Source organism: Malus sylvestris, chromosome 5 (assembly GCF_916048215.2).
Source record: "Malus sylvestris chromosome 5, drMalSylv7.2, whole genome shotgun sequence".
In the NCBI taxonomy this organism is placed as follows: Eukaryota; Viridiplantae; Streptophyta; class Magnoliopsida; order Rosales; family Rosaceae; genus Malus; species Malus sylvestris.
Window position 1 is genome coordinate 25,595,233 of NC_062264.1, and position 72,089 is coordinate 25,667,321.

Sequence of the window (72,089 nt, forward strand, 5' to 3'; positions counted from 1 at the left end):
TGGCCAGAGTATGAATGAGATTTAGGAATGCGTTCCAAATCACATTCAAGGTAATCATATAAGCACACGAATCACATTGGATAGTAGACATGAATAAATAAACTATCAAACCAAACAATGTGGTCAAGAGTATTGTATTAGAGAAAGACCGTATTTCATTTGTAATCCCAAACTGAATAGGTTTTCTCTACCTCTTCTGATTAGCTTGGGTAACCATGATATGCTGCAAGGTGTCACTCATGGTTTGTGGAAGCCCTAAACGTGTGTAATCACTAAAGGGAGAATTGAAAGTAAGTTTCAATTCACAATCGATGTAAAATGGTTTTAATCGCCCACTGCCTCGCTAAAAGGAACCTAATGGATCGCACACCGTGTAAGGTGGAGATTGAAGAAACAATGGAGATGAGTAAGAATGATTAAATGGTTTAATCATTTATTTATGGCAAGGATTAATTAATATGTTAATTAATCAAACGAATAAGTTCGTTAAAGACATCGGGATAGTTTTGGACCTTAAGGCCCAATGGGCTTCGAACGTCAAGCCCATTAACTTAAGTTGTATGACAACTTAAAGAATAATGATTCACAAAGGCCCAATTAGTCCAAAATATCCTAATGGCCGGCCATATTGTTTAGGGTAGTGAACTTGGACTTATTTACAAGTTTGCCACTCAAATGAATAAAGGTATAAATATGACTTTATAGCCAAAATTCATTAAGGGTTTGTTTTGGAGAAAATTGGTGAGAACTTGTCTCTCCATTTCTCTCTAAAGAGGCCGGCCACCTTGGGGGGTGCATCTTGCAATCCCACTACTCCAAGGTCACTCATTTCTTCTCCAATCTCTCTTTGGTGAAGAGACTTAGAGGTTCTCAATTTTGGGAACTTGGAGAAACCTATTCATCCATCCAAATCCATAGATTTAAGATGCAAGGAATGAAGGGCCTCTCTTTGGGTGATTAGCCTTTGCTTATGCAAAGAGGAATCTACAAAGGTATAAATTTCAACTCACTTTGATTTGAGTTGAGTCTTGGTTCACCAATCTACTAGGCTTTGAATTTCTTGGTTAATGTTTTGTTTTTAAGTGCATGCAAGCATGATTCCGCCTTTAATTGTTAATTGCATGCTTATTGATGTTGCTTAAATGAACATGTTTTTACAAAATAATCCTTCACTTCCTTGCCAAGAATACATCTGCAACTAAAACCTCTCAACATACTCAGCTTTCTTCCTCCCTAGAAACGCCTCTTCAACCAAGTCACACCGGAGCAAAGGTATCTCATATCACTAGGATTGAAAGCAAGAGTATCTCATAGCATGCTTTCTCCCTATCATTTTCTTTGTCCTCCCTCTTCACTGCAAAGACAAGGATAAAGAAAGCAATATGTCGGAACCTCCACTCAAGCTCCTGGTAAGGAACCGACTGCTTGGAACCTTTCCTGATTGCTCACCTAGCACTGCTTTCGAAGTACCCATTATCTCAACATCTTATGCTTCTAGAGAAGATACCACACCTGCCTGGAAAACAGAAGAGGCAAGTGAAAATGATGCATCGAAGCATGTGGAGACAAGCGCAACAAATACATGTGCTGATCATCCGCTACTTCTTCAAAAGCAAAAGTATCTCATATCATCAAGGTCGAAAGCAAAGGTATCTCATATCATGCTTTCCCCATATCTTTTCCCTTGCCCTTGCTCTTGCCTGCAGAACAAGGAGAAAGAAAGCAATCAGTCGGACTCGAAATCAAACCTCCGATTGGGAACTGATTTCCCGGAACCTTTGCCTGGTTGCTTACCTAGCGTTGCTCTCGAGTGTTTATCTTCAACTATTGACGAGTCTCGAATTACCTCAGCAAATACTTCAAGACAGTTGATATGGTGCTGGCTCTTTACACTGAAGCTGCCAAGCATGGATGAGTGGCTGAAAAGTGATGCTCTGAAGGACCATTTAAAGGCAAAGGGTTACGCACCACTTCGGTTAGGCGAAAGAAACAAGCAGAGAAGAATGCAGCACGATGAGCTGGAACAAATCATTATGGCAGGACACCCTTCTCGACCAAACTGCATAATCCAGATGAAGGAGTCTAAGTCAAATCCAAGCCTGCCGTCGTCACTATAATCAAAGAGCTCGAGAAGCTTCAACAACCTTTCGCTGGCATTGTCGCCGAAGAGCAAAGTCTCAATAACCCTTGAAGATCATACTGTCAACCAAACTGCTCAGGGTTCATATGAAAATGCTGCGAACTTCCTTGATCTTTCAAAGCATGCATGTCCTGAAACTGCTCGTGGTCATGTTTAAGTTCGAGATCAAGCCTCAACGGCCCTTAAAGAAATCACAAGTCCGATTCAAGATCAAGTGTCCACCACCCTTGAATCAAATCCAGTTCAAGATTAAGTATGTGGAAAGCCCTTGAAGAAATTACCAACCCAGTTCAAGATCAAGCCTCAACGGCCCTTGGATCGACATCTGCAGTAAAGGACTTCAAAACGCATCTTCTACATCACATGTATTTGAGCGCCTTGAAGTGGGGGCATTTGTAGACATCGAAATTTCGGTGAAATAAATGTTGATCAATAATTAAAATTTCAACATTCATGTGTCACATAAATTTTACACATAGCATGTGACTAAACGAAAAATCAAAATAAATCGGAAAAGTCATCAAACAAGACACGTGTCAACACCTAGCAGAAATGATTTATTTCATCTGATTATTTAAATCCAAAAAATCAAGTTTTGGAAGTCTATAAATAGAAGGCCAAGGCATTCATTTTGGACACCAATTCATAACCAATTCACCTCACACCAAAACCTTAAAGCTTTGAAACTCCAAAGCTCCCAAGCAAATCCCGAAGGATCAAGAAAGCTCTTTTCATTCTTTGTCAAATCCTCATTCAAAATCAAGCCCCAATGGCCCTTGAAGAACTTCCACTAATTCAAGATCAAGCCCTGACTGCCCTTGAAGAAAGTGTTCATCATTCATCATTCGTTCATCCCTAGATCAAGCCCCAACGGCCCTTTGGATCAATGACGTCAACAAATCCACACAACTGTTTATCACAACATCAAGCCCCGATGGCTATTTGGACTAACAACATCAAATCCACCCATTACAAAGATAGAATCAGAGGCTAAATTTGTAGAAGAGATTGTAACCCCTAAATCATCAATACAAATATAATTTTGTACACGTGTTCTTGTCTCGTTCATCGCAGGAATTTCCGTGTTTACAACTTCATTTACAGAGTTCTAGCTTCGAAGCTTCATTTACAGAGCTCCAGCTTTGAAAGCTTCATTTACAGAGCTTCAGCTTCGAGAGTTTTAGCTTCGAAAGCTTCATTTATAGAGCTCCAGCTTCGAAATCTTCATTTACAGAGCTTCAGCTTCGAGAGTTCTAGCTTCGAAAGCTTCATTTACAGAGCTTCAGCTTCGAAAGCTTCATTTACAAGAGCTCCAGCTTCGAAAGCTTCATTTACAAAGGCTCCAGCTTTGAAAGCTTCATTTACAAAGCTCCGACTTCAAAGCTTCATTTACCAAAGCTCCAGCTTCAAAGCTTCACTTTCAAAGCCTCACCTATAAAATTTCACTTTCAAAGCTTCACCTACAAAGTTTCAGTGCATGGTATACAAAGACCGCTTCCGAACAACTGCCACTTCGGCCCACACATGGATTGAATTTGAAGTCTCCAGCCAACAGACTTTATTAACTGAAGACTTGGGGGACTACACTATGTACCATATATTGGGCTTCCGCAACTGGGCCTAATGAAAAATACTTGGGGGACTTAGCCCATTATTTATGTACTGAGGAGCGAACCCTTATTCTATAAAAGGGACTCCTTTACTTTCATTAAAGAGCACCCATTATTCATGTATTGAGGAGCGAACCCTTATTTTATAAAAATGACTCCATCACCTTTATTAGAGAGAGACTCTTGGCTCATCACTTATGTATTGAGGAGCGAACCCTTATTCTATAAAAGGGACTCCCTCACCATCATTAGAGAGCATCGCCGCCTGCTGAGCAACCGCCTCGCCGCGAACATCAACTCTAACCCATCATTTATGTATTGAGGAGCGAGACCTTATTCTATAAAAGGGACTCCCTCACCTTCAACGCCATAAGCCGAGCCAACCAAGGAAACATAAGCCACAAGCCGAGCAGCCTCGCAACATGTGTTACTTCTAGTTGAGCATATTTCACATTGAGCATCGCCTCATATTGAGTATTAGTTCTAGACGACATCTAGTTACTTCAGCCCACACATGGACTGAATTTCAATTCTCCAGCCAAAAGACTCTTGATTGAAGACTTGGGGGACTACTGTTTGTACCATATTTAGGGTCTCCATATTTAGACCTCGTATAAATACTCAGGGGACTTAAATGTAATTATGCAATAAATGAAGGGGCAAATATGTAATAAGTGAGGAGCCCTTATTCTATAAAAGGACTCTTCACTCTTCTCATTATGGGAGGTCAAGGTTTAGGCCATGGGAATAAAGAAAACATCTCAGAAATGGCAAACACAGAAAATAGGCTAGAGAGCACACTGCCTCTAGCTTTTTTGTATATTCACCACTCAGAGTGAAACAATATCAACATTAGTGTGGACGTAGCCCAAACATTGGGGTGAACCACAATACATCTTGTGTTCTTTACTTTCTTGCAGATTCACGGTCGGATTTATGTTGTTCCAAGACCTTCCGATTTTGTGCATCAACATAATGCACAATAATTTTTCTGATCCAGCTAGTAAGATCGCCCTTCAAGGGTGACGGTAGTTCAAACCAAGGTTCGTTTTTGAGCTTATGGAAAATCTGGCTGATTGAAGTTGTGAACTTGGTGAATGTTTCAGGTGCTGAGTCTTCTATGATCTGAGAACGATTCATGTGCTTTTTTCTCACTCATTTATGCTAGACTGCTTAGCCTTATCCCATAGTGCATGCTTATCCACCAAAGCATACGAAGCTGAAAGGGTCATTTCTTTTTCCACGATCAATTTTTTAAATAAACGGTGCTTAGTGGGAAGACCATTTGTGAATGCTGCCATTACTAAGCCTTTGTTACTTTGAACCTCTTCATATAGTAGCAGAATGACTCTTTTGGGTTTTTCTTGACGTTGAACAAGTGGTCGGACTTCTTCTTGATTGAGCGATATGATGAATACTTTTTGGTGAAAACCAAAGAAAGTTCATCGAAACTCCAGATGGATTGTGGCGGCAGAGTGTGGAACCAATCTTGCGCCTCACCTTATAAAGTGGTGGTGAATATCTTGCACATGAGAGTGTCATTGTTTCGATGGACATTGCACTTTGGTAGTGTTTTAGGTGCATCTCCGGGTCTCTATATCATTTGAAGATGTGAAATGTGGCATGCTAAATTTACATGGAGGTTCTGCTTGCTCGATCTCGTCCGTGAAGGATGACCTGCTTATGTTGGTTATGTCCCGTTGTAGTACCTCGTCAATGACCTCGTAACGTTAGAAATCACGTAATTGCTTGGTCAAGAGCCTTTCTACTTCTTCCTAAATTTTTCTTTTGTTAGGGTAGCGGAGCTCTCAGCTGCCCCTGATCGTGATCTGCTTGTCTAGACTGTTCTTCCATGTGCTCGGCTCGTCTATATCGAGGCTGCAGTGTATGTGGTACGTTCATAGCAAGCAAGCGAATTACTTATAGGCTGTCGATTAAACTTGAACTAGGTTGAGTGACTGCTTCTCTTTGTCCATCGTGTTCTTTGTTCATATTGCCGCGAATAAACACTTTGCTTGGAAGGTTGCTCATGTTGATTATCGGAGTATGACCCAACCGTGAGTGTATGCTTGTCCATGGGCTTAACCAAGAGTGCACATTCCTCCGCGTGCTAAGACGAGAGTATACGTTATCTCGGATGCCCAATTAGGAGTGTACACTGCCTGAACGCTCGGTTCGTGGCTGGTCAAGGGGCTGCTTGTTGGGACGCTGCTGAAGAGGTTCGTCATCTACCTTTGTCCTACTTTGGAACACCTCGTTTGGGGCACGCTGCATCTCGGTGCGCTACAAAAGTTGATTCACCAAGGTGATTTGTTGAGTGATGGCGCTTGTCAATTCTATGACTTGTCGGGACAAGTATTGTTCACCATTTGGGTTGGAAGAGCCTGGATGGTATGCATCTCCTTGAGTAGTGGAAGTGTAATGGACTCTGAGAGTGAGATTTTAGTTAGAAAATGTCAAATTTGCGGAGAAATGAGGTGAAAATACCCCCAGTTTAATCGTCGATCCAAAAATCAGAAGCCAGGATGGTTAAACTGATCTTGGACTGGTTAGGCTGCTAGGTGGGCCACGTGCATAGGCTGCTTCGCGTGTCGTGTACGTGGGTGCTAGGCCTAGGCTCTGCTGTGGAATGCGCTAGGCTCGCACTAGCCTTGGGCCCGAGAATGCTGGGCTGTTCCATCTGCCGCAGCTGCTTGGGCAAACCACTAAGTAGAGGCATGCAGGCTTGGGCTGGCTCATGGGCTGCTGGTGTAATTGCTCCTTGCTATCCGTGAGCTTGCTGCCAAGGAGCTGGCCCACTCCCCTTTACCACGGTGGTCCCCGTGACTGCCATGGTGATGGTACTCCATGGTGGTAAAATTGCTCCTCTTGCCGTCGCGTTGAGCCTCGTGGATCGTCGTGGTGGGGCTATGTCTCATCCTCCATCATTTGATCTGGATCTTTGAACGTAGAAAGTTTCATTCATCATGGTTTCTGAATTTCCCGTCATTGTATTTTTCCCTTGCCTTTATTCAAAGAATTAAAAATTCTAGGAATAAGAAAGTACGAAAAATTTACGAACAAATGAGAAATAAGAAACTTTGAATGCGAGAGCCTTCTTCGAGTGTGTGAATCAAACTCTCAATGAAAGCACCAATTTGTGGATGCAAATTTCCGTCATCTTCTTCTTTGACAAAAAAGGCACATGCAAAATAATAACACCTAAGATTAAGGCTAAAAGCCTCATGTGCCCACGATGAATGGGGGGAGTTTTGGCCGAAGAATCTCCGATGCCAAAGTTAGAATTCTGAAAAGAAAAAAAAATGTGTTTAGGAGTTTGTGGATAGCAAATGGCTTAACATTTTAGTGAGATAAGAAAGGTTTATAAGAGAGGTGCAATTAACATGGCAATTATTTCTAAATTAAATAGGAAGTTTCGGGAGTTACCTTTTGAATAAAATCAATAAGGGATTGATGAGGAGTGATGAGAGGGATTTGAATAAATATCATATTGATCACCCTTGATTCTTCCTTGATTGAGCCGTTATTGTCTGTTGCATGCACGTGGGAATCCCGGTGGCCTCGAGGGTAATCTTGTCTTTTTCACTGAAAAGTCGACGTGTCGCCTTCATGACTTTTTGGAATATTTTTTGCTTTACAATGATGATGGGAGTGACGGCGGCGGAGATTGTCGATGCAAATTTTCGCCTTCCTTTGATTGACGAAATTGCATTTGCAAAACAATCAACACATTTGGTCAAAGACCAAAAACCTCATGCATCCACGATGAATGGAGGGGGGAGAGGTTGGTCAAAGGACATCCGATGCTTTTTTTTTTTAACAAACGATATTATTTACACTAAGAGTAGGGAGTGAGATTAGCCTCACAATGGGCTAGCAATAATGTAGTTCAAATTTGGGAAATTTTGAAAAATAGCCAATTTTAGAGGCACGAATTGAATTTTAATCACACTTACTAACTTCTTATAATTTTAACCAAGAACACAAGTAAAAGGTCTTAATTACCCATAATAATAGAAATTCCCCAAATTTAGAGAAAACTCTGTTCTATCACTTCACATTACAGAACCCAACACAAAACACAGAAAATGAAACCTTGTATCCAAACAAGAAGTCACCCAACACAAAACCCAGAAAAGGAAAACCTTGTATCCAAACAAGAAGTCACTGAAACACACACAATGTCCAATTTTAAAGAAAGCACTCCTCCCTGTCACTTCACAATGCAGAACACATCACAAAACCCAAAAAAAGAAAACGCTAAATCCAAACTGCAAGTAACACACTCACACATATAAAGACATGATCATATAGAATTCCAAATAAAGGAGACTTATGAAATATCCTTCAAAATTTCTTAATTTTCTTGCAAACCAAACATGAAAGGTAGTGCTGGGTACCACTCATTCATGTTCTTTCTGTTCAATGGCATACATGTGCCTGCTTAGTTAAGTAGTCTGCAATTATCAACTTAGACGATGACAAAGAACTAAGAGGCCAAAGTCGGAGCCAAGACTGTTTTCCGGGTGGCCTACACATAAATCAGGCTAAGTAATACTGTCGCCTACACCTCAGAACGGAAAGGATATGGATTGCTAAGGGTAATTAAGACTTTTCATTTGGGTTTTTGGTTAGAATCATAAGAAGTTAGAAACTTTGGCTAAAATTCAATTCGTGCCTCTAAAATTGGCTACTTTTCAAAATTTCCCTTCAAATTTGCCTTTGGCGAGAATCAAACTTTAACTTCTCACTTACAAGTCATAAATTTTGGGAGAATGAGTGTTTACCTTTTCTATATAGTGAAAGGCTTTCTGAATTTTGGATATAAAGTGGATATTTACAAGAGAGAAGAGGAGAGGGGGCCGGCCTTCTAAGGTTTAGGGGTGGCCGGCCCCTTAGGTTTGTATTTAAGTGGAAATATTCCAAGATATTTGTGTAAATAATATCTTGGAGTAATTAGGTAAATATCCTAAATAAATGAAATTATGATTACTTACTTGAAAGAGGTCTTCTCTGATTAGTAATGTATTTATGATAGGAAAAAGTAATTACTCTATCATAAATGTTAAATATCTTTGACTTTTCCTACGGGCACAGGTGCCTTGAGCAGTCGTGGTTCTCTGTTTGCTCTACCTCAGTTGTGCATGGTGAATGAGAATGCTTCCTGCTCATTTAATAGGGGTAATCTTGTCTTTCTTGAAAAAATAATCCACGTGTTAGTTCCATAATTTTTGGGATTAATTTTTACTCCACATATATGATAACGATGGTAGTGGCGAGTGGTGGCGGCCGCGGCATGATGGTCCCAATAGTGGTGATGGGTGGTGGTGGCAATGGTCATTGAGATGTAATGTGGGTGATGGTAAGTGGAAAGCCTGACTGTGATTGGAAGGGTTGAAATTTTGTTTATAAAAATACAAAGGCAACTGTTGGGTCATGATACGGAGACGGGTCGGATTTCTGTTCCCGGCAATTGGTTGGCCGTATCATTGGGTTGGAATTTTGTACTAGAATTGAATCAACATGAAGTGATTATTGGACTCCAATGCATTTGAATTTCGTGCATATATGTAGGCAATATTCATAAATAAGATTAAGTTCATTAAAATGATGTCCTTTTTTTTCGCCCCCTAATTTTGCCATGGACCTGGCTTGCATGCCGATAATTTACTCGAACAGCATACTGGTGATTGCGATCGTGACACTACTTGTTGCCACTAGGAGACGGGGTTTGAATGATTGAGATTGAGCCTGAATTCGATTTTTAACCAAGAGATTGCGCCATTGAGTGGGAGTGGCTCAAATCAAAGTTCTTTCTTTGCCTCAATGATAAGGACTTTACTTATGTAGAGAAATATAACAATATGTAAATGACAAGTTTGCTGAAAGTGTAGCTGGTAGAGGAAAGTAAAGAAAGTAAGTGCGAGTGCATTGGAGACGTAAATACTGTAAGTGAAATGAGTAAATACATTAGGAACATAAATGTAAATCAGAATACAAGGAAATCGATACTACTCGGAAGAAGAGCAGAGCTTTAAAAGGAAATACAAGGCTTTTGCAGAATTGAAGTATTAAAAAGGGTACATAGCTTGAATTGAGTTGAATTGTTTGATTGATTGGTTAAGTGTCCATAATCCTTTTGCCTCTGCTTCTTTATATAGAGAACTGAGAGAGCCAATTTGCTAATGACATTGAACCTGTGCAGAGAAGCTCCATTGCCAACTTGCATATGAAATAATATTAAAAGAAGCAAGTTGGTTTTCCACCATCTGTCCATTAATCTCACTTGCAATGGATTAATATTTATAAGAAGCAAGTTGGCTTCTTTTCTCCACATGTCCATCTCCCAAGTTTGCCAACATTTTACTTGCAATAAAGCCACCGCTTCAAACCATAAGGAGAAACATTCCCAAATGCAACTTTTAGTCTATTTGCACACTAATCTCCCAAAATGTCATATTTTGGCTTTAAACAAATCAAGTAAAATTGTTCATATTTTAGGTGCAAACACTTCTTAGAGAGGCAGGAGTCAAATGAAAATGTATCTTTTAATTATTCAAGAAGTTTGAACAAATTTATGCCTATTTGAATGCTCCTTGAACAGATGCATGCAGGCCTATTTGAATGGTTGTTTAACCAATTTAGATGGTCACCTTAACTTCTAGAAGATTTTTGTAAAAATGAAGAACCAATAGCATAATTTTCCTTCCTCCATCTTTGACCAAAAGTACTAATGTTAGAAACTTATTTCTGGAGTTCAGTTTCTAGACAATCTTGAGCATTATCGTTATCTCTTGTGAGCTTAAGGTTTGTCTCAGAAGTGTGCAAATTTTTTATAAACAAGAAGCGTTAGGTTGTGTTTCGTTGTATTCACAGCTGCTTCATATATCTTCTTTGCACGAGATCGACCTCTGTGCAAATAACGTTTAAAAGATAATATAGTTATTTACGTACTTGAAGCAATCTTTAATTGCTCATCATAATCAAACTCACATGATACCATAAACAAAAACTCTGACAAGAAAGGCACTTTTCGTATCAGTTAGTTAGAAATACACTGAGACTGGTGTTGACTGAGATGGATCAATGGTTAGATGGAGTGCCAGCTCATTACTTCAATCAACGGTTAGAATATCAAAACAGTTTATAGTTAGTTAGTTAGTTAGTTAAAAGAGAAAGCTTGCTAACTAAGACTGTATGTTGGTTTATAAATAGCAGTGAACACATATTGTAATTCAGTTAGTCAATTCTAAAGATCAATACAATTTCCTTATTCTTCATTTCTCTCTTTCCTTCTTTCTTCTCAGTTTTCTGGTTCTTCTCTGATATTCATAGTGTTGGTCTTAGAGTGTTATCATGGTATCCAGAGCTCAGAACGATCGCTTGGGATTCTTCCGTTGCAGTTTTGTGTATCAGGCCGACTGAGATGATTACTGGGGAGTTTCTGGAATCTGGTATTTTTGTTTTTCGATTGTATTTTTCTGTTCTTGAAGTTGTAGATGAACTGTTTGATGAAATGTCGCTGTGAAATATATGCTTTGCTGGGTGTGAAATGATTGTAATTGGTGGTGAGATTTTTTTTTTAGTTCAAAGATTGTTGATTGTCAAAGTGTTGAAGATTGAAAGAATGAAAATGGTTGATTGTTGAGTTGTGTACTGCATAAAAAAGGCCGAAGCCAGCAGTGTGAAGTGTGTTTTGTGTATAAAGATTCAGAAGTTTGTTGATTGTTGAGTGTTAGTTTTGTTTTACAATGGCTATGAATTCAGTCAAGATTGAAGGGTTACTTGGTATGATTACTGTAAAATTGCAAGAAGATAATTTTGTCAAATGGAATTATCAGTTTTCTTCTGTTCTTCGTGGGTATGATCTGTTTGATTTCTTTACTGGGGAATCACAATGTCCACCAAAGTATTGTATTACGCCTGAAGGAGGTGTTACAAAGGAGATTACTCAAGCTTATAAACAATGGATACAGAAAGATTTGGCGTTACTGAGCTTACTCATTGCTACTCTTAGTGATGAAGTTATGGATCATGTGATAGGATGCAAGACTGCACAAGAAGCTTGGGAAAGTTTACAAGAAAGATTTGCTTCTATTTCTGTAGTGAGGATCAATCAGTTAAAAACTGAATTTCACACTGCTCAAAAAGGGTCTGAATCGGTTGATAAATTCTTGCTGAGACTGAAGGTTATTAAAGATCAACTTGTAGCTGCAGGGGAGAGGATTACTGAGAATGATTTGATGATTGCGGTGTTATCAGGGCTGCCACCAGAGTATGAAGTCATTAAAACTATAATTCTTGCTCGAGATACATCTATATCTCTAAAGGATTTCAGGGCTCAATTGATTGGAGTTGAGGGTTCTCTTGAAACAAGATTGACTAATATTGCTGGGCCAATGTCAGCTATGTATGTTCGTGGTGATTCAACACATAATCAAGGAAGTCAAGGCGGTTATCAGTCATTTGAACAAGGTGAAAGTTCTCATTCACAGAGATTTAATGGTTCAAGCAGTTTTAATGGTGGATTCGGTTTTACTGGCAATGGTGGGAGATCTTTTCAACAGAGATCGAACTTCAACAATAACAGGCGGTTCAATGGTCCTAATAACAATACCAGGTCCTATTCTAATTTTGGGAATAGATCTTATGGTTTCAATGATTCTAATGGTTCAACTAGTTCCAATGGGTCAGTTGACAATCAAAAAGGTCAGTATGGTAGTTCTAACGCTCTGCCAGGTGGAAGTGGTTTTCGACAAGGAAGTAATTGGCATGGTAATACAAATTACAAGGCTGCTATATCTCCAGAGTGTCAGATTTGTTCAAGAAGGGGTCATACTGCACCAAATTGTTACTATAGGACTGACAGTGATCAAGTATTCAAGGGGCCAGTTTTTTGTCAAATCTGTGGCAAGAAAGGACATACGGCTATACAATGCTATCACAGGAACAATTATTCTTATCAAGGACCTCCTCCACCTCAGTCATTGAATCCAACACCTGTGGGAATGGCAGCTCAGTCATCCATTTCAACACAAGCAGCTCCAAGTATTCATGGGTTTTCTAATGCCGATACATGGGTAGTTGACACAGGTGCAAGTCATCACATGACAGCTAATCTTGAACATATTAACCAAGTCACTCCTTACAATGGTGACTCGAAAATCACAATAGGAAATGGAGAAGGTTTGCTTGTCAAAAACATTGGTGTATCTAAACTTATTACTGATACTCATACTTTTGTATTGAATCATGTACTGCATGTCCCACTTCTTGCAATGAATTTGTTGAACACGTTCACGCACAAAATGAAAATCCGTGTCAAGATGCTTTATGCGAGAATGAAATACAGGATTCGCAGTAAGAGCTATGGCAGACATATTATCGCAATGAATTGTAGGAGGTGAAGACAAAAACACTTCAAGATCCTTCAGTATTCCCCTCACCCAAGCAACATCAGCTGTAGTGTGAGCAAGAGCCTTATATTCAGCCTCTGTTGAACTCCTCGAGACTGAGCATTGTTTCTTTGATTGCCAAGACACGGGATTGTTACCCAGATACACGACATAGCCTGTTATCGACCTTCTAGTGTTGATATCAGCCGCCCAATCAGCATCGGAAAACGCAGTTAATGTTGTTTCCTTAGCTGCTGAATATAGAATCCCATGATGTTGTGTGCCTTGAACACGTTCTATATTCAGCAGCTAAGGAAACAACATTAACTGCGTTTTCCGATGCTGATTGGGCGGCTGATATCAACACTAGAAGGTCGATAACAGGCTATGTCGTGTATCTGGGTAACAATCCCGTGTCTTGGCAATCAAAGAAACAATGCTCAGTCTCGAGGAGTTCAACAGAGGCTGAATATAAGGCTCTTGCTCACACTGCAGCTGATGTTGCTTGGGTGAGGGGAATACTGAAGGATCTTGAAGTGTTTTTGTCTTCACCTCCTACAATTCATTGCGATAATATGTCTGCCATAGCTCTTACTGCGAATCCTGTATTTCATTCTCGCATAAAGCATCTTGACACGGATTTTCATTTTGTGCGTGAACGTGTTCAACAAGGAGATCTAGAAGTGGTGTACATTCCAACTGAGGATCAAACTGCCGATGTTCTTACAAAAGGTTTGCACAGTCCAGCTTTTCTTCGACACTGTTACAATCTTAGGCTGAGTACCCCAGCCACGATTGAGGGGGGATGTTGACTGAGATGGATCAATGGTTAGATGGAGTGCCAGCTCATTACTTCAATCAACGGTTAGAATATCAAAACAGTTTATAGTTAGTTAGTTAGTTAGTTAAAAGAGAAAGCTTGCTAACTAAGACTGTATGTTGGTTTATAAATAGCAGTGAACACATATTGTAATTCAGTTAGTCAATTCTAAAGATCAATACAATTTCCTTATTCTTCATTTCTCTCTTTCCTTCTTTCTTCTCAGTTTTCTGGTTCTTCTCTGATATTCATAGTGTTGGTCTTAGAGTGTTATCAACTGGCTCATTGATTCAATGTCTCTCAATGTCTCTCAATTGCTAACTATTAATGAATTAGAATAAAGTAACCACACTCAATTTTATCAATGGACCCCTTTTTCTTTGTACGCCCTCACTTGAATTTCTGACTTTCTTCCATCAGCCAACTAAAATTTAAAATGTTTTTAAATAAAGGGAATTGTTATTAGTATTCTAAAAATTTCATTTGACATTTCAAACTTTCTATTATTAGAAAGAAAAATACACTTGTAAAGAATGTAAAATGAGATTTTTAGAATGCTAATAACAATTCTCTAAATAAAACGTAAACTACAAATTATTTATATAGAATAAAAAGTTAAAATAAAAGGTCAAATAAAAAGGGGCAGCACAGTTCCAGTGTATTTCACAGAATGGGCAGATTATTTCAATGCATTTTGTTTTATGTCGAAATTGAAATAGGGATGACTTGGTGGAGGGAGAAATAATCATAGCAGATGTAAAAAGATTCTGCCACAAAAATCTAAAAACGTGAATAGTGAATATCAGCAAAATAAAAACAGAGTGGGCTAATCAAATATATCAAAAATTCTTATTATTACATAGTAACTTACAACTGGTGTAACCTTTTACGTTACACTTATTTGAAAGAAAAGAAAAGGTAGAATTATTTTTTAAGTCAACGCACTAGGGATATTTTAAGATGGAGCATAATCCAATGGTCCATAAGGCTCAAATAATTCAGCGAATAGTCCCTTCTTTCTTTTAGGGTTCCATCCCATGTCCTTGCACAACTGGTCATTGTACCATATATGAAGGGTACCATTGCATGATCTCCGATAGTAGTTGCCGGCGTATCGCTTTGCAAATCCGTCCCATTTGTTCACATCTTTCTCCATCTCTTTTATGCTTGGTAACGTAAATGTGCCTGCAAGAAGCTCAGCTACCCACCTGCATCTCATCTCGGATGTTTACAAGTTTGAAACACTCTCAGAAAATCCGATTACGGCTAGTTGTGGAATTCGTCCATGTATGCATTCCCTGATTGAAAATGAGCCATCATATTTAAATGTTGCAGCAGTTAATAAAACGACCAAATAAATCTACATGTGCACACCGCATTACTGATCACATGTCTCACAAAATTAAGACCTAGCTAGATAGATGGGACTCGGACTAGAGTTATGTGAGAGAAGTGATCAACAAATGTGGTATATTTAGCATAAACTTGCCCCATTGTGCTTTCAAAGGAGCTAACCTGTAGAGGGGTAATATGGCCTCCGGCGAACCAGCTATATAATCCTGAAAGGTAGGAGACACAAAGATGTCTTTGAGCTTTTTATCACCTCTAAACCCAGTAGCGAGTATCACCAAATCTGTCTGCAAAGGGGATGCTTCCCCTTCAACCAAAATGCCTTCCTGGTCGAAGCTCAAGCTGCTGGGGGATTTTTTCAGTATGATGCTTCCCTCTTGGACTCGATCGTAGAACTTTTCTGGTATTGTTGAGAGCAGACAAGAACTGATTTCTTGAAGAAAACTATGCTTAGGTACCATTCCGTACTTGGCCAACCCAAGCTTCTTAGTTATGTAGCTTTCAACAAATTTTGAAAATCCCCATCTCTGTTAAAATTCACCAAATATATTCTTAATAAACTCCTCTTTTTACAAATTGATTAATACTAAATTCATAAAAAATAAGCTAATGATGCTTTACCGGAGTGGTGGAAAGTAAGCATGTTATGCACCACGTCGAGGGTTTGATCCTCACTGATTTCTCTCCCCTAACAACTAACTATTTAACCTACTAACATGATTGCTTATAAAAGATTCATAGAAAATAAATATAAAAAAGTTTACCAGAGGTGAAAGAATTGTTGCAAGGAGACCAAGTAGAATGCCTTCACCAGGCTTATGAATCAAAAGCTCCGAGAAGCGATTAAGGTATAGGTATGCCAGGGGCACACCCCATGGAAGATAGTCAGGAACAGTCCAATGCTCTGTCTTGTAAATTACTGTGCATGGATGTTCAATCCCTGCAAACCAACTGATTAATTAAGAGGAATAGGTACAAACTATGAACAAAATGATCACAATATTCTGGGTACATGCCATGTGACAATCAATTAATTTTCACGAAACTAGTTACCATTTGTGTTCGAACACTCCATTGCAATGTCCAGTGCAGATTTCTGAAATCCAACAACTGTTACACTCTTTCCTTTCACGAAGTTACGCGCTCTTTCGTAATCCATTGCGGCATAGTCCTTTGAGTGTATAACCTCCCCATGAAATGCTTCTGGCCCCTTGTTGAAAAGGAATTCAGGAATGTTTGGAACATCACTAAACCGGCCGATGCAGAGGATCACAAAGTCCACAAGGTAAACCTGCTTATGCATAATCAGATCAGTATGACTTAAAAATTGACAGTATGAAAGCATAACATAATTAAACTCGAAAGGAAGTATACATATATCTATGCATGTAAAAATAAGAAGGCACCTCCGTTGAACGGCTATGTTTGTCTTCTACTGCAACTTTCCATTTCCCCTTGGAGCTGAAAGGCTCACCAGTTCCACCCCAGTGACTCCAAGCTTGCATCTCATCCTCAGATGCACCTTCATACTCAATCCCACACACTTTGGTGTCGAATTTGATGTGCTTAAGCAAGTCAAAATGTTGAGCATATGATTGGATGTAATCCAAAACTTGATGCTGGCTAGGAAAGTCCTCTTCCACTGAAGATGGCCATGGAAAATCTGAGAATTGGTAGACCGGTTTAGGAGTTTGGAGCTTGGTAGACTCAACAGTTTTGGTCCACACACCTCCAATGCTGCTCGTAGATTCAAACAGAATAGGTTGAAATCCCTTTGAAATTGTGTACTTGCAGGCAAGGAGGCCACTAATCCCAGCCCCTACAATGGCCACCTGCTTTCCCATTTCTGAACGTGTTGGATATCAGTCACTATGCTTTTGATTTTATACCGTATGCATTAATAAATGGGAGGATGTAATTAAAAATAATTTCTTGCCGACGTGAATTTTAGATGTGTACAGTTTCAAAATGACACGTGTCGTTTTTTATAAGATAGTCAGTGTGTACCCAAGTACTATCCCTATTTAAATTGTTTGTTGATGTGATTGGGCCATAAATAAAACATCTGCATCTTCTCAATTTCCACGCACTACTATTTAAATTGTTTGGTTACGTGTTTGGACCATAAATAAAAGAGTAATTAGAATGGATTTTTTTATTAACATTCCACAAAATGTTGAATACACTCTAGATTAAAATTTAATGTTAAATAACTTATATATTTTATTATGTAATGACAATTTCGATCTTATTAGGTTTTAAAAAAAATAATTCTAAACACACCCTAAATCACTTTTAACATATTATTTATCTTATTCATATCAAAACCTCTCACTCTCCTTTGTTAAACAAAACCCTAACCCAACTATCTGCATTGTTTTATTATCTGATTTTGATTTCAAAGGAGATTAGTCCCACATATCTGCTTGTGATTTCCTAAGAAACTATACTACCCAAGCCTATTATTGATTGATTTAATACTAACATTTGTTTACAATTCCCAAAAAACCCGATTATCTGAAGGCTTCTCTCTTAGGAAGTTCTCACCGTTTTCAATGGTGAATTACAACAACATAACTCATTCCATTTAATGGTGAATTACTGCAATATAACTCATTCAGTTCAATTGGCACCTCTCAAGTGACTATTTTCTTCTCTCCACATCAATCACATAGGATGTTTGGGTTTACTCCAAAGTCAATTTATATTATAAAAATTAAAAATGAGTATTATAAGATTTGAAGAATGTGGGGTGTGTAAAAAATATGGAATGTATGTAGAAAATGAGCGTTTTTTGGGAAAGTATGTGGGGTATAATAAGATAATTTTTAATTGAAAAAATAAATATGGGGTGTATTAAGTATGTGGGTTTATTCAACAATATGTGGGGTGTTAATATAATAAGCCATTAGAATTCCTTATAATTATTTTGAGATAGGATCTTCGCCCGGATTATCTTTGTGAGAATTCCAGGAATTCTTTAATTATAGATGTTTATTTTACATTTTACGGTCAATTTTTGTCAAGTATTGTTTGTGTTCAATTTTAAATAATGTAATTTAAAATTATTTCTGACCGCACGATGTATGATGAAAGGATAGGATTAAAGGATCCGACAATAGGGGTGGGTTCAGTTTCATTTAGTTAGATTTTTTCCAAACCCGAACTGAAACTTTGATTCGGTTTTTTTCGCTTCAGTTTTTTTTGTTTTTTTTTCAATTTGGTTTTGTTCAATTTCGGTTTTGGTTTTTTATTGAATTGTTTTATTTTATAAAACTTCATTTTTTTAGTATGAAATTTAGAAAAGAGGCTTGCATTGCTAGACTAATAATAAGAAAATGAAGAAAGTGAGAAGGTGGAAGATAGTTGTACATATACAAGATTATATAAACCAATCATACTCTATCAACAACCTCAATTGCAAAGAAAAATGATCACCGTATCCATTAAAAAAACAAATAAATAGAGAAACTCATCCAAATTCTAAAGCCTTCCAAAACTTTCCTCTATAACCCATGAAATATCTTTCATATTTGAACAAAGTATGCTCCTTTGAAAAAGTCATAGGCTTAGTTTCAAACTTGGCAACAAAGTTTCACAAAAAAAAAAAAAACCATCATGGGCATACATTCATAAAATATAAAGGGATTCGATTTAGTTCAGTTCGGTTCGATTTCTAAACCTCCAAAATCGAAATCGAACCAATAAGGTTCGATTCAGTTTGGTTTTTTCTTTTTCGGTTCAATTTCGTTTTAGTTTTTGGTTTTTCGATTTTGATTCAGTGTTCGGTCTCCTTTTTTTTCGGTTTTCAATTTTTTGAACCCACCCCTTTCGGCGAGGATCCTATCTCTTTTTTTTTTAGCTTGTTTAGATTAAACATCCTTTTTTTTTTTACAAAATTCGATTAAGATGCTTTAATCAATTGCCAATTTAGCAATTTTCTATTTATTTAATTTATATTTGCTTAAGCTAGCTAACAACTAATTTCTTACAATTTAAGGATTTTAAATTCGTAACTTTATTAAATATGTTAATTTAACTACTTCTTCATTATCACTAATAAAAATATAACTTTTATTATTATTATTATTATTATTATTATTATATTTAATTAGTCTCTTCCTTCATAAAAAGATGTTATTAAAACTTTCATAAGTAAACTTCATTAATTTGTTAAAATTTTACGTATAGTTATATAAAAAAACGTATTTAATATCTATGGTATATTTGAAAATAAACTAACCAACTTTTGGTACGTTTAGATTCTAAGTGTAACAGGAAACAAAATGTACAAGAAATCCAAATGTACCATAAAATCAAATGTATCCATATTATAGGTAATCAAACGAACCAAAATAATCAAATGATCATACAATCAAAGGTACCCTCTAATAAAGTTGTAGAAAAAATGTTTAATCAAATTCTTAAAAGGATTTAGTCAACGAAATTGAAAAATAAGGCACCTATATCAAAATACCTCCAAATAAAAACAAGGCATGCTATGGCCCTATCCATTTTTATTTACACAAAAGTCGCACGACTTTGGCCCACCAACTTCGAAGGCCAAATTAGGGCTTAGACGGCCATCTCATTTCTTTCCAACATGTCTAAGATCTCGAACACGGTTTTCTCCGAGGTGCGTTTGACACGCAAACAATTAGGGCCCAAAAATATCTTGCCCCCTTAAATGCATACATATGCGTCATTCGATGCACTGAGGTCACTACTGTGATTGTGCGAACTGTCTCAAAACACAACTAGAGGCCCTATATCAGTAATTACAATCAATGTCAACGCCAAATGACCAATCTACCCATGTCCCACTCAACAATATGATCGAGGTTGTTCCTTCTCCCCTACCTATAAATAGAACCAGAGACTTTCAAGCTCAGGACCTTCGTTAACCTCTACAATTAAACAAAAATTTTGCATGATTCTTCAATTAACCCAATAGTTTTTTAGAAACAAATCCAATTATTTTTCCACAAAAAAACCTCTTAACTCTTCAACTACAATCTCAAAAGCCTTCAGTCGAAACAAACACTGACTTCGATCTCTGAGATCTAAAACTTTACAACTCTGCCACCATGATTTCCTCTATAAGAAACATATTTTGTACCAAGTCTAATTCGTCAGTAGTTATCTTGGTGGACTCCTCTAGCATTATCTTGCCCTTCATGACTTGAATCATGCTAAATTTTTACTAATTTCTTTACACTTTAGTCAACTTACATTTCAAGTTATATAGCTCAGTCCATCGGCCTAACTTTTACTTCTATGAGTGTTTGTAATCTTGATTCCATCATGAAATGGTTACATTCTATTTCTTGCTTTAGTTTCTATTCACTTTTATTTATTTTTCAGGCAAGCATACACGAAGTTACATTGAATTTGAAGTCCTCGTTCTCTCGAGGCTCAAAAAAGAACTTAACTGAATCACCGTCCCACTTGGTGCACAATCATTTAGTTAAGAAGTCATATTTATGCTTAACTTTCACACGCATTGAAACAAAAATATTGTCGATTAGCAACCTCCAACAATGGCATGCCTATTATCTCTCCCTCGAGCCATCTTGTGGCACTGAAACCAAAAGCACACTAGAGACAAATACATGTTGAACCTTATGTCCAAACTATGTTTGAGTTTTGACACAACGCATATATAGTGACATAATACACACATCAAGTGCAACAAAACAAGGTCGGCCCAGGCCCATTACGAGTTGGGCGATTGTCCAGGGCCCAAAAAAATTGGGGGTACGAAAATTATTAGGGTGGTATGTTCATATATGTTTTCATAAGAGTATAAATTTTTTAAATTTGGTTAAATGACAAAGAAATTTAACTAGAATTGGTGGTTTTTGTCATTTGACATTAATGAGGAGGTCTTGCTTTCAAAACACCATGTGTGTTCATTGACTTTCTAATTTTTACAAGTTTCTTTTTGTAGGAGTATAAATTTATAAAATTTGGCCACAGGAACAAAAAATTTGACCATAAATGGTGATTTATGTTGTTTTAAAGTTACTAAGGAGGTCTTGGGTTCTGAATGCTAGATGTTTGTTTTTACTTTCCAACTTTAACGAAATTTCTTTTTTATGAGAGTTTAGATTAATAACATTTGGCTAAATGATCAAGAAGTTTAATCAGAAGCAAGGATTTTTGTTGTTTAAAATTAACGAGAGGTCATTGAGTTCAAAATACTATGTGCATGTTTATTCTCTTCAAATTTTACGAATTTCTATTCGGTTATTAATTTCTTTTTTAATTACTAGCTAGTAGCTATGAGGGTTGCACTTTTTAAACATTCGTTCCAATTCAAGTCTAACATTCAACAAAAAGTAATGCGTGGACTAAATTTGCAAATCATATCACATGTCACCATTAGGTTTAATTTAGTGTTCATTCACTACTTATACATATCAATTGAAGACTCGAAAACATTATTGTAGTTTCATATTGACCAGGTTAGTGAATAAGAAAAAACACGTCACGATTTATATAAAAATACTTTAAAGTTTCAATAGAATGAAAACAAAACTCATCATCTATCTACTTGTAAACCCATAGTATTTAGTTCCCTTTTCTCGAATAAAATAAATTACATTTTATCTATTTCTTAATTATTGAGTTTGAAGTGTTTTTTCAGTATAATTTTATTGAAGTCTACGTGTGAAGTTAGGGCATATTTTTTAACGTTGTCCAGACCTAAAATATCTCTAGACCGGCCCTGCAACAAAATAATAGTCATATCACGCCATTTGACTTTTCATATGTATATACTATATACAATTCCTTTTAACAGGAATAGGATTCTTTTTGGATCCTTTTTATGGGGATTTCGATGATCAATCAATCATGTTCGTTCATCGTATATCATGCGTTATAAAATATTTAAAATTTAAAATTAAAATTGAATATAAATATTATTTAACGAAAATTAACAGTACAATATAAAATGAATAAACAAGATTGATTGATTCTCTGAATCCCCATCAAGAGGAGGATAAGGAGAAGATCCTTGTCCCTTTTAATAATGGCATGACATTGTTGTCCCCAAATACGCGGCACATAACTTGATTGACATGATGGATTTGCTATAAAGAAGATTCAAATGAGATATTTTTCAAAAAGGTTGTCTTTTTCATAACAAGTAAAAAAAGTTTGTTTTCTTCGAAAGGGTAATTATATAGAAATTATAATTTTAAATTAATGCCCATGGATAAGCTCTGCATAAAGAACATAAATAATAATAATAATAATAATAAGAATAATAATATGATGAAGATAACATGGTTGAAATTTCGACTCTTATGAAGAAAAAAAATATCCAAATATCAAGAAAAAGTAATGTTAGGAAAATCAAATTTTTTAAATCAAATTTACAAACTAAATGATGTGATTGGAAATGATTGAATTATTAATTAAATATTGATTAACATACTTGTTTTTTATTTGATGACACATCATTTGATTTGTAATTAAATTTACAAACTAAATGCTGTGATTGGAAATGATTGAATTATTAATTAAATGATGATTAACATGTTTATTTTTTATTTGATAACACATTATTTTATTTGTAATTTGATTAAAAAAAATTAATCTTCTAAGTATTTGTCATCAAGAAATGATGGAATGATGATCCCGAGCAAAACAGTTCACCGGATTTGACGTGATAGCCAAGGGCTGATGATGATAATAATACAAATATAAATATAGTAAACGGCTTTAGTCAAATTTGGATATTAGAATAATATTAAGCCTCTATCGTTTCATCTCAAATTTTATAGTGGCCACTTCATCTTCTTCATGCCCTTTGCAACCATTTGTGAAAAAAAAAAAAAAAAAAAAAGCATCTTGTTTCCATTGAGGGTTGGTTTGATATTGTTGTACTTTGAAAAGAAACTACTTTTACTGTGTTGTAAGAATAAACTCATTTTTGCTGCTTCATGTTTTCAGCTTTTTTTCATCCAAAACTGTGAAAATAAGTTGTTTTAAAGTTTTACCAAACACCTATTTGAGTTCAGTTTTTTTTTTATATCCATTTTTTTTCATAAAAACACTTCAATACCAACCCAATACTGATAGACATCATCCAAATCTTTGTTTATTCATGCCTAGAAAAAACCACACATCATAATCTACTTTTTTGAGTTTCCTGTGCGTCCCTCCCATTCAAGGTAAAATCAACCTTTGCTCCTTCCACACCATAAAGAGCAACATGAACTGGGCGGTGTTGGATGGTCTTAAATAGTATACACAGTTAATAAATAAGAGAATACTAAAGATTCGAGTCATAGAATTTCTCAATTCTGACATAATGTATTTATTAGATCTAATAAGTACATTAGATGTAATAGAATTATTTTGCTATATCTAGCCTAATACCAACCCAACCCATTTCATAAATAAAATGTGACCAATTAACCAACCAACAAAACTACCTCTTATAGATAACATATTGTTGTTGCATCGAAATATATAAATGTTGACTAATCTAACTAACATTGAACTTAGTAAAATGAAATGGTTGAATAATTGAAAAATGAGATTATTCAGGAATAACCATTGCATGCTAAAATTACGCATTGAATGTCTGGTAGTAGATCCATAATAAAAAAAATCTTTTGATTGTTCCAGAAGAAATGAAACAAAAGATACGGTAAAGCTAGGACATTTATTGTATGAGGTCTACCCAATGCTAGATGCGGAGGCACATAATAGATCGATATGAACATCAAGAGCTGTCCCATAATAAAACTGGTTGTTGTTGATATTTGATCATTCGAACCTTTCAATTCATAGATGTGGATCTCAGACCTATGAATGGGGATCATTCGATTTTAGTCACACTTTACCTTATGAAATTTAAAAGTCGCTACTTTAATCAATAGAACTCAATTTTGATCACATTTTGTCTTCTAAAACTCAAAAGTTGATACTTTACTCATTGAATTCGATTTTGGATATCATATTCCCCTAAAACTCAAAAGTTGTTACCTTACTTTCTGAAACTCAATATTCACTATACTTTGGCTTATTTCTATGTATTTCGCTAAATAACCATTAAGTTTACTTTTGTGAAATAATTAAGATCACTTATAGTTGACACATGACACATGTCTAAAGCTCACGTATCCAAATGGTGCCACATAGATTTAAAAATAAAATATAAAAAAAAATTCAAACATTGCATAACATATTATAAAAAAAATTAAAAAAAAAAGGTAAGAACAACAAAACAATTCCTCAACTTCATCCCCCCCCCCCTTCTCCTCCTCCTCTCCTCCCTTCTCTATACTCGTTGCCTATACAGTAATCCTTTCTCCCTCCATCTCCAGCCACCCTAGCTATCATCAGTTTCATTGATTTCATTATATCTTATGTTCTTATGTTTTTTTATGGAGGTGGGTGGTAAAAAGAGAAGATGATTCTTTTTGTTCTTTTTTATAATTTATTTATTTCAAAATCAGTATTTTGAGCAATGTGTACTCGTTTGATTGTGGTCACCTATGTTCTTATGTTTTTTTATGGAGGTGGGTGGTAAAAAGAGAAGATGATTCTTTTTGTTCTTTTTTATAATTTATTTATTTCAAAATCAGTATTTTGAGCAATGTGTACTCGTTTGATTGTTGTCACCTACGAAAAGATTCAAAAGATGATTAAGCTACATGAACAACCTTGATTGATATGATGGATTTACTATAAAGAAATTAAGAAGATTCAAATACATGCACGGAGATAAACATTTTCAAAAGGCTGTCTTTTTTATAGCAGTAAAAAAAAATTGTCCTTTTCAATAGGGTAACAATAGAGAAATTAAATTTTTATATGGTTTATATTAAATTTGCAAACAAAATCATATGTCACAATAAGAAATAAGTATATTAACATTTAATTAATAATCTAATAATCAACAACAACATTATTTATTTTACAAAATTTAGCTCAGAAATTTTGTCTCCATATCATTATCTTTTCGCTTATATAGAAATTTGCAACGTGGTGATCAGCCATACCGATAATGGCCTCAACTTCGATTGATGGAAAATACTTGGCTCGCTGTATGTAGAAAATCATAATTTGATGGGTGTGGAAAATCTTTTGGTTTTTGTAATGTGCTACTTTTGCATGTCCTATATGCAATTTTATTGCTCAAGAAGAATTGCACTAAAAATGCAATAGAAAATGCTAGGAATACCACATTTTATTATTATATTTGCGTACCACACTATGTGGTTGTACGCTTCCTGAAACTCGGTTTCGATCACACTTTACTTTTTGAAATTCAAAAGTCGCAACTTTATTCCATGGAACTCGATTTGTTCCTTTGCCCCCAGAAACTCAAAAGTCACTACTTTATTCTCTCGAACTTAATTTTGATATCATTTTGCCCCCCCTAAAACTCAAAAGTTGCTACTTTACTCCCTAAAACTCAATATTCACTACACTTTTGGCTTGTTTCTATGTATTTGTCATATAACCATTAAGTTTACATATGTGGCATAATTGAGGATCTCGGGGATTCTCCAATCGCATCCGTTCATCTTATATCGTTCAGCCAGTTTTTGTCAGGTACTGTTTATATTCAAATTTTAAATAAAAAAATTTACAACGATTTATAACCGTATGATGTAAGATGAACATATGTGATTTGAGGATCCTCACTAACATGACACAAGTATAGAGCTCACATGTCCAATCAAATAGTACCACATAGAGTAAAACAAAAACCAGTTTTCAAACATTGTATAACATACTAAAAAAGTAAGAATAGCAAAACAATTCCTGGATTTCATCTCTCCGACCACCACCCCCCCTTCTCTATACGTGTTGCCAATGCAGCAATCCTTTATCCCTCCCTCTCCAGCCACCTTATCATTAGTACCATTGATTTCATTATTTCTTATTTTCTTATGTTCTTAATAGAGGTGGTGGTGAAGAGAGAAGATGGTTCTTTTATTATTTTTTACTATCCATTTATTTCAGTTGGAAATTTGGTATATTACCAATTATAAATTTTGTATGGATGAACTTATTTTAAAAAATGGAAACAAGGCAATGTAACACGAATTTTGAGTTTTAATGAGTAAAGTAGCGAGTTTTGAGTTTAAATGAGCAAAGTGGAATCAAAATCGAGTTCTGGGGAGTAAAGTGACGACTTTTGAGTTTCAGAGGGCACAGTGAGATTAAAATCAAGTTTCATGTAAAGTGGTGATTTTAAATTTCAGGGGACAAACTGATATCAAAATCAAGTTTTAGGCACTGTAGCTAAAAATAAACCAATAACTAGTGTAAGATTGGGCCCTAACAAAAGTAAATGATCGAAATGAAAATAGAGAAATGGGTCGGGTACTCCTGTTTGATCTATGTGCATAACATTGTTCTCTGTATGGGTTTCAAATTTAATGAAACTATTAAATAGGAGCTGGTTGAGTGATTGTGGCTTGGCATTCTTCGCCGATTAAGTGTCAAAAGTAGAGAATGTGAATGCATTGTTTTGAGTATATATCTGAATGCGACTGGTGAACTCGAACTGAGTTTGATGTGTCGATCGCTCAAAGCAAATCACTTTGTAGCTTTGATTTGATTTCCAAGAGATTAAATCATTGTCTTAGGCATCCTAATTACAAAGAAAATTATTGAGCTAAGTTCTTTTTAGTAGAAACTTATGGTTGCTGATGTTAGCAATGGATTTAGTCTTTCTATTTGATATGATTTTAGCTCTAAACAAGCATGATTTTAAATTAGGTGCAAATGACAAATTTTGTTTACAAGAGAAAATGGATAGGTGTATGGTTATTAATCTTTGTTTTTCTTCCATTACATTATTTGATTTTTTGGTTGTTACTGCTGTGAAGTCAAATATGCTCGATGCACTACTAGCAGAAGCGCGATGTTCATGAACTAATTTCTCTCAATTGCTCCTTAAACATAAGAGGGCATACTAGCAAAAGTTGTATGGGACAAGATTATTTAAAACTGATGTAATCGACTCATTTTTCATGTCATGTCATGTTGGTTAGGTGAAGTTTATAATTATGTTATTCGAACTGCAGTATATAAACTTGGTTATTTACTTCTCACGCCATTGAGCACAAATGGAGTTCCTGCATTAAGTAATTTTCTTTATAACGAAATCGAATAAATTTAATTTTCCTTCAGATCCAAATGTATTAAAGTAATTGTGAGTTGTATGAAATGATGTTCAATTATGGCCTTGGCTGAGGCCCTTTGCAGTTTACTGAACATTTCACCAAGGCCTTAAGCTTTCATGTTTTTCGTTAGACCAAATTAGTTGTATTGGATTCAACAATATTTATAATTTTTTTTTTTTTTTTTTTTTGGTGTGGCTTTGGTTATTTAACTAAAATTCCATTAGAATTGGTCATCGATTATGAAAGTCTCAGACTTACTAATGGATTTTTTTGGAAATTTCAGAAATTTGGATTGTTGGAGGAAGAAGTTGGTTCCTTATCATTTTGAGGTATATAATTATACACCCTCATTTTTATTCAAAGCCTAATTAGTTATTTACATTTTTTAATTTATCTTTGTAAACCTTTCATGCTTGGATTTTAAATTATATAATTTAATTTTGTTCGTTTGAACTTAGAACTAGAACTGAGCTTCTTTCTATTTTGTGCGTGTGTATGTATTTGTCCATTTATGTAAAGCTTGAGATCATGTATTTGTGCTAAACCCCAATCGAATTGAATGGTTGGTGTATTTGTTCCAAACGGCATTCGAATTGGATGATTGGTGTATTTGTTCCAAACCCCATTAGAATTGTATTTGTATTTTTGCCCATTTATGGATGATTGGTGTAGCTGCTTTGATTGTCAAATTGTGTATGTTGGTTATTACTTAACTGAGCAAATAAAGTGAGCAAAAAAGTAGATGCTCTGTCAGTGTATATCAAGGGGGAGTGTAGCTGTGAAATATATGATTATATTGATCAGGGATGATGAGAATAACATAGTCCTAACTGAGCAGTGTATGGTAGTAACTCAGTGTAGATGCTATGCTTTGAATTTAGTGAGTTTTTTTGGGCAAGGGTTTTCGATTTTTTTGGTGAATTTTTCTTTCTTCATTTTATTGTTTAGATGTACAAGAATAGAAACCTTCGGTATAGAAGCTTCACATCCTCCGTCTTTTTGTCGAAATTATTCATGCCTGTCTTGCATTAAGGATTCAAAACCCGAGCAACGTGTGGACAATTTTCTAGTACATTCTATAACTAGAGGGCGGCACCTTAGTATGCAAGCGCATAGCATCCACCTGCTTTGGGCCAGCCCTAAATTATTCCAACTACATTTTTCATATTTTCCATACAGAATCAGAATAACATCTCAGTTGGTTTTCTTCTCAGAGAACTTAATGTGAGCGCCATCCCCGAATGCCAACATAGGACTTCGAGAAATCCGTGCGCCTTTTACAGTTGTCCACCTATGAACACCAGAAATCGAAAAAATGATTTAAGCTCAGTCAAAAACCATGTAGGCACAGACTGGATTTGCTACTTCTGGTGAGATGCTGAGATCAAAATAAGAGGGGAGTGGTGAAATATACCTATATTTGGTGACCAAAACATGAAGAAAGGTGGACAAGAACGCTCTGGTGTACTCAGCCCCAGCACATTGCCTTAATCCGCCACCAAACGGCATGAAGTTCTTGGATATAACAAGGGAATCAAGGTCCTAATTACATACAAAACATAAATACGCAAACAAAATTAGCGCTGTGAGATAGTTTTGTGATTGAGATCAGATACTCAAGTTTCAAATACAGACGCGTACCTTCCAACGCCATGGATTGAACTCCAAGTGATCCTTGAACGTGTCGGAAGTTAAATGAAGAGCAGGGGTAACAAGCAAAATCGTCCACCCAGCTGGTATTGTGTATCCTTGAAAGCATTTACAAACATTTTATTGAATAACTAAACTAGAATTTTAAGTAGGAATTAACAAAATGCCTAACCAGTTTTAATTGAGGACTTACCATTTACCGGGATATCTTTCAATGCTTTACGAAACAAGCCTGGGATATCATTACTCAGCCTCAGAGTTTCATTGATAACCTATATTTTCCCAAAGTCCAGCAAGTCATAACACTTTTTTCTATACTACTGTTCAAGGTAGAAAAAATAGTAGGTTGAGTTCAAAGAACTAACTTGAAGGGTAAAAGTCATCGATTTATATTCGTCCCATGTGAGTGCAGAATTTGGGTTTTCTCTATTTTTGAGCAGTGCCTCATGCTCCGCCTGATGATAATTAAATATAGCGACACAGAGGAGTTGGGAAGATTAATTAAATTGATGCACAAGATTAGTCTACTTACTGTCAGCTCTTGTAAAACCGCAGGATGATCTGCAAGTAAACTGAAAAGTAATGTCAATACTGTTGAAATAGTCCCAAAGGTAGCAAATAAGCCCCCAAATATCATGTGTACACAGAAGTCCTCCGACAAGAACTTCTCTTGATCTATGTCGATGATGACTTGGTCAAGGAAATCTCCTCGGCACTTCTCAGGTGACTTGCGTCTCTCCCTTATCATATTCCTCAACATGGTTGTCAGCTTCTCATGGACCTGAATAATTACCTAATAGTTTTACCATTTTGTGATATCTTATTGAATGAAAATGTAAAAAATAATATGCCTTCTCTAGTACCTTTAAACAATTATGGTAAGCTGTGCCAGGAACATTCAAGGGGAAGGACATAAAACCTTGGGTGACTCTATGATATCTCTCACCCAGGTTTTCGGGAGCTGTTTTGGCATCATAGCCGATCATATGTTGTGCACTAAAGTTTAAAATCATCTACAACAGCCAAGGCAAAAGTAATCGTGTGAGTCAATTAACAAGAAGAGCAGCAGAGTAACAAGCTATAAACAAGAGACTAAGATGGTTTGAAATTTACAACTGAGCTTGCATTTTTCACTTCAACAGATTCCTGGCTTGACCAGGCACATAAATGTTTGTTGATAGTTTCTTCTATTTGAGGGAGCAACTTTTCCTTAATGCATTCAGTGCCAAAGTGATTCAGGAAAATGCTCCTTGAGTACTTGTGAATCACACCAATTTTATTTGACCGAGACTCTCCTTCCATCACAAAAATCTTAGAAAATGTGTCCAAGTACCATAGTTCAACCATCCTCCCTTCTTGCTGAATTACATATTTGTTAAATTCGGGATCAGCTGATACTAGAACTGGCTTGCCCACCAAACTAGTCCGAAAAATGGGTCCGTATCTGCAAGGCAAAGAAAGTGCTAAATAAAACAGAAATAGAGTGAACATGATGACAATTGAGTAGGCAAACTTTATCTACCTTTGGAGTCTCTTCTTAAGGAATGGATGAAGATCAAGGGAGTAGCTGGGAGTAAGCAAACTAAGAGTCTCTCCAATGAGAGGCAATCCCATAGAACCCGGAGGGAGAACCCCATTGCATTTTGGATTCCTCCATTGGTTAATCCAGTAAGTTAAGTATATTACTAGCAAAGCTACTAAACTTAATCCCACCACATCCCACATTGTTATTACTACTTCTCAGTTTTTTTAAATGTATGTGTGAAATATAAAATGGTTACTTCAGATCACAGAAAGATACTGGTGACATTGGTTGTTCACCTCCTTTCTCTTTATATAGTATTTGTCTGACTGCAAAACAAGTGGCTATGTATTAAGAGCAGGGACGGAGCAAAAAATTTCTTTTGGTGGGGGCAACCGAAAACAACTAAGAAAACTTTATTATAGTAAATGGTTATATGCAATATGATATTAAGGATGGTTTCAAATGATGATATATCATGATTCTAATGTTACAAAAATTTCAATATAGTAGTGGAAAGTGGCAAAGTGATGAGAAAACTATAAGTACATGATAGGCGGGATGAGGTTTTTTTGGTTTGAATGACAGAACAAGAGCATTATTGCTCATATAATATTTGATATGGAATACAAGTAGCATGAATGTATGTTGGATATTAGATACATATATTTTCTTCAAAAATAACCCCTGTATATTATATAATTGTAGTCTACAACTAAACAAACGAATTACTTGAGTGGGGGCATCTGCCTCCAGTGAGCCTTCATTGGCTCCGTCCATGATTAATAGGCCAATAGTGGGTACACACCTAAGTGATGGCATAGGTTGTTGAAATTTTAGTTTTATTAGTTAAAGAGGAAATTGTGGCTATGGTCCATCAACCTTAACCTAATTGAAGCAATGGTCCCTCAACTAAATAAATCCATAACTATTGATCCTTAACTCTTCAAAATGTGCAACTATAGTCATTTCATTAGCTCCGTCAAAACGAGTTATGTTTGAAGAATCACTGTTACAATTGGTTAGTGTAATATCTTAATGTGAGGGAGTTTTGTGAAAACTCGACAAATCTCAAGGATGTTAGTGTAATTAATTCCTTACCTAACTCTAATAACACTTTACTTGATTCGTTAAACTCTATTGGTCCTTGAAGTTTCTGCTTTGGTAGGACATTAAAACTTAGTTAGGTGCATTAAAATAAAAGTTAGGTATTTTCATTAAGTCGGGAATTCAATTTTTCTACGGTTTCCTCTACTTAATTTTTTATTTTTTATTTTTGAATCTGGCATATTAATCCATGTCTTTACATTTCTATCACCCTTTGTTTGGATAAAAAAATTAAATTGAAATTTGAACAAAACAGGAATTTGTAAATTAATAATTGTTTGAATTCATAAGCATAGAAACTTATTTCCAAATTAAAAGAGAGAAAAAAAAATTAGAATATGAGATCTCCAATTTCCAAATTTATTTTAGTAAATAATTGTCATTTCCAAAATTTTCATGAGTAATAGTCTAAAAAAATAAAGATAAACTTAAAAATGAGCAACGGGTCATCCAGAGTTTTATCTATGTGGGCATAAAATAACATTCCATCAATATGTAATAAATTACAAAATTTCAATATTTGAAAATTATTTTTTATTACAAACGATATTACTACTCTAAACTATATTAAGAGAAGATTGATAGTTTCAAATCGATACATGATAGGCTTTTTACCACATGCACAAAAAGGGTTAAAAACACCTATAATACTTGCAAGAATGACGAGGATATCACAGTATAAATGGTTCTAGTAAGGTCGTTCTCCATAAGGATTATTAAATAATTCGTATCAAATCAAATTTCAGTTATTATTGTAAAGCAAAGATTTAGGATGATTGATTTTATGACCTAATTTAATAAAAACGAATTTAATTAAAGAGAGTAGACAAATTTGCAATATTAAAAATGAGGAAAAGGAAATAGTTTTGTAAAAATCAAATTAATAAAGCACTAGGAATCTTCCGTCACCTTAACAATCTTATATAATTCTTCCAATTGCTTATGAATTACACATGCATATTTGAAGGTTAGGTTTTCCTAATATATATCCTACTTGGAACCTCCAATATAGAGCGTATATCTAACATGCAACCCGTCTGTGGCGTCCATATCGAATGTGAACATGCAAGACACATTAAGTTTTGTCAAAACCTTTTGAAAAACCATATAACCCTTAAGACGTGTTGTCCATCCTAAGAAGTTACACATATTAACCACAAGAAGCCTTAGTCAATTCCATGGACAACCCTTCGCCAATATTGCATTAAATTAATTACTTTTCTAAATATCCTAATGGTGGCCAATCATAAAGACAATTAGATGTCGGAACTTGTGACTGTGAGGAAGTCCCACATCGCCCAAACCTTTAGTGCAAATCACCTTTATAAGTGAGTTCACTCACTTATAGTTTGAAAAGAATTGGGTCAAACCCATGGACCTTGGACCTTAGGCTTGGAGGGTTTAGATGTTTATATTAAATGTCAAAGATGGGCCTTGAGCCTTGGAGCTCTTGGGCTCGGATGGACGAAAATCACAAGTCTAAATTTTATCGGTTTTGATTTTAAGGATTCAGTTTTTAACAGTTATATCTGAAAGGATAAGTTTGAATAGTCATAACTGTTCATGAATGCCCTTATAAATATGGCTACAAATCAGAAATGAATCCATCGATTCCATCACTTCTATTTTTTCATATTTCACAGAGAAAGTCAGTGATTTGTGATTCTATAAGCAATTTCATTAAGTGATTATATTTTGATATATTGTATTTGTTGTTTAATTTTCATTTGAAAATAAACTGTGCAAATTATTATATATTATATACTTGACATTTGATTGATATATAACAATCTAAGACAGAATTCTATTTGTGAAACCATGGATCAATCAAATGTTGGTGTTGTCAAGCAACATGTTGAGAAACCTGAGAAATTCAAGGGAGTTGATTTCAAACGTTGGCAACAGAAAATGTTGTTCTATTTGACAACTTTGAAGTTGAGTCATGTGATTACTTCTGAGGCCCCAAAAGCGCCAGAAGAGGGAGATATTCCTGCCGAAATTCTGCAGGCTATAGAAGCCTGGACTCACAGTGAATTTCTACAGGAACTATATTCTGAATGCTTTAGATGACTCTCTGTATGATGTTTATTCATCATTTAAGACAACGAAAGAACTGTGGGAGTCTCTGGACAAGAAGTATAAGTCTGAAGTGGCAAGTTCCAAGAAGTTTGTAATTGGAAAATTTCTGAATTACAAGATGAGTGACACAAAGTCTGTTGTCAAATAAGTTGAAGAACTCCAAGTGATTGTTCATGAGTTAGATGAAGAAAATCTTGGTCAGAAAGAAGGTTTTGTGGTTGGATTTATTATAGAGAAACTGCCTTCGAATTGGAAGGACTTTAAGATTTATCTGAAGCATCTAACTGAGGACATGAGCATGGATCAATTGATTTTCAAACTGCATGTGGAAGAGGATCGTCGCAGAAATGAGAAGTATGATGTCTCATCGCTAGAGGCAAAAGCCAATGTTGTGGAAAGAGGTGACTCATACAAGGCAAGGCACAATCAGAAAAACAAAGGCAATGATGTTGCAAAGAAAGCACCCACAGTTGTGAAAGGGAAAACCTTCAAGAAAATCAAAGGAGGTTGTTGGGTTTATGGAAAGACAGGTTATAGGGCAAAGGATTGCCGCCACAAGAACGATCAGAATTTTGAGAATTCCAATCAAGCAAACGTTGTAGAAACAAGGCATGTGTGTGCTGATCAAAATTTATTGACTAATTCCAATGACTGGTGGTTTGATACAGGAGCAACAAGGCATGTGTGTGCTGATCAAAATTGATTTGTTACTTACCAATATGTTGATGGTGGAGAAAATCTGTACATGGGAAATGCAACTGCATTTGACGTTGCAGGGAAGGGAAAAGTGACGCTCAAACTCACTTCTGGAAAAGAGCTTTCACTCACCAATGTTCTGCATGTTCTTAATATTCGCAAGAACCTGATTTTTGGATCGCTTCAGAGTAACAAAGGTTTCAAAATAGTGTTTGAATCTGATAAGTTTGTAATCACCAAGGGTGGGGTGTATGTGGGAAAGGGCTACTTGGTTGAGGGGCTCTTCAAACTTAATGTACTTTCTGCTAAAGCTATACTTGATTGAGTCATCTACATTATGGCATGCAAGATTAGGTCATGTTAATTTTCGTTCTCTTTAAAGAATGGTTAACTTAGGCCTATTGCCCAAATGTTCCATGAACAAAGTATGTAAATGTGAGATATGCACAGAATCTAAATATGCAAGACACTCATATAAATCCGTGGAAAAATCCAACGAAATACTTGGTTTAATCCATAGTGATCTTTGTGATTTCAAATCCACACCAACTCGTGGAGGAAATAACTACTATATTTCTTTCATTGATGATTGCAGCAAGTACTATTATCTCTATTTGATTCATAGTAAAGATGAAGCCTTAAACATGTTTAAGACATTTAAAGCCGAAGCCAAAAATCAACCAGACAAGAGAATAAAAGTCTTAAGATTGGATAGAGGTGGTGAATACGAATCTAATGACTTTGCAGAATTTTGTTCAACACATGGAATAATACATCAAATGACAGCACCATATACTCTTCAACAAAACGAAGTGGCTGAACAAAAAAATCGTACATTGAAGGATATGATTAATTCCATGTTGAACAGTTCTGGTGCACCACATAATTTATGGGGTGAGGCACTCCTTGCTGCAAACACAATTTTGAACCAAATTCCACATAAGAAGACTAATGAATCTCCTTATGAAATCTGGAAAGGTAGGTTACCTACATATAAAACCTTGAAAGTGTGGGGTGTCTTGTGAAAGTTCAAGTGCCTCTTCCAAAGAGACAAAAACTTGGACCAAAAACAATGGATTGTATATTTATTGGTCATGCCAATAATAGTTCGGCATATAGATTTTTGGTTCATAAATATAAAATTGAAGATATTCATGTAAATACAATACTTGAATATGCCGAAGCTGAGTTCTTTGAGAAAAATTTTCCTTATAAAGATAGGTCATATGTTTTGAACAAAAGAGTACATGATGATACTACAAGAAAAGTTGACGAAAATCATGCCTCAACTTTTAGAGTTCAAAGCCAATATTTGGAACCACAGAAAAGTAAAAGAGCAAAAATTGCAAAGGATTTTGGTCCTAATTTCCTCACTTTTGTAGCTGAAGAAGAGCCTCAAACTTATAAAGCTGCATTAGAATCATCTGAAGCACCTTATTGGAAAGAAGCTATTCAAAGTGAAATAGAATCCATCATGCAAAATAATACATGGGAATTGGTTAATTTGCCTCCTGGAAATAAAATAATATGACACAAATGGATTTTTAAGAGGAAATTGAGATCGGATGGTACCATAGACAAGTATAAAGCTCGTCTAGTTGCCAATGGGTATCGTCAAAAAGAAGGAATTGACTATTTTGACACTTATTCACCCGTAGCTAGAATACCTTCTATAAGGTTATTAATAGCTATAACATCTGTGTACAATCTCAAGATACATCAAATAGATGTCAAAACTGCATTTCTAAATAGTGAATTAGACGAAGAAATATATATGGAACAACCTGAAGGTTTCATTGTCAAGGGTCAAGAAAAGAAAGTTTGCAAATTGATTAAGTCATTATATGGACTTAAACAAGCGCCTAAGCAATGGCATGAAAAATTCGATCATAATATGATCACAAATGGATTTGTGATCAATGAAAGTGATAAATGCATTTATGTTAAGCAAACAAAAATTACTTGTGTTATTGTATGTCTATATGTTGATGACATGCTTATATTGGGAACAAACAAATATGTGATTAACTCCACAAAGAAAATGCTAAATTCTAGTTTTGATATGAAAGATATGGGAATAGCTGATGTGATTCTTGGAGTTCGAATTCTACGAAATTCAAATGGATATATTCTCACTCAATCACATTATGTTGAAAAGGTTCTCAAAAGGTTTGGACATTATGATTGTAAACCTGCAGTAACTCCTTTTGATCACATTCATAAACTTACTAAAAACAAAGATGAAAGTGTATCTCAATTAGAGTATACCCAAGTTATAGGTTGCTTGATGTACATTATGAATTGTACAAGACCTGATCTTGCTTATTCAATAAGCCGATTAAGTAGGTATTCAAATAATCCTAGAAGAGATCATTGGAATGCTTTAAGGCCATCTCCAACCAAAGGGTCTAGAGGGCCGAAAATAGCCTTAAAACCGTCTCCAACCGAGGATTAGGCCAGAGGGCTCGGGAATCTGGGAGGGCCCCACAGAATTTCAAAGGGCCAAAGGGCCAAAGGGCTGGCTATTTTTATTATATAGTTTACCTATTATTGTCGGTTATAACCGACAACATTAAAGAAGGATTTTTTAATATTGTTGGTTATAACCGACAGTAATAGGTATTCATAGGCAATTTTTTTTTATTTACTATTAGTGTCGGTTATAACCGACACTAATAGTTTGAATTTTTTTTTGAATATTACAGCTAGCTGAGTCAGCTAGCCGTTGCAGCTAGCCGTTGGGTTTTTTTGTATTTTTTGTATTTTTATATTTTTATATGGTTTATATTGAATTTGCAAACTAAATCATATGTCACAATAAGAAATAAGTATATTAACATTTAATTAATAATCTAATAATCAACAACAACATTATTTATTTTACAAAATTTAGTTCAGAAATTTAGTCTCCATATCATTATCTTTTCGCTTATATAGATATTTGCAACGTGGTGATCAGCCATACCGATAATGGCCTCAACTTCGATGGATGGAAAATACTTGGCTCACTGTATGTAGAAAATCATAATTTGATGGATGTGGAAAATCTTTTGGTTTTTGTAATGTGTTACTTTTGCATGTCCTATATGCAATTTTATTGCTCAAGAAGAATTGCACTAAAAATGCAATAGAAAATGCTAGGAATACCACATTTTATTATTATATTTGCGTACCACACTATGTGGTTGTACGCTTCTTGAAACTCGGTTTCGATCACATTTTACTTTTTGAAATTCAAAAGTCGCAACTTTACTCCATGGAACTCGATTTGATCCTTTGCCCCCAGAAATTCAAAAGTCACCACTTTATTCTCTCGAACTTAATTTTGATATCATTTTGCCCCCCCCTAAAACTCAAAAGTTGTTACTTTACTTCCTAAAACTCAATATTCACTACACTTTTGGCTTGTTTCTATGTATTTGTCATATAACCATTAAGTTTACATATATGGCATAATTGAGGATCTCGGGGATCCTCCAATCACATCCGTTCATCATACATCGTCCAGCCAGTTTTTGTCAGGTACTGTTTATATTCAAATTTTAAATAAAAAAATTTACAACGATTTCTAACTGTACGATGTACAATGAACATATATGATTTGAGGATCCCTAAGATCCTTGCTGGATCCTCACAAAGAGAATCTGGCGAGGATCCTCACTAACATGACACAAGTATAGAGCTCACATGTCCAATCAAATAGTACCACATAGAGTAAAACAAAAACTAGTTTTCAAACATTGTATAACATACTAAAAAAAGTAAGAATAGCAAAACAATTCCTGGATTTCATCTCTCCGACCACCACCCCCCCTTTATCTATACGTGTTGCCAATGCAGCAATCCTTTCTCCCTCCCTCTCCAGCCACCTTATCATTAGTACCATTGATTTCATTATTTCTTATTTTCTTATGTTCTTAATGAAGGTGGTGGTGAAGAGAGAAGATGGTTCTTTTATTATTTTTTACTATTCATTTATTTCAGTTGGAAATTTGGCATATTACCAATTATAAATTTTGTATGGATGAACTTATTTTAAAAAATAGAAACAAGGCAATGTAACATGAATTTTGAGTTTTAAGGAGTAAAGTAGCGAGTTTTGAGTTTAAATGAGCAGAGTGGAATTAAAATCGAGTTCTGGGGAGTAAAGTGACGACTTTTGAGTTTCAGAGGACACAATGAGATTAAAATCGAGTTTCATGTAAAGTGGTGATTTTTAAATTTCAGGGAACAAACTGAGATCAAAATCAAGTTTTAGGCACTGTAGCTAAAAATAAACCAATAACTAATGTAAGATTGGGCCCTAACAAAGTAAATGATCGAAATGAAAATAGAGAAATGGGTCGGGTACTCCGGTTTGATCTATGTGCATAACATGGTTCTCTGTATGGGTTTCAAATTTAATGAAACCATTAACTAGGAGCTGGTTGAGTGATTGTGGCTTGGCATTCTTCGCCGATTAAGTGTCAAAAGTAGAGAATGTGAATGCATTGTTTTGAGTATATATCTGAATGCGACTGGTGAACTCGAACTGAGTTTGATGTGTCGATCGCTCAAAGCGAATCACTTTGTAGCTTTGATTTGATTTCCAAGAGATTAAATCATTGTCTTAGGCATCCTAATTACTAAGCAAATTATTGAGCTAAGTTCTTTTTAGTAGAAACTTATGGTTGCTGATGTTAGCAATGGATTTAGTCTTTCTATTTGATAAGATTTTAGCTCTAAACAAGCATGATTTTAAATTAGGTGCAAATGACAAATTTTGTTTACAAGAGAAAATGGATAGGTGTATGGTTATTAATCTTTGTTTTTCTTCCATTACATTATTTGATTTTTTGGTTGTTACTGTTGTGCAGTCAAATATGGTCGATGCACTACTAGCAGAAGTGCGATGTTCATGAACTATTTTCTCTCAATTGCTCCTTAAACATAAGAGGGCATACTAGCAAAAGTTGTATGGGACAAGATTATTTAAAACTGATGTAATCGACTCATTTTCATGTCATGTCATGTTGGTTAGGTGAAGTTTAAAATTATGTTATTCGAACTGCAGTATATAAACTTGGTTATTTACTTCTCACGCCATTGAGCACAAATGGAGTTCTTGCATTAAGTAATTTTCTTTATAACGAAATCGAATAAATTTAATTTTCCTTCATATCCAAATGTATTAAAGTAATTGTGAGTTGTATGAAATGATGTTCAATTATGGCCTTGGCTGAGGCCCTTTGCAGTTTACTGAACATTTCACCAAGGCCTTAAGCTTTCATGTTTTTCGTTAGACCAAATTAGTTGTATTGGATTCAACAATATTTCTAAAATTTCTTCTTTTTTTTTGGTGTGGCTTTGGTTATTTAACTAAAATTCCATTAGAATTGGTCATCGATTATGAAAGTCTCTGACTTACTAATGGATTTTTTTGGAAATTTCAGAAATTTGGATTGTTGGAGGAAGAAGTTGGTTCCTTATCATTTTGAGGTATATAATTATACACCCTCATTTTTATTCAAAGCCTAATTAGTTATTTACAGTTTTTAATTTATCTTTGTAAACCTTTCATGCTTGGATTTTAAATTATATAATTTACTTTTGTTCGTTTGAACTTAGAACCGGAACTGGGCTTCTTTCTATTTTGTGCATGTGTATGTATTTGTCCATTTATGTAAAGCTTGAGATCATGTATTTGTGCTAAACCCCAATCGAATTGAATGGTTGGTGTATTTGTTCCAAATGGCATTCGAATTGGATGATTGGTGTATTTGTTCCAAACCCCATTAGAATTGTATTTGTATTTTTGCCCATTTATGGATGATTGGTGTAGCAGCTTTGATTGTCAAATTGTGTATGTTAGTTATTGCTTAACTGAGCAAATAAAGTGAGCAAAAAAGTAGATGCTCTGTCAGTGTATATCGAGGGGGAGTGTAGCTGTGAAATATATAATTATATTGATCAGGGATGATGAGAATAGCATAATCCTAACTGAGCAGTGTATGGTAGTAACTCAGTGTAGATGCTATGCTTTGAATTTAGTAAGTTTTTTTGGGCAAGGGTTTTCGATTTTTTTGGTGAATTTTTCTTTCTTCATTTTATTGTTTAGATGTACAAGAATAGAAACCTTCGGTATAGAAGCTTCACATCCTCCGTCTTTTTGTCGAAATTATTCATGCCTGTCTTGCATTAAGGATTCAAAACCCGAGCAACGTGCGGACAATTTTCTAGTACATTCTATAACTAGAGGGCGGCACCTTAGTATGCAAGCGCATAGCATCCACCTGCTTTGGGCCAGCCCTAAATTATTCCAACTACATTTTTCATATTTTCCATACAGAATCAGAATAACATCTCAGTTGTTTTTCTTCTCAGAGAACTTAATGTGAGCGCCATCCCCGAATGCCAACATAGGACTTCGAGAAATCCGTGCGCCTTTTACAGTTGTCCACCTATGAACACCAGAAATCGAAAAAATGATTTAAGCTCAGTCAAAAACCATGTAGGCACAGACTGGATTTGCTACTTCTGGTGAGATGCTGAGATCAAAATAAGAGGGGAGTGGTGAAATATACCTATATTTGGTGACCAAAACATGAAGAAAGGTGGACAAGAACGCTCTGGTGTACTCAGCCCCAGCACATTGCCTTAATCCGCCACCAAACGGCATGAAGTTCTTAGATATAACAAGGGAATCAAGGTCCTAATTACATACAAAACATAAATACGCAAACAAAATTAGCGCTGTGAGATAGTTTTGTGATTGAGATCAGATACTCAAGTTTCAAATACAGACGCGTACCTTCCAACGCCATGGATTGAACTCCAAGTGATCCTTGAACGTGTCGGAAGTTAAATGAAGAGCAGGGGTAACAAGCAAAATCGTCCACCCAGCTGGTATTGTGTATCCTTGAAAGCATTTACAAACATTTTATTGACTAACTAAACTAGTATTTTTAAGTAGGAATTAACAAAGTGCCTAACCAATTTTAATTGAGGACTTACCATTTACAGGGATATCCTTCAATGCTCTACGAAACAAGCCTGGGATAGCATTACTCAGCCTCAGAGTTTCATTGATAACCTATATTTTCCCGAAGTCCAGTAAGTCGTAACACTTTTTTCTATACTACTGTTCAAGGTAGAAAAAAAAAGCATGCTGAGTTCAAAGAACTAACTTGAAGGGTAAAAGTCATCGATTTATATTCATCCCATGTAAGTGCAGAATTTGGGTTTTCTCTATTTTTGAGCAGTGCCTCATGCTCAGCCTGATGATAATTAAATATAGTGACACAGAGGAGTTGGGAAGATTAATTAAATTGATGCACAAGATTAGTCTACTTACTGTCAGCTCTTGTAAAACCACAGGATGGTCTGCAAGTAAACTGAAAAATAATGTCAATACTGTTGAAATAGCATCAAAGGTAGCAAATAAGCCCCCAAATATCATGTGTACACAGAAGTCCTCCGACAAGAACTTCTCCTGATCTATGTCGGTGATGACTTGGTCAAGGAAATCTCCTCGGCGCTTCTCAGGTGACTTGCGTCTCTCCCTTATCATATTCCTCAACATTGTTGTCAGCTTCTCATGGACCTGAATAATTACCTAAGTTTTACCATTTTGTGATATCTTATTGGACGAAAATGTAAAAAATAATATGCCTTCTCTAGTACCTTTATACAATTATGGTAAGCTGTGCCAGGAACATTCAAGGGGAAGGACATAAAACCTTGGGTGACTCTATGATATCCCTCACCCAGGTTTTCGGGAGCTGTTTTGGCATCATAACCGATCATATGTTGTGCACTAAAGTTTAAAACCATCTACAACACCCAAGGCAAAAGTAATCGTGTCAGTCAATTAACAAGAAGAGCAGCAGAGTAAAGCATTAATAAACAAGAGACTAAGATGGTTTGAAATTTACAACTGAGATTGCATTTTTCACTTCAACAGATTCCTGGCTTGACCAGGCACATAAATGTTTGTTGATAGTTTCTTCTATTTGAGGGAGCAACTTTTCCTTAATGCATTCAGAGCCAAAGTGATTCAGGAAAATGCTCCTTAAGTACTTGTGAATCACACCAATTTTATTTAACCCAGACTCTCCTTCCAGCACAAAAATCTTAGAAAATGTGTCCAAGTACCATAGTTCAACCATCCTCCCTTCTTGCTGAATTACATATTTGTTAAATTCGGGATCAGCTGATACTAGAACTGGCTTGCCCACCAAACTAGTCCGAAAAATGGGTCCGTATCTGCAAGGCAAAGAAAGTGTTAAAGAAAACAGAAATAGAGTGAACATGATGTCAATTGAGTAGGCAAACTTTATCTACCTTTGGAGTCTCTTCTTAAGGAATGGATGAAGATCAAGGGAGTAGCAGGGAGTAAGCAAACTAAGAGTCTCTCCAATGAGAGGCAATCCCATAGAACCCGGAGGGAGAACCCCATTGCATTTTGGATTCCTCCATTGGTTAATCCAGTAAGTTAAGTATATTACTAGCAAAGCTACTAAACTTAATCCCACCACATCCCACATTGTTATTACTACTTCTCTGCGTTTTTAAATGTTTGTGTGAAATATAAAATGGTTAATTTCAGATCGCAGAAAGATACTGGTGACGTTGGTTGTTCACCTCCTTTCTCTTTATATAGTATTTGTCTGACTGCAAAGCAAGTGGCTATGTATTAAGAGGCCAATAGTGGGTACACACCTGGGTGATGACATAGGCTGTTGAAATTTTAGTTTTATTAGTTAAAGGGGAAATTGTAGGTATGGCCTATCAACCTTAATCTAATTAGAGCAATGATCCCTCAACTAAAAATTCATGACTATTGATCCCTTAATTCCTCAAAATGTGCAACTATTGTCATTTTCATCCGCTCCATCAAAACGAGTTATGTTAGAAGAATTACTGTTACAATTGAGTTAAAGTTGAGAGACTATTACTCCAATTGGGTTAAAGTTGAATGACCATTTCTCAAATTGAGTTAAAGTTGAAGGACCATTTCTACAATTTTCCCATTTAGTTTTCCATATTTGCCTCTTGATTCAACCTCACTTGCATAGCATGTGACTCATTTTGACGGAAGTTTTAACTGAGTTGACGGAAAGAACCATAAATGCACATTTTGATGAATTAAGGGATCAATGGTCATGAACTTTTAGTAGAGAGATCATTGCTCCAATTAGGTTCAAATTGAGAGACATTGCTACAATTTTCTATTTGTTAAATTTTGCAAAAAGGAAAAAAATAGAAAAGATGATCTGAAATGCTCTAATCTTGCCTAATCCTCTTTTTCTTAAAATCACTTTACTTACCTAACTGGTTAATTACACTAACACCCCTGAAGTTGTGAAATACTAAACTTCTAAAAAACTAAAATTGATCACCAAAATTTTAAGAAAATGCTTAATCAAATTTATAAAAGGAGCCTATGTTAAGTCTAAGAAATTCAAAGACGAGGTACACATATCAAAACTTACATAAGAAAAATAAACTTTATAAAAAAATAGAAAAATCACATCAATAATAAAATGTAAAAATCCCTAGCAGCCAACCATTTCTTTCTCGATGAAGCACCGGTCTCCCCACCTTGCCACGGCTTCCGGCGAACCTCCCTTTGTTTCTCGATAAGGCACTAGCAACAAATATAAAAAGACAATCACAATATATAATTGATCAGATCATCCAAAAGATAGCTTGCTCATATCCAATTTGAGGAATTGATCCCCAAGGCCGGAAAAGGGGCTGCAAAACTAAGACAAATGCCATATCATAGGTCAGTAGATCAGCCCAAGAGTTGCAGCAAAGCACCTTGGAGTTTAGCTTGGTATGAGGTTGGTAAAGTCGCGGCGGCTGGGCTTGGAGGAGTTGCTCCTGTAGCTGCCACAGTTCGAAGCCCTTGTATGACTGGTTTGCCACGTCCTCATTCTTGTAGCATAACATCGTCTCTGGAGCAATGTGATGGTGGTGAGGTGATCAGCGGTTGTGGGTTGTTTCTGTTATATTGGTCATCGCTGCCGCCTCTGCCTGTTGAGAAAAAACCAGCCATTGTTGATGCTTCCTTAACCCAGACCCAAATTGTGACTGAGAATCCATATCAAATTCAAACTCCGACTCAATTCTCTAATGGCTATTTACTACTCACCTTAAAGTTTTAATCTTTTTGTAAATGTTTGAAGAGATTGCGGTGAAAAATAAAAATTTGGAGAGAGACACAGATAGCTAGGACTTTGTCATCTCTTCGGCTGAGGTTTTGATTTTATTTATTTTTTAATTTGATATTTTTTCTTTGTATTTCTAGAAACTTTTTTATCAATAAAGATAGAGTATTTTAATTATAAGGGTAAACTAGTAGGTCTATATGCAGATTTTTCACTCAAGGGGTTATATGAAAGGAAACTAAAACTTCAAGGAGTGTTAGTGTAATATCTCAAAGTAAGGGAGTTTTGTGAAAACTTGACAAATCTCAAAGGTGTTAGTGTAATTAACTCCTTACCTAACTCTAATAAGACTTTACTTGATTCGTTAAACTCTATTGGTCCTTGAAGTTTCTGCTTTGGTAGGACATTAAAACTTAGTTAGGTGCATTACCATAAAAGTTAGGTATTTTCATTAAGTCAGGAATTCAATTAGGGTTTCCTCTCCTTAATTAATTAATTTATTTTTTGAATCTGGCACATCAATCCATGTCTTTACATTCCTATCACCCTTTGTTTGGATAAAAAATTCAAATTGAAATTTGAACAAAATAGGAATTTGTAAATTAATAAATGTTTGAATTCATAAGTATAGAAACTTATTTTCAAATTAAAAGAGAAAAAAAAAAAATTAAAATATGGAGTAAACTGTCGATTTGCCCCCTAAACTTTCACCTAGTTTTCGATTTTCCCCCTGAACTTTTCGATTGGAAAATTAAGGACTCAAACTAATTTTTTTAGCCAATTTGCCCCCTACCGTTAGTTTTTCAAACATTCCATCCATATTTCTATTAAGTGAGACCATGTGAGGGTAGTTAAATCATTTCACTCTTAAAAATGATTAAAAAACTGAAAAAAAATTTAAGAAAAAAAAACTTTCCCTCTAATTCCTATCCTCAATTTTATTTTTCACTCATTCCTATGCATGAGAAATGATATATGGTGTTATTGTCTTCAAAAGTATCTAAGTTAGTCTTTTTCTTGAAGCATGTACTACCATTTTTATTTTCTTTAACAAATTAATAATTTGACAAATGCTCATGGTGTTATTGTCTCCAAAGCAGTGCATTAATATAAGCATGTTACGTTTTGTGCTTCATTTTAGAGACATTAAGACTTTACTAGTAGAAGAGTTAGAAGAGTTATAAAAATAGTTTCCAGCAGTTAACATATCCGTCATCTAATAAAAACTACAACAAGTCAAAGAAAAAAACTACTCCAATCACCAGCATCAAAACTCCAAAGATCGGCTAACTGCACTAATCCTAACTATTCCTCCAATTTTCTAGCAATAGTATCCAACCAAATCACAAAAAAAATAAAAAAAGCATATCATACCCACACAGTTCCACAAAGCTTTGCTTGCCTCCTCAAAGTACAATGTTTTCAAATAATAAATTAATTACTATAAAAGAGAAGAAAGTGCACAACTCAACCTAGAATCAAATGATGGATATTTCAACTGCATTCTTGCACATTTAACACCATGAACATTTGTCAAATTATTAATTTGTTAGAGAAAATAAAAATGGTAGTACATGCTTCAAGAAAAAGACTAACTTAGATACTTTTGAAGACAATAACACCGTATGTCATTTCTCATGCATAGGAATGAGTGAAAAATAAAATTGAGGATAGGAATTAGAGGGAAAAAGTAGAGGGCAAGTTTTATTTTTTTAAATTTATTTTCAGTTTTTTTAATTATTTTTAAGAGTGAAATGACTTAACTACTCTCACATGTTGTGCACATGGTCTCACTTAACAGAAATATGGATGGAATGTTTGAAAAACCAACGGTAGGGAGCAAATTGGCTAAAAAAATTAGTTTGAGTCCTTAATTTTCCAATCGAAAAGTTCAGGGGGGAAATCGAAAGCTAGGTGAAAGTTTAGGGGGCAAATCGACAGTTTACTCTAAAATATGAGATCTCCAATTTCCAAATTTATTCTAGTAAATAATTGTCATTTCCAAATTTTTCATGAGTAATAGTCTAAAAAAATAAAGATAAACTTAAAAATGAGCAACGGGTCATCCAGAGTTTTATCTATGTGGGCATAAAATAACATTCCATCAATATGTAATAAATTACAAAATTTCAATATTTGAAAATTATTTCTTATTACAAACGATATTACTACTCTAAACTATAATAAGAGAAGATTGATAGTTTCAAATCGATACATGATAGGCTTTTTACCACACGCACAAAAGGGTTAAAAACACCTATAATACTTGCAAGAATGACGAGGATATTGTAGTATAAATGGTTCTAGTAAGGTTGTTCTCCACAAGGATTATTAAATAATTCGTATCAAATCAAATTTCAGTTATTATTGTAAATCAAAGATTTGGGATGATTGATTTTATGACCTAATTTAATAAAAACGAATTTAATTAAAGAGAGTAGACAAATTTGCAATATTAAAAATGAGGAAAAGGAAACAGTTTTGTAAAAATCAAATTAATAAAGCACTAGGGATCTTCCGTCACCTTAACAATCTTATATAGTTCTTCCAATTGCTTATGAATTACACATGCATATTTGAAGGTTAGGTTTTCCTAATATATATCCTACTTGGAACCTCCAATATAGAACGTATATCTAACATGCAACCCGTCTGTGGCGTCCATATCAAATGTGAACATGCAAGACTCATTAAGTTTTGTGAAAACCTTTTGAAAACCCATACAACCCTTAAGACGTGTCGTCCATCCTAAGAAGTTACACATATTAACCACAAGAAGACTTAGTCAATTCCATGGACAGCCCTTTGCCAATATTGCATCAAATTAATTACTTTTCTAAATATCCTAATGGTGGCCAATCATCAAGACAATTAGATAGTTTAAACCGGTGATTAATAATTCAAACTTGCATGCTTAATATCATAAGTAAATTGAAAAGAAATTACATATTCTTGCTAAGGCTCGTGGCATCGCCCTAGCAAAAAGGGAATTAGTTATGCATATTCATAACTAAAATCACCATAAATTGTATTGAAATAATAAAAGATCAAAAACACCTTGAATGTAAAAGTCTGAAAATCTTTACGCTTGACCAATTTCCTCTCTCAATATCGTACGGAGAAGAAGAAATTAAAGTTAGGGCCAACCAAGCTTATTTAACCTACTAAATTAAATCCTCCTAATAAAAGGTCTTCCAATCGATCTAGGAAACCAAATAAATAAAATAAAGGATTAAATTAGGTTGCCATTCCTCATTTCTCCTTCTCATTAATTGAAACCTTATTTCTTTTTCATTTTTGATCAAGTTCCCTTGACTTTTCTTGATGTCAAAATTACATTTTACCCCCCTCAGGTTTGGTATCGATTTCAATTCCTTACAACATCTTTAAAACATTTCAATTTCCAACATTTACTATCATTTTATTTCAAGGGTAAATTACATAGTAGCCCCTCAGGTTTGAGCTCTATTGCAATCTCATACAACATCTTTAAAACATTTCACTTTCCTACCTCAAGTACTATTTTATTTCAATTTCATACAACTGTTACATTTTCCATCCATGGATCTGTTAAATGCTGACGTGGCTGCCACATATATGACACGTGGCTGCCAAATGTCTGCCACGTGGCAAATAAAAGAAAGAACAAGAAGAAGAAGAAAAAAAAAAGAAAGGGGTCCGAACCCAGAAGAAGGAGGAAGAAGAAGAAAGAGGAGGAGGAGGAGGAGGAAGAAGAAGAAGAAGAAGAAGAAGAAGAAGAAGAAAAAAAAAAAAAAGGGGACCGAACGCAGAAAAAGGAGGAAGAAGAAGAAGAGAAGAAGAAAGAGGAGGAGGAGGGAGAAGAAGAAGAAGAAGAAAAAAAAAAAAGGTCTGAACCCAGAAGAAGAAGAAAAAGAAAGAGAAGAAGAAGAAGAAAGAGAAGAAGAAGAAGAAAGAGAAAGAGAAGAAGAAGAAAGAGAGAAAAAAAAAAGGACCGAACCCAGAAGAAGAAGGAGGAAGAAGAAGAAGAGAAGAAGAAGAGAAGAAGAAAGAGGAGGAGGAGGAAGAAGAAGAGAAGAAGAAAGAGGAGGAGGAGAAGGAGGAAGAAGAAGAAGAAGAAGAAGAAAAAAAAAAAAAGGTCCGAACCCAGAAGAAGAAGAAGAAGAAGAAGAAGAAGAAGAAGAAGAAGAAGAAGAAGAAGAAGAAGAAGAAAGAGAAAAAAAAAGAAAAAGAAAGGGACCGAACCCAGAAGAAGGAGGAAGAAGAAGAAGAGAAGAAGAAAGAGGAGGAGGAGGGAGAAGAAGAAGAAGAAGAAGAAGAAAAAAAAAAAAAAAGGTCCGAACCCAGAAGAAGAAGAAAGAGAAAAAAAAAAGTGACAAATATGTTTTTTTTTTTTTAAATTTAAAAAATTATTTTATTTGCCACGTGGCAGACATTTGGCAGCCACGTCAGCATTTAACAGATCCATGGATGGAAAATCTAACGGTTGTATGAAATTGAAATAAAATAGTACTTGAGGTATGAAAGTGAAATGTTTTAAAGATATTGTATGAGATTGCAATAGAGCTCAAACCTGAGGGGCTATTATGTAATTTACCCTTATTTCAATTTCATACATCCGTTAGAAAATCTGTTAAGTAAACCGTTAAATGATGACGTGGCAAATATGAAATCCACATTTGTACTGATGTGGCTACCAAATTTGTGCCACGTCGCAAATTCTTTTTTTTATACATTTAAAATATTATAACAATTTACCATTAAAATAATATAAAAAAGCCCATCTTCTTCCCCGAGCCCTTCCCCTTCCCTGCAACCCAAACACCCTATCCCCACCTCCCCCCCAAAACCCACCCTTCTCCTACCTCATCACCCCCACCCCACCCAAAACCAACCCACCCTTCTCTTACCTCATCACCCCTACCCACCACGCCCACAAATTTTCCCTTTCACTACTACTTCCACCTACCTTCAAACCACCACCAGAATCCAGCAACGCCAAGAACTGCCACACCTGCTTCGAATCCATCACGAACTTGACTGTCGTACCACCACACTTGGGAGCATTGTCTATGACCCTCATCGCTGCCTAGTACACCACTTTAATCACAAATCTTTTAGAAGAATAGACGACTGTGATAGAAAACTGGGGGCTACATGGTCATATTCATGAGAAACTATGGTGGTGGGGAGGGGGGTAGGGTGGGATGGGACGGGGTGGGTAGGGTCTGCAACGCCTGGTGTGAAATCCCGTTCCTAGATTTCACTATGATAATCTACATATTTGTATTATTAAGATTTTATATTATTTTTCAAGAATTTATATTAATTTATTTGAATTTAGATTTTAATTAAACTAGTTACGAAAAGTGAAGTTTAGGAATTAATTATTTAACCCAACCCGCCCATATTTTTCAATTTCGACCACCGTTGACGATGGGACCGGTGCCAAAATGATTATTGCTATTAACCTAATCGTTCTCTCACCCATTTCCAACTGCAAAATTGTGAAAATTGGATTGATTTTGGGTGAAACCGCACCAGTGGGTGCGCAGGATGGAAGCGGCGATTCCGCCATTTGTAAAAGCAACACCATTGACTACCACCATGGCTAGGCTCCCCTTAACCTCAGGAATAAAGCCCAAGTAGTGGTGGAGGCATCGGAGCAAGTATGGGGGTCGAATCGAAGCACACCCTCTTTAGGGTTTCTGACGAGTTTGTGTAAAATTGAGCTGTTTCCCGGCCAAATTGGCCTTGGTCACAGGTATGAAACTTACTCTACTCATTGAAATCCTCATTCTGGTTAAATTTGAGAATTTTTTGAAATAATTTAATTTTTCGACAAGTCGGGGTGGCCGACCACCATCCGCGGTGGCGCGTGCGGTGGCAAGTGGCCAGTGGGCCGACGACGTCTTTTTAAGTACTATTATGTGCCCTGACTTCATGTTTGATGTCTGTATGACGTAATTTGATTGTTTGAACTTAGTTTCATTACGCTACCTAACTTGATCAAAATATGAATCGACAATCCGACCGTTGGATCGTCACCAAACCTTAATTCATTATAGAACATAATATTTGAGGATCATAGAAACTTACATATTAGGAAACTAACGTACAGATCTTCCCGAATTGGATTTCTAAGTTTGTAAAATTAAACGTTGACCGCCACTTGAATTTGCGATTGGCGGATATTTAACTGATGGATCGTAATGATGTTTTAGTATGTTATTCTAGAAGCATAATGTGGACTTTGGAAAGTTACAGATTAGGAATCTGATAGGCGGATCTTCTGGTTTAGATTTCTAGGGTTGTGGACCTTAATCTCGACCTTGATCGACGGTTGACTTTTTAGTCAACTAGCATGAGTTGTTATAGCGTGTTGTCGATCTTAGAGTGCAGTTGAGATTTTATGGAGCTTGATGGGCTCATCGTGATGACGTGTCTCCTCGATTGACGTGCATCTCGATTTACGTAATGATGGCATTATATGGTGATATGCTTGTTTATTTTATGTGATTTGACTTGTGTATTGAACTTGTTATGGAATGTGTGGTTGATTTGTATGATTGGCTTGATGTGATGAAATGTGAGGGCTAGTAGTGGACTGTTAACCTATTGTCATGGGGTTTGTTGTTTCGACACTTGTTTTCCTTATTTCAATTTTTGCTTAGTTCAGCCCTTCTAAATTGAGTACTTGGTTCTTGTATTATTTCTTCGAGCCGTTGACATGTTCCTTGGCCCTCCACTCAGTTCCGTTGAGTGATCCGAAACTGGGTATCCGCTGGGGTTCCGTTGAGAGGTCCGGTTCCCTGTTCCATCTGGATTCCGTTGAGTGATGGTCTGGAATCGTATCCTGCCTTGGATTTTATTGAGTGGTTCATTATGCATTGTACTCTGCGATTTTATTGAGTGGTTCATTATGCATTGTACTCTGCGATTCTGTTGAGTGATGGTTCAGAATTGTATCCTGGTTTGGATTCCGTTGAGTGATGGTCTGGAATTCCTTCAATTCTGCAATTTTGTTGAGTGATGGTCCGGAATCGTATCCATCTTGTATTTTATTGAGTGGTTCTATATGCATTGTACTTCGCGATTCCGTTGATTGATGCTTCGAAATCGTATCCTGGTTTGGATTCCGTTGAGAGGTTCGGAATCTCTTTGGTGTCTTGGTTCCTTGGATTTGATTTCAGCTTCAGAGATGTAGGCTTCGGCCGAACTGTGTCACTCTAGCCCTACATTTCAGTGTATTGTACGTGTTATTATTTGGCGTGATTATTGGATACTGTTGGATGTAATTGTTATGATTATGATAAACCGTTGACCAATATGGCTGTAGATTATTATTGTTCTTCCTCGATTGTTCCTTGAGATGCTACATGCACTGAATTGTGTATTATGTTGAGACATGACGGTTTATGTGATGAATATTCGAGTGTAGTGAAAGGACAAACTACGAATGGCTTGATCCCTGCTTAGGGTACGTAGGCAATCTAATGAGGATGTTACATGCAGCCATAAAGTATACAAAAAATTACTATGCGATTCAATTCTTGAGTTATGCTTCGTACATATCCCGGAGGCGAGATCTGTTGGATATATGGTTACTTGGTGACATCACGTGTTAATCTTGGACATAAGTCGAGATTGGGGCATGACACCAGGATCTACGCCGCCACGAGTGCGTCTGGATGTGGATAAGAAGAAAAGAAGAATTCCAAAATAGAGGTCGAGGTATGCGGCCAGGTGAATCCAAAACGATGTAATCGCCTTTGTCGTTGTGGTTTTGGTGGTGAAGGGAGGGGACGAAGGTTCGGGAGGTGAAGAGGGAGGAGAGGGAGAAGATGAGGGGTTGCAGGGGAGGGGGTGGGGTGGGGGTTTGCAGGGTAGTGGGGTGGGGTGGGGGGTTGCAGGGCAGTGGGTGGGGTGGGTGGTGGGTCGGAAAGAGGGGGGGAAGATGGGTTCTGGTTTTTTTTTTCAATAACTTTTCTTTAATTAATTATTTTTAAATGTATAAAAATATAAAAAAATTATTTTTTTACCACTTGACACAAATTTGACAGTCACGTGACACAAATGTGGCAACCACGTCAGCTCTTAATGGATCAATGGATGAAAAATGTAATGGAGGTACTATATTGAAATAAAATAATAGGTGAGGTATGAAAGTAAAATTTTTTGAAGATGTTGTATGAGGTTGCAATAGATCTCAAACATGAGATGGTAAAGTGTAATTTACCTTATTTGAATATTAAATTATTTACAAGTCATTATATGTCAATTCAAAATTGAAAAATTATTAATCATTTTTAAATATAATCTTTTTAGTATTTTTTTTCTTCATATATTTCTATTTATAATTTGTATCCTTTTTTTAATTTATTCCAATATTCGTTTTAGTTCTAACTTGTACCCATAATTTTGAATTTTAATATGTACCCATATTTTCAATTTAATTTGTACTCATAGTTTTGAATTTTAATATGTACCCTTATTTTAAATTTAATTTGTACCAATATTTTTTATGAACGTACCCATGCTAGTTATATGTGTTTATTTTATATTTTAAAATATATCAATAGTTATTACTTGCACTATATATATAATTACGTGGGTACATTTTTATTTTTATTTTTTGCTAGAATGATGTGAAGAACGAATTACTCTGTTATTGATTTTTAAGTAATTGTTATATTTGTAACAATATTATTTGGATTTGTTTGAATTTCATAATTTGTGGGACATTGAATGCATAAATGTATGAGTTAAATCCCTTAAATGATGCTAGAGACCTTGATCAAACTATTTAAACAAATAAGGTTTCATTTTAACAACTAGGTTAATTAGGGACATGAACCAAAATGACCCTAAAATAAAGTAAGAAACATAACCCTAAATTAAATAGCAAAATTTGCCTAAAATATGCAAAGCCACGTTTTGAACCCATATCTGCTCCAAAATAGGCCCAAAATAGCTAGATTTAAAGTTTGGAATATTTTGAACACTTCTCCATGAGGCCACAAACCTATCAGAGGTCATCTCGGGCTCCAAAAATTGCAATTAAGCCCAAAAATGTCACTTTCCAACACTGCGCATTGCTTTTTTATTCTATCGTCAGAAAATAACCGTTTGGTAGAAAATTTCCAAATTTTGACACGAACATGCTAAGAGACACACGAACATCCTCCAATTTCAATCACTCCAAAATTCGTTCGTCTGGTCATGTTTTGCTCCAGAGGAAGTTGAATGTCCTATATTGAAAATATAAATCAAAGTATCAAAATTCTACCAAATAATTACCAAAACATACTAAAAATATGATAAAATATATAATATGAAATTGACTCGTCAATACACACTAAGTTATTGAGTGTTTACAATGTTATATCTATATAAGTTATATTATTTGCGATAAAAGGAAAGTAATTTTATTAATATTGAGTTTTGAGCTCAGCGGTGGTCTTCTTTTTAATTTAGTGGGCCAATTATATATGAGTATGGGGGTTGGCTAGACCTGGCATTCGTGTCGTGTTTCTCGTGTTCGTGTCGTTTTCGTGTCATACCTAATAGCTTAACGGGTTGTGTTGTGTAATACCCGTTAAAGTAAACGAGTGATATGACCCGACCCGAAATCAACCCGTTAATATTATCATGTAATATGACCCGACCTGGTACCCATTAAGAAAAATATATTTTAAATCAATAAAAAATGAAAAACATAATTTGACCCAAAAAATGTAAAACATAATACTAAATTTCGAAGTTGACCCCTTCATGAAAGTTGTAAAGTTTTTCATTACGAGTGATTACATTTTTCACACTTCTACAATAATTATTATTAATTTTATTAATTTTTCACTCAAATAAAAAACACTGTTCATGAGATTTGGAGGGTTTTAAAAATCTAAAGGACCATGTAACCATCATCTAAGTGTTGAGGATGCAGCTTTCACATCTTTCAAACTTATACATGAATGATTATGAATTTTGTTTATTTTGAACTCCCTCAAAAATACTATTCATGAGAGTTTGTTTGGTTTTAAAAATTCAAACGATCATATACCCATCGTCTAAGCATAGAGGATGCGACTACGAGCGTTTGCACATTTTTTTTCATATTTTTCGCATATGTAAATTAATTATTATAATTTTTTTAATGTGTTTGGTATTTTTAAATTACTTGATATTTTTATTTTTAATGTGTTTTATGATTTTTAATCTCATTCTTTGCTTATAATATACTATAAAAATAAATAATAAATAAAACTTAAATTTTAAAATTTATATAGAATAATAATTAATAAACAATATATACATATTCATTATATCTATTGTATTTTATAGTAATTTTTGTTAGTAGTTTAAAAAATTAAAATCATCAAAATAACTTTTTTCTTATCGTGTCGAAACAGGTTACCTGTGTGTCATTCTCGTGTAAACCTGTTAATGACTCGTTATTAACGGGTTATTATCGGGTGACACGATAATGACCTGATTAGTTATTGTGTTGACCCGAAACTCGTTATTTTCGTGTCATTAACGTGTCGTGTTAACAGGTCATGTAAGAAATTGCCAGGTCTAGGGTTGGCTATGCTGACAAACACATTTTCCACATTATGTTTCTATATAGTTAAGACTACCCATTATTGAATAGAACACTAATGAATAGTGCCTAATAATTTTTTTTCTTTCAAAAACACCTAATGAATTTTCTTTAATTTAAGCATAAGAGGCGACAGTAGTATCCTAAATGAGTTGAAATTTGGGTACGGTGACAGTATTGTAATTAAGTAGAAATTTAGTGACACCGATAACTATTTCTTCATAAAAAAACGACAACTATTTTTTCGTAATCATAAAACCAATAACAATGAAAGTATCATGATTAATTTATGAAAAACAATTACCGATTCTATGAGGAAACAATTGTTTGTTCTACGAAACTTCAACTTAATGAGAAACTCTTTTTATTAAACCTCCCCTAAGTGTGGGCAGTGGCCTACACTATGACCTGCACATCGTTGGGTTTTTTACCATATAATTGAGAAATAATTCATTACATAGGGAAAAATAAAAGGAAAACTAATGAAAATGACTTCAAATCTTTACATTTTAATAAAAAATCATACACTAACTTTATTTAATGATAAAGATAAAAAATAAAAAATAAAAAATAAACATAAAAAAATCCTAGAGCTCATTGGACCCATCGGCGAAGAAACTCTTTCGGAGAATCTATCAGCCACTCTCCTGTAATTTCATCAGAATTAGACTCTGAAACTCTAATTTAAGCTGGAATATTGCTGAGGACAATCAATTTAATAATAAATAAAAAAAGTACCTGGCTTTTGTCTTGAGAGTTGAGAGTTGGAGAGAGTGAAATGAAAGCTCATATGATGGTGATTTCATCATCTATGTTTATGCAAGGAATGCGAGCTATGTTTCTCCAATCTTTTCCCTTCTTGTTCCGATACCTCTTCTTCAGAGAAGGACAACCCTCGATGCTCAGATAAGAAAAAGATGCCGGCAAACCCTCTTTTGGCAGGAATTCGAGACTCTCGCAGCCTGAAATTTCTAGCTTTTGAAGAGAAGTGAGGTGCTCAAGTCCCTTTCCGTCCAAAGATTTCAGATTCCATACACCACAGATTTCGAAATGGTGAAGAATGGCAGGGAGCAGCTGTTCATTGAGCAACGTCTCCACCAAATCCTTGCTTACTCTGACGATCCCAAATGATTGTAGGTTGGGAGGCAAACCCCCTTGTGCAAATGACACCACATTTGGAAGATTGGCTATCCCCAAATCTTGAAGGGCGGTGAGGGGGTGTGCATGCGGTCCGGCAACAACTTCAAATTGTCACAGTATAAGACTTGAAAGGAAGTGAGGTTAGGAGTGGGCAATCCCCCGTCGGGAAAGGAGCAGCAGCCACGCTTCCCTTACATTTTGAATAATCTCTCTGGACCCATCGGCGATGGTATCATGAACCTCACCAATCTCAATATCCTAGTGCTCTTTTCTAATCTGTTCGCTGGTCCAATTCCAACCCATATCGGTAGCCTTTTCAAGTTGGAAAAGCTGCTCCTCCACATCAACAACTTCACAGGTCCTTTGCCTTTTCAAGTTGGAAACGCTGCTCCTCCAACTTCATATCGGTAGCTTTTTAAGTTTTAGTTTCATAAATATTGTAGTAAGTTTCATAAACAGTGTCTTAAGTTTCATAAACAGTATCTTAAGTTTCATAAACAGTATAGAAAGTTTCATAATCAGTTTGTGTGAGGATTTGCATGGGTCTGCACATCAGATTCAAAAAAAATTAATATTAAAATTATGTCATTTTCATTAAAATTTAAGTTCTTTTGTCATTTTTATTAAAATTTAAGGGTTTTTCATTAAAATTTAAGTCTTTTTCATTAAATAAAGTTATAGATTTTTATTAAAATAAACTTAGTCCAATCTCTTTTCATGAAAACTCCCAAAAATAAATAATAAACATCATTTGTGATTCTAATTAACTACATAACTGGTTGGCTGTAGATCGATAATGCAACAAATAAAGAAGAGGAAATCATTACTTCCGTGAATCCTTAGTCTTGTGCGCATCATTTTGTAGGATCTTCTTTGTGCTTGTGTTCTTCTTCTTCATGAAGATTCACGAGAAATCTCCCCAAAATGCTGAGGCTCTAGGAGTATTCACATTGATACACCAACGACAAATAATGGAGTGAGGCATTTGTTGTGCTAGCAAGATCTCTCACTTAGAACAATAGGGATGGCGATAGACTAGGGAAATTCTGCTGGGGTTTTCTCTCTATTGCATACCATTCCTATATATTTTACTTTTGCTACTCATGTGCCGGTCCTTATGAGAGTTGAACTCAACTAGACAAAAGATAGTTTTATTTCCATAACCCAATTTTTAATATATTTACTAAGAAAATCCATCCACCTTAATAGGCAATGATATATGCATCTCAATTATACTAACCATCATTATCATCATAATCCATTTATCAATTTATCAATTAAAGTGGATGGACAAATAAAATCTCATATACAAGAGATTGTATTAATTATACAATTATACAAAGTGCAAAAAATTTAACCACAGCTAATATTCAAATGGTGATTACGTTCCCACGAAACCCTCTACCTAAATTCAAAAGGTACAACCTAATACTTTATATTCCACCCTAAATGCCAAACTCCTCAAACTTGAGCAAGTTTCTTGATCATTCCTAACGCAATGTATTACTTAAAGAAATTAAACTAGGGTTAGAAAAACTGATTGCATAAGGTCAACTCAGTTAATGATGAGGGAGGCTTCGACTTCGTTATATAGGGATTACAATGGATGTGTTTGTTACAGATTGCTTATCTTTACAAGTATTCAAAGTACAATCTCAACTCACAGATTACAAAGAAATTTAGATATGCTAGGGTTTATCCGATTGTGCTTTCCTTTGACTGGCATTCAAACTGTTCAATTTGTTTGGAATGGCAGGAGAGTGAAATTCAAAGTGGGATGAGGCGGATTGCAGACATGCGTCAGGGCAGGTCCTGAGATTATTGAGGCTCGGGGCGACGCCAAAAGATGTGCTCTTTCATATAATAAATAGTATTTGTTTTTATATGTAAGACTTCGAAGAAATTATCTTAGAAAAGCACTTCAAATTCATAATTTATTTTGTATTGAGAAAAGGGAACCAAAAAACCCCAGACTTACAAGTAGATAGATGATGAGTTTTGTTTCCCTTCTATATGAACTTTTAAAGTGCTTTTATAGAAATATACTAACCTTGTCAATGTGGGAGTAAAAAAATTATCATATTTTCAAGTCTTCAATTGATAAGTGTAAGCAATGAATGAGCACTAAATTAAACCAATTGGTGACACATCATATGATTGACAAATTTGGTCTACGCATTATTCTTTGTTGAAAATTAGATTGAATTGGAATGAATGTTTAAAAACTACAACTAGTTAGTAATTGAAAAGAAATTAACAACCAAACAGAAATTCGTAAAAATTGCAAATGCACATAGCATTTCGAACTCGGGACATCTTGTTAATTTTAAACAACAAAAACCATTGCTTCTAATTAAACTTCTTGATTATTTAATAACATGTTATAAAATTTATACGCTTACAAATTGATAAATTGGAAACTGAATAAACAAAAATAAAGTTTCGAACTAGAGACCTCCTCATTAATTTTAAACAATAGAAACCACCAATACTAGTTAAACTTCTTGATTATTTAACCAAATTTAATAAATTTATACTCTTGTGAAAATATATATAAATATACTACTCTAATAATTTTGGTGCCCCCAATTTTTTTGGGTCCCAAATGGTCGCCCATCCCGCACTGGCCGAAGGCAAGTCTTGCATGGTGTCATCTGTGACTTGGATTGCTGACATGGTTTATCACTCCCCCGCAAACTCAACAGGCGTTGACGAATGGGGAACTTGGAGCGAAGAAATGAAAAATAAGATGGTGACAGTCTTTTGGTCAGTAGGTCTGCAAGTTGATCAGTAGTGGCAACATACCCAACTTCAATTTCTTTACAAATCACTTCTTTCTTGAATGAAATTATAATTTACTTCAATATGTCTTATGTGAGCTTAATACACTGGGTTGGAAGCAAAAGCTAGGGCACTAATGTTATCACACCATAGACGTGGAGGAGCAATGCGTAAGTGAAGATCATGAAGCAGGTGCTTGAACAATGACGAAGTGGTTGAATTGTATGCCAATTGTTGATATTCCGCCTTTTTATTGGACCGAGAAACTTCACGTTGTTTCTTTGAGCTCCAGAAAATGAGGTTATCACCAAGAAATATACAATAGCCACCAGTGTTATCAGGATATCTGCGTAATCAGCATTAGCAAATGTAGTGAGAGTCAGAGAACTAGGTTTGTATACAGGGCCATGGTCGTAAGTGCCCTTTAAGTATCGAAGTATTCTCTTCACTGCTGCCCAGTGAGCTGTGGTGGGAGAATATGTGTACTGGCATACTTGATTGACTGCAAAGGCTATGTCTGGGCATGTGAATAGTAAGGATTGTAGTGCACCTACAACACTTTGAAAAGTGGTGCCATCATAGAGAAGTTCACCTTCATATATATATAGAATAAATTTGGACTGAGATAGATATATAGCCTAGGGTGCACGATGGATTTCCATACCTATAAAGTAATTTAATGGACCCAGATCCTTCATGGAGAATAGTTTTCAAAGTTGAGCAATGAGATTAGAGATTTGCGGACCATTGTTCCTTGTGATGAGAATATCATCAACAAAAATTAATAAGTAAACCATTGTTTTACCATTGAAGAATGTAAACAGTGAAGAGTCGGCAACAAAAGAAACAAAGTCCAGGGCTTCAAGATGATGTAAAAAAACATTGAAACTAGGCACAAAGTGCCTGTTTCAATCCACGTAGTGACTTATGAAGACGATAAACATGGGAAGGGAACTAGGGATCAACAAATCTTGAAGGTTGGCGTATGTAAACTTCCTCAGTTAATGTCAAAATGAAGGAAGGCGTTTGGTACATCTAGTTGTCAAATTGGCCACTGGAAATAGAGAGTAATAGAAAAAAAATTAGACGAATAGTTGCATGAGTGACTACTAGACTGAATGTTTCACTGTAATCAAGGCCTTCTTGCTGATGAAATCCATTTGCAACAAGGCGAGCGTTGATTCTCTCAATTAAACCATCAACTTTCGTTTAATATAATAACCCATTTGTTTGGCAGCACATTGTAGAAGGGTGAAATGGAACAAGAGTCCATGTCCCAGAACGTCGTAATACACTAAATTCCTCTGCCATGGCTATTGTCCATTCTGGAAATTTATTGGCCTGAGAAAAACAAGTAGGCTCAACAATGTCAGTAGATAATGCAGTGTGAAAAAACATATTTGGGATTAGGTTTTCTAATGCCATCCTATGCTTGAGTGATCATGGCATGTCCACGATTAGTGAACCCTAGAGAAGAAGAAGCATTGGGTAAACTTACATTCACGGGTGAGTTTCCTATAGAGATAGGTTATAGGTTAGGGTTTGTGGGAGGGATGGGAGAAGGTGAGGTAGGTATGGTGTGGTTTGAAGATGAGTTTTGATGAAGGTTGAAGTTTGAGGAGGTGGTGTAGATTGAGAATTGGGACTAGGGTTTTGCAGGTTTGTATGGTTGGGCGTAGGATAAGATGGTTGATAAGGTGGTGTTGGGTCAATGTCTAGGATATGAGAAGACATTGGGGAGGCCACAACCATAGTACGAGCGGATTCTTTAAATTGAAAGCATTTCTCATAAAAAATAACATTGCGGGATAAAAAATGCTACTTGTGGACATATCTAAACATCAATATCCTTGTTGATTCAAAGAATACCCTAAGAAGACACACCGTTTGGATCGAAATTGTAGTTTATTTGTGTTGTAAGGTCGAAATATGGGAAATAAGTACATCCAAAAACCTTTAAAATTGAGGAGGTTTTGAAAACAATTTTTGAACAAAAGAAGTCTCGTCACCTTAAACTTTTGTTGGTAGTCTATTAACCAAGTAATTTGCATTATGAAAGGCTTCATCCCAAAACGATGTAGGTATTGAAGCATGAGCAAGTAAGGTTAAGCCTCTTTCAATCAAATAACGATGGTCTCTTTCTGAAATTCCGTTTTGCTTAGGGTGATGGGGACATGTAAATCTATGATTAATTCCATGATTAGCCAAGAATTGTTTAAAAGTATTGTTTACAAATTCACCTCCTCCATCTGTTTGAAAGGATTTAATGGTTGTACTAACATATTTTCAACAAGCTTTTTAAATGACACAAATGTAGTAAAACACATCCGACTTTAATTTTAAAGGAAATAACCAAGAGTAACGAGAAAAAAATCATCAATAAACACTATGTAAAACTTGAATCCATTAATTGGTATGTTGGAGAAGTCTATACGTCGGAGTGAATGAGTTCTAACTATGAAGATGAAAAAGAAGTAGACGGATTGAAAGATAACCTGTGACTTTTGCCCAGGGGACATGATTGGCAAAAATCATAAGTTACATTACCACTAATTGGTAATTTATTCCTGTTGGAAAATATTAGTATTTTGGTTTATTTGAATGTTTGGTTTTCTAGCGTAGCCCGTTAGCATTAGGGTTTTGATTTCTTACATTTTAGGATTAAGCATGCTTCTTATTCAGTCGAGAACAAGTTAGTCAAGATGTAGTTCATTCGAGTTATGTAGCCGTCTCGACATTTTCGATTATAATAAAGTATTATTCTTAGTTTTACATTGTTGGTCTCTAACTTTCAACTTGGTATCAAAGCAGGGTTTGATCCTTTGAGGTTGAATATGTTCTTGGTAACTAGTTTGTTTGTGTAGTCGCGTTCTTTTCTTGTTTAGTTGTTGTGCCCTGGATTAGGGTTTTGTAGTTTGAAAAAATAAAAATTGAACCTTTGTTGCACCAAGCTGCCGGAGCCACGCTGCATCGGAGTTGAGCCAAAGCTAGAGCCGCGCTGCTATTTGCTGTTGCTGTAACTCGACTCTGCCATCCGTCTGAAACCAGTTGATGAACCAACCCTCTGCCTCGTCGCCGCTTGGCCATCGTACCAGACCATCACTATCTCGCTGCCGCCTAGAACCACCTGCCTAACTAACCCAACCCATCACTTCCTGCTGCTTTTCCGTTGTTACCTGCACTTTCTCAATCTGACGACCACCGCTGCATTCACTGTCTTCTGCATCCACCACCGCTGCTGCTCGACAACCACCCCATCACTTGTTTGACAAAGCCCAGACCCGAGAGCAACAAACTCGGATCGAGTTCGTCTTCGATCTGACCTAACCACCGCTTTTGTACCTTGGCCACTACTGATGCTGCTTCGCATCGCTTCTGTTATCCACACCCAAGTCCGTACCCATACCTCTCTGCCTACCTAAACCTTTCGCTGCATCGTCGCCGCACCACCAAGTCCCGCCTACAACCCCACTGTCTCACCACCACCTGTTGTAAACCCACATCGCTTGTTGCCTCGCCTTCACACTCTGGAGCCCGTATGTTTTATTGTTTGTCTTGCTGATCTGACTTGAGTCCTTGCTAGTTAGCTGCTTGAAAAGTATGATGTTGCACTTATTAGATAAAAGTGTTTAGGGTTTGAATTGTGTTCTGTTATTTTTCTCTTTCGAGAAGGCTAAATATAAGATACAACTTGTAATACAAGTAATATTAAAAGAATTATAACCATACTAGGAAACATAATTATATTCCTAATTTAATTTGGGCTCACGCCAACACTCCTCTTCAAGTTGGTGCATAGATATCACCTAGGCCCAACTTGTCAAGTGAGTCTTAAAACCCTTTTACAGAAACTGCATGAGTTAGAATATTTGTCAACTGTTCTTCTGTCTTCACAAATGGAATGTCAACCAACTTAACATCCAACTTTTCTTTGATAAAATGTCTATCCACCTCAACATGCTTGATCCTATCATGTTGCACCGAATTGTTAGCTATCTCTCATGCTGCTTGATTATCACAGTACAACAACATAGAACCTTTTCGTTTAAACCCTATCTTAGTGAGTAGAATCCGAAGCCATAGAAGCTCACAAATACCATGTGTCATTCCTCTGTACTCAGCCTCGGCCGAAGACCTTGCCACCACATTTTGCTTCTTACTTTTCCATGCCACAAGATTACCAGCTACAAATGTGAAGTATCCCAATGTAGACCGTTGATCAGTAATATTTCCAGCCCAATCTGCATCGGTATACCCTTTCACCTCCATATGCCCATGCTTTCTATACATAAACCATTTTCCTAGAGCTCCTTTTAAGTAACTCAAAATCCACATTACTGTTGCCTTATGATCTTCACTATGAGCATGCATAAATTGACTCACCACACTTACTGCGTAAGCAATATCTGGTCTTGTAAGCGACAAGTAAATTAACCGCCCTACCAATCTTTGATACCTTTCCTTATTCACTGGGACTTGATCCTGATAAATTCCTAGATGATGATTCTGCACAATAGGTGTATCCACTGGTTTACACCCTAACATACTAGTTTCAGACAAAAGATCCAATACATACTTTCTCTGAGATAAGTATATTCCTATCTGAGACCTAGCCATTTCAATTCCCAAGAAGTATTTAAGTCCTCCAAGATCTTTTATCTTAAACTCAAAAGAAAAATGCCCTTGTAGACGTTCAATTTCCATTATATCATCACCTATGACAATCATATCATCTACATATATGATAAGCAGAGTTACCTTGCCATCCTTACGTTTGATGAACAACGTATGGTCTGCATTTCCCTGTCGATACCCATACTTCTTCATCGCCTGGGTGAATCGCCCAAACCACGCTCTGGGTGACTGTTTAAGGCCATATAGTTCCTTCCGAAGTCTACACACTTTCCCACTGGAGTTCACAGTGCCATAACCTGGTGGAATATTCATTATGCCTGGCAATTCCTGACATGACCCAATAACCCGACACGACACGACACGAAATTAACAGGTGTTCGGGTCGACACGATAATGAATCGGGTCGTTATCGAGTAACCCGATAAGCACCTGTTAATATAACGGGTTAGTTTGGGTATACACGTGGGTAACACGATACACGATAAGCAAAATATTAATTTTATAATTTTATAACCCTAAAAAGTACTATAATTATATATATATATATATTAATTTAACAAAAACTATAATAATTATATATATATATATATATATATATTAAATTAAATATTAAAAATTGGTGACCATTGGATCGGCTTAAATATACATACCATTCAATTTCTTAAGTGTTATACGTACAAAATAAATAAATTTAAATCTACTTAATAAATATATATATATACACACACCTTTGAACTTAATGGGATACGAATTCTACGAAACTAATTTCAACAATCCAACCGTCAAACTTGTTTGTGTATGCTTCAAGATCGCATCAGCAAAAAATCGCAAAAAAAAAACATTTAGAGATTAAGTAAAGGGACAAAAAATTTCAACGGTTATCAACAAAAAATCACAATTTAACGGTTATTTTAACTCCGATTTTGATGTTTTTTTACAGCTACACTCCTTGACCCTATATGAATACAATGAATAAACTCGATCTTCAATTTAAAATATTTACACTAGTGGCTACCACAAAAGCTTATGTTATACTTAATAAAAATATGAATAAACTCTTAAATGTTAGTGAATCTATTGTTTTGATGGGATACGCATTCTACGAAACTAGGTTCAACGATCCAACCGTCAAACATGTTTATATATACTTCAAGATCGCATATGCCAAAAATTACAACAAACAAACATTCAGAGATTAAGTAACGGGACAAAACTTTTCGACAGTTATTAACGAAAAATCACGATTTAACGGTTATTTTAACTTCGATTTTGATGATTTTTTACAGCTACACTACTTGACCCTATATGAATACAATGAATGAACTCGATCTTCAATTTAAAATATTTACACTAGTGGATACCACAAAATCTTATGTTATACTTGATGAAAGTATGAATAAATTCTTAAGTGTTAGTGAATCTATTGTTTTGATGCGATACGCATTCTACAAAACTAGTTTCAGCGATCCAACCGTCAAACATGTTTGCATATACTTCAAGATCACATACGCCAAAAATTGCAAAAAGCAAACATTCAGATATCAAGTAACAGGACAAAACTTTTCGAGGGTTATAAATGAAAAATCACGATTTAACGATTATTTTAACTCCGATTTTGATGATTTTTTACAGATACACTCCTTGACCTTATATGTATACAATGAATGAACTTGATCTTCAATTTAAAATATTTACACTAGTGGATACCACAAAATCTTATGTTATACTTAATGAAAGTATGAATAAACTCTTAAGTGTTAGTGAATCCATTGTTTGGATGGGATACGCATTCTACGAAACTAGTTTCAACGATCCAACCGTCAAACATATTTGTATATACTTCAAGATCGCATATGCCAAAAATTGTAAAAAACAAACATTCAAAGATCAAGTAACAGGACAAAACGTTTCGACGGTTATAAACGAAAAATCACGATTTAACGGTTATTTTAACTTCAATTTTGATGATTGTTTATAGATACACTCCTTAACCCTATATGAATACAATGAATGAACTTGATCTTCAATTTAAAATATTTACACTAGTGGATACCACAAAATATTATGTTATTTTTAATGAAAGTATGAATAAATTCTTAAGTGTTAATGAATCTATCATTTTGATGGGATACGCATTCTACGAAACTAATTTCAATGATCCAACCGTCAAACTTGTTTGTATATGCTTCGAGATCGCATACGCTAAAAATCGCAAAAAACAAACATTCAGAGATCAAGTAACGAGACAAAACTTTTCCACGGTTATCAACGAAAAATCACGATTTAACAGTTATTTTAACTCCGATTTTGATGATTTTTTACAGCTACACTCCTTGACCCTATATGAATATAGTGAATGAACTCGATCTCCAATTTAAAATATTTACACTAGTAGATACCACAAAATCTTATGTTATACTTAATGAAAGTATGAATAAACTCTAAGTGTTAGTGAATCCATTGTTTTGATGGGATATGCATTCTACGAAACTAGTTTCAACGATCCAACCATCAAACATGTTTGTATGTGCTTTGAGATCGCATACGCTAAAAATTGCAAAAAAAATACATTCATAGATCAAGTAATGGGATAAAAAGTTTCGACGGTTATCAACGAAAAATCACCATTTAACGGTTATTTTAACTCCGATTTTGATTATTTTTTTACACCTATACTCCTTGACCCTATATGAATACAATGAATGAATTCGATTTTCAATTTAAAATATTTACACTAGTGGATACCACAAAATCTTATGTTATGCTTAATGAAAGTATAAATAAACTCTACATGTTAGTGAATCTATCGTTTTGATGTGATACGCATTCTCCGAAACTAATTTCAGCGATCCAACTGTCAAACTTGTTTGTATATGTTTCAAGATCGCACGCCAAAAATCGCAAAAAACAAACATTTAAAGATCAAGTAATGGGACAAAACGTTTCGACGGTTATCAACGAAAAATATGATTTAACAGTTATTTTAACTTCGATTTTGATGATTTTTTATAGCTACACTCCTTGACCCTATATGAATACAATGAATGAATTCAATCTTCAATTTAAAATATTTACACTAGTGGATACCACAAAATCTTATGTCATGTTGGTCGATAAAAATTGAGGATTTTGTAAAAGGAATAACATGCAAGCTTTGAGTTCCATTGGCAAGGTTTAAACTTTTGAGAAAGGCTTCATAACCTTGAAAACAAAAACTCCTTCATTTTGCATATCCTTACACATTTAATATTTTGTAATAGACTAGTAGTGTATGGATGTTTGTTTATTAGACTCTTATTTTCGAGTGTAGATGTAGTACTTAAATGACAAATGTGTTTTAATGTTTTGAAGTAATATTTATGTGGCAATGTGTGGCATGTGCAAATTTAAGAAAAAAAAAAATTCTTAACGGGTCATAATGGGTCATAACCGGTCGGGTCACTTTACCCGTTGGGTAAAGTGACTCGACCTGTTAAGGACCTATTAAGATAACAAGTGTGACACGACATGACCCGTTAAGATAACATGTGTTACACGAAAACGACACGAACACGATAGACACGACCCTTTTGCCAGGCCTAATATCCATGTACACATCTTCCTTTAAATCACCATGTAGAAAAGCATTTTTAACATCAAACTGTCTCAGAGGCCAATCATGGTTTGCAACAAGAGATAATAAAACTCTAATGGTATTCATCTTTGCAACAGAAGCAAAAGTCACCTGATAATCAACCCCAAAGGTTTGGGTAAAACCTTTGGCCACTAGCCTCGCCTTGCATCTATCAATTGTTCCATCTACCTTATGTTTAATAGTGAACACCAACTTGCACCCCACTGATTTCTTTCCTTTGGGAAGTGGGACCACACTCCATGTATTATTCTTTTGTAGTGCTTCCATTTCAACTTGCATTGCTTCAGTCCATTTTGAATCTTACAAAGCTTCCTCCACTCTCGTGGGTACTTTGATGGTTTCCATTTGCTGAACAAATACACATTATTTTGGTGAAAGTCGATGAGTAGAGACATAGTTTGAAATGGAATACCGCACATTTCCTTCTCGAGAGTACCTGTCTGGTGGCTTTCCTCGATTTTGTCGATGAGGCAACATATAAGATGGTTCAATAATTTTTGAGTAAGTACTTACCTCAGGAATATCCGTTGGACCATAGACTGACACTGGAAAAGTCCGAGAGGGGTTTTTACTTGAGTTGTTACTCGGACGGATATCAGATGGGTCATTTGGGCAATTCGGCGCAGCAAGAAACCCATTTGGGTTATTAGCAGACACATAAGAGGGCCCAAGCCCAATTTGGTTGTTGGCTGGTGCATTGTCAGTAGCAAGTGGCTCACTAGGCGCTATTCCATAACGGTCATGTGGTCTATCTGCAGGTCTGCGTACATTATCCTCTAATTCCAACTCGTGTCTTGGGCTTTCATTATCCTCCAGATGTAGCCCGTGTCTTGGGCCTTCATTATTTTCCAGATCCAGCCCGTGTCTTTGGGTAGTCAATACTTAAACTAGTAGGGATATCGAACCAGCCATAATTTTCACCTACGATTATCTCCCCCTGAGGAGTATGGTTGGGAAGAAAAAATAATTCATCTTCAGAGAAGGTAACGTCCATAGTGACGTAGGCATGTCAAGTAGGTGGATAATAACAACGATAACCCTTTTGTTGTGGACTGAATCCAATGAAAACACATCGTACGACACATGGATCAAGTTTGCTTTGTTGATTTTTGTGAAGATGGACATATGCCACACAACCAAAAACTCGGGGTTCGAGATGAAGGGTGGAGGGGAGCAAAGCATGATCGGTAAGCATGGCCAAAGGTGTTTTAAAAGAGAGAACACGCGATGGCATTTGATTCATGAGATAAATATCATAGGTGACTGCATCAGCCCAGTATGTCTTGGGTGCACAACTACCAATAAGAAGGGCACGGGTAATCTCAAGTAATTGCCTTTTTGAAGGAAGATTTTGTGAAAACATGTTCATTTAAGCAACATCTATTAGCATGCAATTAACAATTAAAGGTGGAATCATGCTTGCATGCACTTAAAAACAAAACATTAACCATGAAATTCAAAGCCTAGTAGATTGGTGAACCATGACTCAACTCAAATCAAAGTGAGTTGAGAAATTTATACCTTTGTAGATTCCTCTTTGCATAAGCAAAGGCTAATCACCCAAAGAGAGGGCCTTTATTCCTTGCATCTTAAATCTATGGATTTGGATGGATGAAAAGGTTTCTCAGAGTTCTCAAAATAGAGAACCTCTAAGTCTCCACACCAAGGTTAGATTGGAGAAGAAATGAGTGACCTTGGAGTAGTAGGATTGCTAGCTACACCTTCCAAGGGGGCCGGCCTCCTAGAGAGAAAATGAGAGACATGTTCTCTCCAATTTTCTCCAAAAGAACCCTTAATGAATTTAGGCTATAAAGTCCTTTATATAGTCACTTCAAATAAGTGACCTAAAGAACCAAAAGGCCATTCTCTCTAACATGGCTGGCCATAAGGGTTTTATTGGGCTTTTGGGCCTTTGTGAATTAAGTTGTCATACAACTTAAGTCAATGGGCTTGACGTTCGAAGCCCATTGGGCCTTGAGGCCCAAAACTAACCCGTGGTCTTTTAGCGAACTTTATTCATTTGATTAATTAACATATTAATTAATCCTTGCCATAAATAATTAAACCATTTAATTATTCTTACTCATCTCCATTGTTTCTTCAATCTCCACCTTACACGGTGTACGATCCATTAGGTTCCTTTTAGCGAGGCAGTGGGCGATTAAAACCATTTCAAATCGATTGTGAATTCATACTTACTTTCAATTCTCCCTTTAGTGATTGTACACGTTTAGGGCTTCCACAAACCATGAGTGACACCTAGCAGCATATCATGGTTACCCAAGCTAATCAGAAGAGGTGGAGAACCTATTCAGTTTAGGATTACAAATGCAATACGGTATTTCTCTAATACAATACTCTTGACCACATTGTTTGGTTTGATAGTTTATTCATGTCTACTATCCAATGTGATTCGTTTACTTATATGATTACCTTGAATGTGATTTGGAACGCCTTCCTAAATCTCATTCATACTCTGATCAGAGATTTTCAATCATATCATAAAGTATTCTCCCTCAAACGGTTTGAAGGTTAGAGATCCCTTGTTGCGCATTCACTTGCCTCCATAGCTAAGTGGCTTAACCCCAACTATGTCGTGGACACCCACCTGATGGAGTGACTTTGACATAATCAAAGATCAAGGACTTAACTACAAGACAACTATGATGCCTCAGGTCAAAGGACTACTTTGCATTATCCCAACCATGAGTTCCCATGTGACATGAATATCAGAACTCTTCGTTGATCGTGTTCAGTGAACTCATTCTCTATTAAGCACCTACGTACTTGTCTTGATGTCACACACACCAATGACTCGAGACTAGTCACTCTCCCTGAGAGAAGACACAGCACGTACTGATCTTAACGGACTGTCAATGCCCAATTGGCAATCCTATGATCAGGAACGTTTAGGATGTGTCTACGAAAGAATGGTCTCATGAATCTAACTTCTTTAGATTGCATTCTCCCAATCACATATTCCTTGGACTTATCGTTTAAGCATATAACATTTATATGAGACGGCTCAAACAATAATCTTTGCCCTTTATATTTAAACTACATTAGTTTAACATGTGAAATGTCCGTAAAGTATCATCATATGATTGGTTTTAGGGCACATTTCCAACACTTTTTTCGTAAAAATCTGAGAAAGTTCCTGATTAAGATACTTACCACTGTTGTCTGATCAAAGCACTTTAATACGGAGTGAATATTGAGTACAAACCATGTCATAAAAACTTCTGAATATACTACCTACATCGCTTTTATTTTTCATGAGGTACAACCAAGTCATTCTGGTGCAATCATCAACAATTGTTACAAACCAACGTACACCATACTGAGTAGTAACCGGAGATGGCCCCCACACATTAGAATGAATTAGCTCAAAGGAATTGTTCTTCTATTCAAACTCGGGGGATAAGAAGCTCGATGACTTTTGGCTAATGTGCAAACATTACACTTTAATGAAGAATATGAAATATTACCAAATAATGACGGAAGTAATTTTCGCAAATAACCGAAGGAAGCATGACCAAGACGACGATGCCACAACTGAATGGTCTTCAACTTCCCACTATCACGACCTTGAACTTGATGAACACGGCTCTGTGTAACATCATCAACATAGTACCACCCCTTTCTCTTAGTACCACGCCCAATGATCGCCTGAGTTCGAATATCCTGAAGTAAACAGAAAGACGAAAACATTTGCACAACACAGTCTAATTGCTCGGTAACTTGTCCCACGGATAACAAATGGCTAGAGAGTGTGGGAACAAGTAAGCAGTTGTGTAAGGAGAGAGCAGGAGTAAATGCAATCGTACCCGCCCCTGTAACCGAGACAACACCTCCATTAGCTGTGACAATACTATCCCATGGTGGTGGTGTTGTAGAGTTAAATAAATTACTATAATAAGTCATATGATCAATGGCTCCAGAGTCAATAATCCAACCTGTGTCAAAATCAACAGATGCAATTAAAGTTGTGCACGTGTTACCTGGATCATTAGATTGCTATTGAGAATTAATTAAAATCAAGAGTGATAGTTGTGGACCCAAATTTGTAGGCTTTAAATTTAATTCCTGATGGGTCGTTGTTGCTGGGCTAACCTGGCCTATGCCCAAGTTGCTGCCGACATCTTCAATTACTTGCTGCCTATTTAGATTGTGGGCTCCAGGTTCACATGCTTGCCGCTCAATTGGGTTGTGGATTCCTTATAGACCTTGTTGTCCAATTTTCTTGTGGGCTGCATAATCAGCCAGCCCATGCTCCTTTTCGCTGGAGATTGGAACCAACTTTTGGTTGTCCGCCATAGAAGCAATCTTTGCTTTAGATTTCTGATTTTTGGTTTTTCCAATAGGTGGTATCTTTTGCTTCGAGACACACGGTTTGGTAGTTTAGGTTTATATGTTTTGGCTTTTTGTTTTGTTTTGTTTTGCTTTTCTCTGTTTGGGTTGTAACGGGTCTGGTCTCTTGTTTCGAGACCTGGTTTTGGGGTTTTTAATAGAGGTCTCTTGTTTCAAGACTTTTGAGCATGGTTTCAATGGCTGTTACACAGCCAACAAAGAGAAGCACTGAAGACAGTAGTGAACATGAATAGGATTTAAAGAAAGAGACAGGTCGAAACCT

General features: G+C 35.7%; 2 protein-coding genes and 1 long non-coding RNA gene across 5 annotated transcripts; all 3 read right to left on the reverse strand.

Annotated features, from left to right (window-relative positions):
- Nucleotides 1-14,765: 14,765 nt before the first annotated feature.
- LOC126624512 (probable flavin-containing monooxygenase 1) lies at nucleotides 14,766-17,203 on the reverse strand. The gene is made up of 5 exons (XM_050293577.1): nucleotides 16,722-17,203; nucleotides 16,369-16,606; nucleotides 16,080-16,255; nucleotides 15,481-15,842; nucleotides 14,766-15,263 (listed from the first exon to the last, which is right to left on the reverse strand). Exons 1-5 carry the CDS (start codon nucleotides 17,157-17,159, stop codon nucleotides 15,194-15,196), a joined length of 1,284 nt encoding a protein of 427 aa, XP_050149534.1. The 5' UTR covers nucleotides 17,160-17,203; the 3' UTR covers nucleotides 14,766-15,193.
- Nucleotides 17,204-28,377: 11,174 nt separating this feature from the next.
- LOC126620952 (beta-amyrin 16-alpha-hydroxylase CYP87D16-like) lies at nucleotides 28,378-43,148 on the reverse strand. Of its 3 annotated transcripts, none has more exons than XM_050289291.1 (9): nucleotides 42,853-43,148; nucleotides 30,240-30,570; nucleotides 29,990-30,139; nucleotides 29,659-29,907; nucleotides 29,492-29,581; nucleotides 29,320-29,398; nucleotides 29,118-29,224; nucleotides 28,891-29,018; nucleotides 28,378-28,767 (listed from the first exon to the last, which is right to left on the reverse strand). In XM_050289291.1, exons 1-9 carry the CDS (start codon nucleotides 43,053-43,055, stop codon nucleotides 28,671-28,673), a joined length of 1,434 nt encoding a protein of 477 aa, XP_050145248.1. In that variant the 5' UTR covers nucleotides 43,056-43,148; the 3' UTR covers nucleotides 28,378-28,670. The 3 variants fall into 3 exon arrangements, with proteins under 3 accessions (XP_050145248.1, XP_050145246.1, XP_050145245.1); XM_050289289.1 differs by lacking the exon at nucleotides 42,853-43,148 and adding an exon at nucleotides 30,649-30,929; XM_050289288.1 differs by lacking the exons at nucleotides 28,378-28,767; nucleotides 28,891-29,018; nucleotides 29,118-29,224; ... (3 more) ...; nucleotides 29,990-30,139; nucleotides 30,240-30,570 and adding exons at nucleotides 40,676-40,970; nucleotides 41,094-41,221; nucleotides 41,321-41,427; ... (3 more) ...; nucleotides 42,193-42,342; nucleotides 42,444-42,774 and having other exon boundaries at nucleotides 42,853-43,145.
- An 851-nt stretch (nucleotides 43,149-43,999) lies between these two features.
- Nucleotides 44,000-44,778, reverse strand: LOC126620956 (uncharacterized). The gene is made up of 2 exons (XR_007622748.1): nucleotides 44,669-44,778; nucleotides 44,000-44,550 (listed from the first exon to the last, which is right to left on the reverse strand). It is a non-coding gene; the product is annotated as an uncharacterized LOC126620956 (long non-coding RNA).
- Nucleotides 44,779-72,089: the final 27,311 nt, after the last annotated feature.

Excerpts from the sequence above, each read along its gene's own strand:
- LOC126624512 (XM_050293577.1), bottom strand. The coding sequence starts at position 17,159 with ATGGGAAAGCAGGTGGCCATTGTAGGGGCTGGGATTAGTGGCCTCCTT. Across the intron at positions 16,607-16,721 it reads AACATAGCCGTTCAACGGAG|GTTTACCTTGTGGACTTTGT; the intron begins GTGCCTTCTTAT and ends ATGCATAAGCAG. Across the intron at positions 15,264-15,480 it reads GCCATATTACCCCTCTACAG|GGAATGCATACATGGACGAA; the intron begins GTTAGCTCCTTT and ends ATTTTCAATCAG.
- LOC126620952 (XM_050289291.1), bottom strand. The coding sequence starts at position 43,055 with ATGTGGGATGTGGTGGGATTAAGTTTAGTAGCTTTGCTAGTAATATAC. Across the intron at positions 30,140-30,239 it reads TGAAAAATGCAAGCTCAGTT|ATGATTTTAAACTTTAGTGC; the intron begins GTAAATTTCAAA and ends TGGCTGTTGTAG. Across the intron at positions 29,019-29,117 it reads TCAATCCATGGCGTTGGAAG|GACCTTGATTCCCTTGTTAT; the intron begins GTACGCGTCTGT and ends GTATGTAATTAG.